The sequence below is a fragment of the Athene noctua genome, chromosome 8 (genome assembly GCF_965140245.1).
Source record: "Athene noctua chromosome 8, bAthNoc1.hap1.1, whole genome shotgun sequence".
Taxonomy (NCBI): Eukaryota; Metazoa; Chordata; class Aves; order Strigiformes; family Strigidae; genus Athene; species Athene noctua.
The window spans coordinates 15,111,437-15,183,525 of NC_134044.1; the positions used below are offsets into that span (position 1 = coordinate 15,111,437).

A 72,089-nucleotide genomic window follows, 5' to 3' on the forward strand; every position below is an offset into this window, starting at 1 on the left:
ATCTAAAGTCATTAACAGAATACAGACTTTACACTAAGCCATGAAAAATAAGCTTTAACTAACATTTCAGTAGTATTTCTCTATTAACATTTAGTAGTGCTGAGAAAAGAACATAATTTCTCTATTAGCCACATGAAGTCTCCAAGGGTTCATTGTCTTTCAGATGGCTGACTCTTGTCTAGCACTGCTAACAGGTTGGAATGTTTAGATAGAAACCTTCAAATTTTACCTTAGAATACATGAAAATAAATTGTACTTTACATCTTTTCATGGGTACAAATAAGAGTGTAACAAAAGAAATCAATTGCCTCATTTCAAGTCAAACTACTCTTTAAGTAGAATCAACACTGCCTACTCCAGGAAGCATCAGTGGGGTGAGGTGCTTAAGCAGAACATTAGTTATTCTACTACATAGCTCCTAACCCCCAAAGTATACAAAAGAAACAAACATTTTCAAAAAGCCAGAAGACTTACCCAAATCTGATATCAAAGTTAGAAACAAAGACCCTCCCTTTAAACTCTTACTTAGTTTCTGTAGCTTTTCCTCCTCAGAGACTTTTAATAATAGCCTGAACTTTTACATATCATTCATTTTACATGGATTTAGAATTTTGCTGGTCTAGGTAAAGGAAACTAGTGTTTTCTAATAACATTGCACCTTCTAAGAAAGCTTAGAAAGGAAATGAAAAGTACAATAAATAAAAAGAAGGGTAAAATATCTGTGATCCCATATACTTACTCGGCTGTCTAGATCTTATTCAGTTGAAGTTTCACGGTGTATAAAGGTGTAAGAGAAAGTATGTATTCTGAGAAAAAGAGAACCTAAATTCTCTAGCTACTCTCACACAAAGACTAATTAAGGATGGCATCTCATCTTCACAGGTGAGCCAAATTATCAAAAATAAAAATCACAGTGCCTCTTTCCTCACTAATAGAAAAGCCTACAAACAATACACTGTTCCCTGGTAGAAACGGCCATTAAGAAATATATGTATGTGCCCACCATCATCTCCTTCAGACTCATATTTATAAATGACTACATTATCTTTCATCTTATTTCTGCCTCTCTTGTTTTCCCGTTCTCCCTGTCAGTGTTAGACAATGTTTTTTCTCTTACTTACCAGCCCTGAGCTAAGTGTGAGCTCCCTAAGGCAAGGCTAATCCCAGCGGACCACTGCCTTACCCAGGAAGGGCCCTTCCCTGCGGTTTTAAAGGTCTTGAGACAACAGGCAGCCATTGAGAGATTTCTGGCTGAGGGCAAGAACAACTGTAAAGCAGATTTAAAAACAAATACATAGCAGTTAATCAAGACCGACATATCTGCCAGCTGCTTTAATTTCAGTGTTCTCAGCACATCACCAGGTACTCCGTGAGCTATCTCCTTCAGCAACATCCAGCTCCACCAGTTTGCAAGATGCTCAACATTGGAACTGTAACCAGTCACTTTTATAACCTCCCAGTTTACCAGTGAGCCAAAAGACACTAAAATCAAACAAATTACCACACCGGAAAAAGAAACCTACCTAACTAGGTTGTACCACCTCTTCTGACTTAAGCCTCCACTTCCAGTGTCAGGCATTTTTCACCAGTGGGGCAGGCAGAAGCTAACAGCCCTTACAGCACCTCATTAACCCCGGGTGGGCTGTCATTATTTCAGAGCTGTTTCCAATCTTCAAGTATTTTTAATCATCTGCCATACCCATCAATCACAATCACTGTGAGTGCCTTGAAGCCCTTTTCAAATTGATAATGCTTTTCCAAGATCAACTCCAAAAACCTGTTACATCAATTGTGCAAAAGTTAGCCAAACCTAACACACTAACTCTCATTTGGGGAAGGAAGATAGTTATACAGTTGAAAATACAAACATCTACTATCCAATTTTATGCAAAAATAAATCCAGTTCTATATTCCTGTATCCTTTAGGGAACTCTTACATTTCTTTTTAACAGGGAGCATCCATATTAACCTTGAATATCACTGTATGATCTGATCTCTCAAAGGCAGACAGGGCTTCTAAAGATAGGAAAAGACTGATTAGAATAACAAAATATATTTAAGCATCAGTTTGCACCCTTGTGGGCTCTACAATAAGACAATTGGCAGAAGCAAGTTACACATCTTAAGCTGCAGGCATCAAAATTAATTATTTTACACCAAAGCATACCTCAGAAGGGACCCTTGTAATTAGGATAATAAGCATTAGCACACATTGTGAATTTTATGTGATTTTTTTTAAAGTTTATAAATCCCTTCTGTACATAATTGTTTTGTTATTGTTCTTTGAAATAGAAACACAAGCCAGAAATTAAAAATCTTATTAAAATATACACAGTTAAACACGGACTAAAGTGTATATAATCCTCCTACAATTTCAGACTTTATGGACAATATCTAGCATTTGAAGTCTTTAAGTATATTAATTGCATGGATTTTAAGTACCATTAACATTCATTCAATATTGTTATTCCAGAAAGCTTCCAGCTAGGATTAGGACCTTTTGGAAACAAAATTTAATTTTCAAGGAAGATAATCATAACATTTGAATCTGTCTCACTGTATTAAAAATGAAAGGAAAAAAAATGAGCAAATACTGGTTTTAAACACTGGAGATCTGGCCCACAATATACAGAAATTAAAACCAGTCCCTCCATTGATGGCAGACTGTAGACCAGGCTATAAATGAACAGGGGCGCCAGGTGGGGAAGTTCACTATGTACTTACTACACATTTACTATCACACGGGAGGTGTGAGCTAATGCACCTTTTCATACTGTCACCACCTTATCTGAGGCCCCTAAGAGAGCGAACAGATGCTGAGGTGGAAGCAGACAGCGCAATGATTGCTTCTTTTAGGATTAGCATTAAAGTGTGTAATGTATAACATTTAACCCCCACCCTCAGAGAACACCCTCTGCTCCTGCACATTTTGGTCAGCACTAGCACACTGCACAATGATGGAAAATAAGGATTTTGCCTTAAGCCAACAGAACATTTGTGATCATTTGACTTTGTAGGAACAGTATAGATTAATTTTGCTCCCGGTTTTGAATGTGGTAGTTGTTTGCTTTTGAAAGTGCTACAAGGCAACATTAGGTTGCTGGTGCCAGATACTATATTTATAATTACATCTCAGAGTCAATTTATAAAACAATTTGTTAACATATAAAAGTTGTTGCTGGAAGATGAAAATTTTTGAAGGGCAGTTCTGCACATGGTCACTATGAAACTCATTGTACTTTCTCTGAAATTTAGGTTTGTTAACCCCAAGCAATTTTTTTCAATCAATTACTGCTTTCTTCCATAATTTTCTCCAAAATTTTGGTTGCCACAATAGGTGCAATTTCCTCCCTCAGATTATTTCACAGCATCACAATTAGTTTTAAAACAGCTATCATTTTCCACTTAGAACTTGCTATGTTTTAGAAGTAAACAGAACAATTTTTTCCTGCTGTCAGATCTGTTGTAGAGCCTAATTAACATCTTTAAAGTACTCCAATATCTTAGATACAGACAAAGTAAGAGGAGGAACAGAGTTATTACTGCTCTGAATTTCTTCAGGAAGAAGGTGAAGGGGAGAGGGGGGAGTCGTCTACCAATTTCTTTCCCCTATTACCTTTTAATAGAAACTTTATATGGCATAAAATTTGACAAAAAGAATCACGGTTTTGTTGCTAAGATCTGTAACGTATTCACTGAAAATTCCCTTTAGCAAGGGGATGAGCATGCTGCAAGCACTGCTTGAAAGAAGGAAAATTCCACCGAGAATTTAACCTGCTACTTTCCATTGCTGAAATAATGCCTGATAACACAGATCATCGCACTGACTAATCACACTGTTAACATCTCTTTCCACATTAGTTTACACGATTTCTATCTGTGAGCCATTGCTGTATCCATCTTAGTTGTTTATGTTACAGGTATGTCTTTCAGGACACAAAGATTTATGTGATCCAAAGCTAAAGGAAACCTTTCGGTTAAGGTCAGCAGACTGGGTAAAACCTCCGAGCCCCAGACAGTGACAAAATATTCACCTTGGCTGTCTTGAGCCTGCAGCTACCAAGTCATCATCTCCAAAATTAAAAAGGGAAACCTCACAAAGGTAAGGTTTCAGGAATAGTATCATAATCATCTAATCTAGGGATGCAAAACCAGCATTTTCAAGTTTGTGTACAGCAGAACTGCAGCATTTTAATTCATTAACAGAAGTTTTAGACTTTTTGTAAAGTAAAAAAGACAACAGGCTGTTCATTCCATGTGTACGTGAGGAGAAACAGGGAGAGGAAGAAAGCAAAGCACTGGTGAATATATGACACTTATCAGTGTGAGAATACAAGGAAGATAAACTTGACTGTGTAAATTTTAGTCAGCAAAACAAGCATGTTTAGATTTGGCCAAAAACGAAAGGAGGGCACTGACTGCAGTGTCTGGCTTATGGCAAGCCTCAAAATGTGAATCTTTTGGATTCTGCTGACCAAACCCTGACTTGTCCAGGACTTTCCAGTGACCATTTTAGAGAAGACTTGCTAGAAACAAACGGGTTCACTTTGTTCTACTTTAGAATCTGTTTGTAGCCTGTGTAAGGGATCCAGACATACAGAAGACTACCTGAATACTGCAGTCCATGCTCTCATGCCTATGTGAACGTGGATGATCACCATTACCACTAAGAGAAAAACAAGCTCTAAAACAGGTGAGAGGCTTACAAACAAGAGGAGGCAAGTCCTGAACCTTTCAAAATTGCTGATAAATTTTAGGAAGCAGAATAGAACAGCAGCTGAAGGAATAGTGACACTACTATTAGCGACAATGCTTATATTTCATTCTGAACATTCTCCCTGTCACCCAAATTTTACAGCTGTAGCTCCTCATCATCCAGCTGGAGTTCAAGTCCATTCAAGCCCCTCATGAGTTGGAGAATTTAACCCTGAAGAGGTCCTTCCATTTCTCTGCAGCTGACTACAGTTACTCTCTTTAATGAATTCTAGTTATGACTAATTTCTACTTCCTCTTATTTTCACTATCAGAATAGGCCCTCACCAAGCTCCTCTCTTGTTTTCTTTTCCATCTATTTTCTCCTAAAGCAATGCACGTGAATGTACCGCGATGAGCTTATTGCAGCATAGCCCCCTCTCCCATCTTTTCACAGCTACATCAGCTACTTCCTTCAGGTCCTACCATTTCCATTCCTTCTTCCACAAAATAACATGAACGCATTTGCTCTGCTACATTTTAAGCATTCAGAACACACTGTTTTATCTCTTTCGCAACAAAGCCGTTACATCCAGCCATTCCACCAGCTGGACTCTTCCTATGCTGTGACAGGGCTCACCATATCTCATGCATGCTCCAGTCCCTGCTAACTGATGACAGAATTCAAGCATTCATCTCTCCCAGATGACAGTTTCAGCAGTCAGATTCAAACATAGGAGAAGTCCTATGCATGACTCTTAGAAACTGCTAGCTTTTCTTTTTCTGCTTACACAGTCATGGGCTTGGAAGAGTGATCCTGTCCTCTCCAGGTGCATGATGTCGACTCCCTCTAGCTATTACCTTCCAAACCCTTCCTGTAACTTTTTATGCATTTCAAATATTTTTGTACTCTGGTTGCCATCTCTCTGTCCTTTCATTGCATTTGAGCAAACTGGTTTATTCCTCTGGATTTGTAAGCAATTTTTCAGCTTCTGAAAAGCTTCACACAAAAGTTGTCATGTGAATTGCTTTTTGTATGTGATAATTGAGGTATCTCAGTTCCTTGTTCACACTTACCCCACTGAGTTAACATGTAGCTCTAGCATGCTTATCTCTAATCCAAATAGTTGCCAGAAAACTGGTAAACCGAGGCACATTTACAAAAAAATACTACAGGAACCTCCCACATTCTCCATAAAGCAGCATGCAAACAAAAAAATTGGTAACCTCCAGTCAGTAACTAGTCATCCCAGAGATAACAGAGAACAGCGACGAAATACATCAGGTAGTGGATCCCACCTTGCTTCTGTAGAGTCATGCCATAAGAAAAAGGGACATAGATATTCATGTTCCTATAACCTTTGCATATAAAGACCCGAGAATTACACATTGATAGAATTTGAGTGCTGAGCAAGCAGATATTCTTTCTAGAAATGTTTTGGTTTTCTGATGAGTTTTTTTCCATTTATATTTTATTCTTGACCAATTTCACCACTTTTTAAATAAAATAACATTTTAAGTAAAATCCTGTTGTTATTTGTTTCTGCCAATTGTGTTCTACTAAATTCAGTTTTGCCTGCAGCAGCATTTCAATTCTGACTTATGATTTTCATAGTAAGGCAAATTAAATCTCACAATATCACTTTGACTTAACCCAAACAGAATTAAGAGCTTCCCTCAAAGCAGTTTGGTTTCTTCTAAGTCATATTTTAGGTGATACAGGAATGTAAAGCAAAACCCCACCAAAAAAAAACCCAAAACCAACAAAACCCAACAAAATCAAACAAACCAAACAAAACCAAACAAAAACCAAATTACAGATCAGAAAATATTCGTTGTTCAAATGCATTTGCAAGCACTGGCTATTTTAACAAAAGTCTCCCAAGAAAGGCTCAAGATAAATTTTTGAGATAGTGGGGATAGACTATTTTAAGCACTAGTTTTTCAAGCAAGGTAGAAAAATGGCCAGAGAGGAAAAAAGCAGTAATAATTTTTGATTTGCAGAGCCTCCTAATAAGGACTGTCTGTTCTATCTCCATGAGTAAAAAGGTGTCCTAAACTCTTATTATAATGAGTTCCTATTACCAACATCCTACTGCACTTAGCTGAACTCTTGTTTTTACTATGAGTTTCTCCACTACCAACAAGCTCTAGACACATATCACTTAAAACAGGAAATGATGAGTATTTCAAGAACTTGTGTTAGTCATGGACCTTAATGCTTCTTTAAGATACTTAGGTACCATAAAAATAAAATAAAACCATGAGGTTTTTTAATTGAGAATGCATAGAAGCAGGTAAAATATCTGCTTGTGAATTGATGTTCTTCCTTCTCTTTCATTTCCTGATTATTGCAGGCTTTTCTACAATGCTAATGTTCTTTTGAATTAGCTTTTAAAAACAAACAAACCCTATGCTTTTACTTTCTTCAGAGCACACAAGCAGGAGAGATACCAAAACAATGTGCAGAGGCAGACAAATCCTCTAAGACCTCCCTCAGTGAAGAAATGGTCAGAGGTGCTAAGGCAGCAAAATTCATGAGGAAGAAAAAGCACACAAACACAGTTAACAGAAGAGGAAAGGAAAATGCAACAAAGGGGGTGGGATGTGATCACTGCTAAAAGGTGGAATATCCTTTACAAAAGACAAAGTGATAAGCTGGTTGCAGAAGGCCTCCTATCAAGATGCCTATGGATGAAAGTTTGAGGAAGAAGAATCTGCCACAACTAGATCCTGCTTTGCCTCGGAGCAGCCTGCCCAAGAGCAACGTCGTCCTAATGTCCAGAGGCTGACCTCTATGAGACTCCAGCTTCTGAGGCATCCTACAACCAGCACTGACCGTTCCTGTTTCATCTGTGCTTCAGACACAGCATGAAGAACGCAGCGTGAAGAACACAGGAGCAGTGCGGCAAGTTTCTTTTCCCAGCTATGAAAATCTCTCTTTGGGTGCTATTGGTAGTCTGGTATAGAGAAGCAGACTCACGGCCTAAATTGCAACACAGCTGACACAGTCTGGCCCAATATTTTCATAGTTTGAAACCCATTGTACACATACGGTTTGGTGAGGCAACAAATATTCCTCCTCTCATCTCTGTGACTTTCTTAGATTCTGGATTCTTCTGTCAAAACTGGCAGTGAAAGTGATACCTGTCAGGTGTGTCAGATCGCTCTTGTTCTGCCAGCTTCTCCACATGCATTTCTGGAGAGTATGTACAACGGTAACTTCTAGGTAAGTAAAGGCCTATCTTCCTAGTATGAGGTTCCTCCACTTCACTCCAAATTACAGCTAGCTTTTTGCTTGAACAGGCCAATAGACATAAATAGGAAGACTAGAAAACAAAATACAGTTCTGTGAGAGAAAGAATGGCACGTTTTGGCTCTAGAAAAAAACAGAACAAAGTATACTGTGCCGAATTCATGTTGCTCAGATACAAGGCAAATTACCAACAATATTGCTGATTCTGTGAGTTGATAAAGAGTTATTATATCACATAGCTACACCTTCCTATATGGATTCTCTTTATTTATTTTTTTTCTTAATGTGATTAAACCAGAACAGACATTGTTTCCAGTCAACGTGCCCAAATGTTGAAATAAATCTCTTGTGCTTATAACCCTGTGCTCAAAGCTAAAAACCCAAATTCTGTGAAAGAAATAATAGTTCTCGAAAAACATGCAGAATATTGATGCCTCTAAATAGTTTATTGAAATATGGACAAAGAGATGTACCTGGCACTTCCAAACAGAGGTTTATAGGGTAGTATCAATTCATAACGGTTTGTATGTGCATGTGTTTTAGTTACGTGCCATAACAGGGAGGTAGTAAGCATGTTTTACATCAACTGTTCAAAGCACAATACATGCCTTCAGTGGTACAACACTGTTCCAGCTGGACTGTGTCAGCTCTTCCTTCAGAAAACAGGTACCCAAATCCTTGTAAATTGGTCAGGGCAACATGCTCCGGGCTGAATATAAACTGGAAATGGCAGAAACACATTCTATTTCCCAGACTCTTTCAAAAATTGACCTTACTGATTAAATGTGTTCATAAATACAGCCTCAGTCCCTGATTACCCGTAAGAAGCACATATATTTCATCCAGTACATTTCTAAAAGGATTTATATGTCTTTGTGTTAGTATTTTGATTTTAGCAACATTTCAACATCTTGACATCACCCATTATATGATTTCAACATCTGATTGCTCACTGCATAACATGGAGAGATCCTGACCCTTTACGTATGTTTTAGAGGAGAAAATGAAGAACATCGGTCATTATGACCAGAACTGTCCTCCTAACCCTGGGAGTCCAAGCACCTGCTATAAAGGGTAATCACATCAAAAACATAGGTCTGTACTTTGGAGAAAAAAATTTTGAATGACAATTATAACACATGGCATGCTTTTTTACATATGCTTATGTAAGTGTACGAGAATATAGGTAGTTATATATAGATATGTTCACATGTCTTTACATTTTTATGTTTCTTTGTAGGTACACTAAGAGAGGCTTCAGAAACTGACATTCACCAGTAATTCATACTTTCTAAAGATCAAAACGTTCTAAATGTTGCTAATCCTTGGTGTTAAAAATTTAACAATATAAACCTATTTAATAAAAACACTTTAAAGAAAAAAAGTCTGATAACCATGCTGTGATCCTCTGGTGGTTTGTTGTTCTCATCCTCCCTCCTGTTTACATAGTTCACTGTTAATAAGCTAAGCCAGCCCATTGCAATACACTAAACATCACAGTAAACAAGCTAAAGTCATCTAAATGATGAACAAATGAATGTGTTCTTACCATTAATTAAGGTTGCCTAGCAACTAGTTTTACTTTTTGGAAAAACAGTCGATGTCTGGATAAACAACCCAACCCCCAAAAAGTGCAGTGAAAAGAGATAACATGGAAAGCTATGAAATGGGAGTGGCAAAGACACACCCGGGCCTGGCCAGGCTCTCTGAGAGCGCTGAGATAATGGCTTACAAATAAGGACGGCAGTGTTCTTGGCCAAGATTGAAATAAAGAATGAAGCCAAATTAGACTTTTAAATCATATGTAATCGCACAGAGATAAGTCCCGATTCTTTGGATCATTGACAATCAAAATTGGCACAAATAACTAGGTCTTCTTGACATTTATTAACCATGAAAGAAAATTACTCCAAGGGGGTAGTTAGCCCCACTAATTAGCCTCACCCCCCCTTCTCTATGCCACACCAGTGCTCCCCCATGATTTTTAGCCGTGCCACAATATTTCTCTAGGCCCTCCATCCTCTGCGACATGTAGTGGAGGGGCACAGAGAAAAAGTACAGCAGAAGCATCTTTTCACTAGTCACAGCCCTGCAACACAGAGCCCTTGTGGATAAGACAGTGGAGCTCCTGCCACAGCCTGTTCAACCAGGTACTCTTCAAACTGCACAATAGAGGGACTTCAAAATGCGTGCTGAGTGTGCCAATCTGTGACTCTCCGGTGGATTTTATGCTTTGGAAATTTGGAAAACAAAAGTTCTAGCTCCAATGAAAACACTGCAAACTGGTGGAGTGTTTGAAAAATGCAAGCTGATCTAGATTCACAGGTTTTGGAAAAATAGATTTGTAAACACCAATAAAACATACTGAGAAGTTGGCTTTTGTATTGCAAAAGGTGATACAGCAAGGATACTTCTTAAGCTAGTCACAGGAGGCAGGAAAGTATAAAGGACCTTCAAAACAGATGCTATTGATCTAAGGTGATTATTCAAAGTTCCTATCTTTATGCTACAGTCACATGCTATTTAAACAAATCAAATATTTCACATGTACTGAAACAAGATAAATTCTCTTTGGTGATCTTTATACAACGATAAAATCATTCTGATCAGGTAAGTGCCTTCAATAAAGCAATGATGTGTTTTAAAGGTAAAAATATTCCTTCTTTTTCCTAGTGTCCTAAATAACATAGCATACTATTGTGTATTACATTTACAGCAACATGTATAGGATTTTATACTATTACCTGTTGAATCAATCTAATCATTCTAGGCCAGTCTTTTCCAAACTTTTCCCTTCACAAGAGAGGCCAACCATTTGTTCTAGTTCAGGACAAACACATATTTTGAAATGTAGAGAATTCCTGCAAAATGGTATCTCCCCTTTTCTAGCCATTTACACATGTTCGCACTGGGTATTAATTGCCTCCATTTTTACTCTGCCAGGACATTATACTTAGTCCATAGATAGGTCTAAGTAGTGACATAAGACAGTGAAGAGTCAAGCTGTTTGGTTCTGCGGCTCATACACACCTTTTCAGTACCATACTGGGTACCTTGATTGGATTTTGATTGAAGTGACATACTTGAGAGGAAGGGTTAACTTCTACAGTAGATCAGGCATCACTCCATACTTGGAAACTTGCACCTATTTTTAACATTATTAAGCTGTTGAGTATTGGAATTTAGCTGGTTTTTATCTTACTTTATGAAATGTTTGCTCTTATTTATAATAAGTTGATTAGAAAGTGATGATTCTCGGACCATAGTGGTTTGCAGACAGCACTGCTCTGGGGTTGAGACAGTAGGGGGTCATTCACTCTGTCCTAAGCGTCTTGAGGATCTCCAGCAAGTTACTGAGTGATTAAGTGGCTTAATTCCCCTGTGAAATGATGATAATAGTGTTTCTGCTCTGTCCATTTTTGTCCCACAGGAATTGAGCAGGGTTAGGTTGATGACCAATATGTGCCTGGAAAAACTGGGTGTTCAGCCACAACTACAATAATTATTATCCTCACTCTTAACTGCTCTGATGAGGAAGGAAAAAATGATGGGTTTGTGTAGAAAAGCAAATGCAGCTGCTTAATACCTCTGTGTTAAAAATGCCATCTTTTACTCTCCTATTGGTTACATCTCTTTTTCAGAGACAGCAAAACGCCCTTCTAACTAGAAAATAGTGTTTTCTCCAAACCACCTGCACAGAGAGAAAAATCCATCTTTTCGTGCTTATGTTTAGCTTGAAGAACATGATAAATAATGTTAAGTGTCTCATAGCTGTAATCCTTGGTAAATTTACAGAACTTCAGAAGTACAAACCTGTGGAATGGCTGGGAAACAACGGACATGTTATGAGCGATCCAGACTGAGAGGCACCGCTGTAATCAGGCTGTAGCTGTTGTGAAGAACACCTGCCAGGCCAAGGGGCTGAGAAACTGCGTGGGTTGCAAAATGATAAGAAAGCTGGAATGTGAAAAATAAGATGTTTGCCTAACAGAAGAACTGCACATGGACACCACAACAGGACCAATCATAGAGGGCATAAGGGCGCGTGGACAAGTAGTTTTAGCCTATTAGCAATCAAGTAGCTGCGTGTGTGCTTTATGATAGTCTATAAATTGCTGTGTATCCTTTCATAAAGTGGCATTAACTTGATCACATTGATCGTATGTGTCTGGAACTTCTGCGCCAGCACAAACCAACTTCTAAGTCTTTCCACAGTTAGGCTGGAGAAGAGAGATTTTTCACATAGTAATTATCACTGGCAACACTGCACATTCTCCATTAAATTTTAATCACAATGATTAGGTTCAACAAGAAGCAGAGGCCAGCTCAAACACCAATTTTTGTTTCTCCTCTTGTTCCAAAGTATAAATGTGTTTTTATGAATACATACTGTATTTAAGTTTACCACAATGGGAAGTCTTGTTTGTTGTTTTGAAAAAAGACATTTTAAAAATTACTAATTACACATTAATCCAAACCCATTTTTCGGAGATGATTAAGAAATGCAAACAACATCTTGCTTTACCATAACCACAGCCTTTTCCCGAAACTGATAATTTTATGATCAGTTAGAAATTAAATGGGATAGTTCCTCTGACCAACAAGAGCCTTAAATCATGAACATGTCAACAGAAGGTGCACCAACTGTCTCGTTCTACTGCACAATAAAAGAACCATGTATACAGTAGTCACAAATTTTACAATTTAGGTTTCTCTGTTTCAGTATTTAATATGCTCCTTTTAAATTTTAACTCAGTTCTACCCTGAATGTAATTTTTGCATAAAGTTAGCTTCAGATGAGATGAATTTACTCAAAGGAAGCATAAATGAAGGGCTACAATGTGTTCCCCCAGTAATAGACCTAAATTCAGTTCACATGTAGCATCACATATTGAGAATAAATCACGCAGCCTCTCCAAATATACTTCACCACCATCATCACCACTTCCAGCTCTAAGGAATTGAAACATAATTCCTTTTACAGGAATATTTTCTTGGCTCAAATTCTGCCTCTGTATCACCTGAAACATAAATGATGCCACTAGTATGGCACTGTGTGGAGATCAGAGCTGAATCTCAAACAGATACAACAGTCAGTGACAGAAATGGGAGACAAGCTTCAGACTTTCGGATCACAATCACGTTCAGTGTTCAGTGTCGTGCTGAATTTTGTAGAAATATTATTTTGAATGGCATGTTTATGTAATATTTTATTTAATGGCAGGTATCACTTTAGAAAACACATTTAAAATATAACATTTTGCTGCCAGTTCCCAGAAAGAATACGGCCACAATCATGCAGAATGAGTGAACATCCCCAGGCCAGATTTAAATGGCAAAACCAAACTAAATTATATGTGGCTGTGATGAAACACTATTAAAAAGTAAAGCCTATAACTCTGAGGGGAAAAAGGCTGATTTCCAAAAGCATAGCAATGCATTTGATGAAAAAAGGACCCCAAATACCTGCCTCCTCACAAATGGCATACTTTTATGCCAGCCTGACATTTCTTAGAGGCACTCAAAAGATGGCTTCTTCTTGGCTCTCCCTGCCCCAGACAAGTGAAAGATAGCATGAGCAGAATAACAGGTTCCTTACCCAGACTGCTCTTCATTCATTTAAACACACACCGTATTTTTGACATGAACAAGAAAGACAAATGAGGGAGATAAAGAAAAGAAAGGATATTCAGGAAGGAAACACATCATGCAGTTAAAAACCTCCTCATTCCTCTCTGCTTTAATATTAAACTAAACAATATGTCCAGCAAACCAGGGTCTAGTTTACATCCAATCTGGACACAGATATTTTGCCCACGTGGGAAGACAGATTTCTGGTTTTTGGAACTGCCAGTCCCGCAGCAGCTCCTGTGAGTATGCACACAGAGTAGCCCATAAGCAGCAAATCCTGCCTCCCTGCATTTTCTCTCCACATCCCACACACCTGGCCTGTGCCCACACCTGAAGGTGAGAGTGCACTCTACCCGCTGCAGCTCCACCAGCTGAGGGCAGCCATGGAAATGAGGTAAGAGCGTAGTAAGTGCTCACTGAGTAATACCATACTTCAACATTGCTGTCTAGGATTTTTCAAGCAATGAACTTAATGTCATGAACCCTTAAGAAAGTCTTCAAAAGAAGATGAAATATCTCCCAAATTACTCTTCTTTCTAGTTATTGGAAGCTGGCTATGGTTCCCCAACCCTGTGTACTGGAGAGCAGCAGGAGCACGGTTCAGGGAGCCCACCCCAGACCCTGGTCACTGCCTTGTCAATGCCTGGGCTCGTCTGGCTCGGGTCTGGCTTCCCAGCAGCACAGCACACAGTACTTGCTGCTGCTGGAGAGATTCCTGCCTCTCTCTGTCATCCACTTCCCGGGACAATGAGAAAATGGCATGGCTCTGTCATTCTCCTGGGAGCCCCAATAAAGTCTGTGGGGGGACACAAAGTTTGCACCAGAGCATTCAGTCTCCCTCTGTCACAAAAATAGCTCTGGGAGAAGGGTCAGGGTTCTGCATTAATCTGGTGACCTGACAGTTTCATCAAGCATGGATTTACTCTAGGAATAAAGAAGATTCTAGGTCTCCATCCCTCCTCTGCCCACAGAACCATCTAATCCTACCTCCCCGTTAGTGAAGGCAGCTGCCCATGCAGGGCTGGGTGCACTGCACTCACCGAATACCCACAGGTCCGTACAGTCTCGCTGTACCCAGACCCAGAAGGCAGCCAGCCTGCTCTTGCTGGCCGCCTGCGCAGCAACGCCTGCACTCCAAGCCCATTACACATATCTGCACCAAATTCAACAGTCCAAACCCCCAAAGTAGTTGCTGTTGTAGTTAAATTAATGATATAGCAAAACCCAATCTAGATATAAAAATAAGTACATATTGCCCTATTTTATAAACTTTAGAAAATGAGGATGTCACACACACCTCATTTGGTTCAGCTTCCAAAATTAACAGTAGAAGCCAAACAAAATATCTACTACTTATCTATCAAAATAAAACCAGTTAAACTTTAAAGTGTTGAGAAAATGATGAGATTTGAAACACTGGCTTCCTTAGAGTCTTCATCTTTTCCAGCCTCCCCTTTTTCTGTATGCTATAATGATTACAAAGGATACAATTAAAGCATACAAGCTGAGGAAGACTAGAAGTTAAAGCATATAGTTTCCTGGGAAGAGATTAAGTATCTTAATTATTCAAGGACCTCATCAGAAAAAAATAATAATGTAAATTTCCATAGCTCTGGAGAGGCAGACCTTGTGGATATTAGCACCACTGCTGCTCAAAAGTCTGCAAATGACCTCCCTTGCTTGTCCTAAAAGACATTTCTCCCTCTCCTGCTCTCTCCTTCTCTCACATACACAAATACATATTACTCTTAGTAGAGCCTTCTAGCCTTAGCAAAACCTTACGGTCTCCAATGGTCTAACATAGAGAGTGGATGACAACAGTAACATACATTCCTATTCCTACAAGACAAGCTACTAACATTATTCCTATAGCTGAACAAGTTTGGGATCAAGAGGAGAACAGTAAGAATTACAATATTTACCTTTTTTTTTTCAAAATTTTATTTCCTTAACATTTTTCAGTAGTAGACATGAAGGAAGGGAACACACTCTGAAAACAGTTCATTGACAAAAAATCACAAAAAATTCTAAATAGATGCATTGACTTGGGATCGATTCTTGGTCCCTTTTCTCAGAAGAGGTTTAGATATATAAACGGGATATGACTGAAATACTCATGTGGCAGAAGGAGTCTTCTGACAAGAAGTATTCCTAAAAAAACATTTGTAAGTTTTCTTATCTTTAGGCAAATCATCAGCATACTCAACTCCGCTTGCTACCAAGACATGTACAGGTTTCCAGTACAGGCAAAGACCTATCTCTGAATTGTTCATTTTCTTCTAAGCAAATGCACAGCTATATTCTATGTGCAAAAGTCCAATCTATTTCCTCAAGGAAGCAACAGTGGGAAAATGCATCAGAAATACATAGAAAAGAATACAATGAACAGAAGCAGCATGCCACAAATCTCGCAACCTGTGGTGCTTTTCTCAAACCTGGCTCTTGACACCCAGAAGCACAGGGATCTATGTATGGAACATCAGCTTTCAACAAAGAAAATAATCTTCTACTTCTCATTCCTGCAGAACAAAATCTTGAAAATGTGAAAAAACCCACAACCAAATGGTTGAGATGTGAATCATTCCAAATGTATTACTTACTAAAAATCAGAGGGTTTTAAAGGCAATATGATTTTGAGGTCCCAGTGAAGACTTGTTTTAAACAATTTATTCTCAATATAGTACTAAGGATTTTAATAACCATTGCTATTAGAAGAGCTATCTATTTGATTTGATAACAATCAAATTGCCCAGTCCAGTCACCTTCTTTAATGACAGCTGTTTGCTCTAACACAAGCAGTAAAATGAAACCTGCTCTCTGAAGCACTTTCTGCATTATAGACACCTCAATCAATTCTGGTGGGAAGAAGCCTCTTTATTTACAACAGTTCAATGAAAACAGAATTCTAGTCATCAAGTCTATTATTCACTGGATGTTCCTGTAAATCACATTTCTATATTGAGTGCATGTTTCAGAGCTTATCATGTTACAATTCAGTTACTGCGATTCCAGACACAAAACTGCTTGTAATGAGGACGTTTTCCCAAAATTACATGAAATTACATCTTCTCTCTTGTGCACATCCACCAGAGATGGACTGAACTCAACAGAGAGATGCAGACCCAAATTCAATTTTATATGCATCTTTAAAAAAATAATCCAATTAAAAAAGTTTATTTTTTCATTTTATTCTGGTTTAAAACACAGTTATCATCTACTTTCTCCATCCATTTCCTGAAGAGAAGGGACGATGGAAGGTAATAAAGGGAACCACTGACCCCAAGCAGTGATTTCACACATCCAGAGGCATTTTGTGACTCTAAGTAGCTGGTGTTTGATGCTGGCATTGGGATTTAGCTTCAGTTCCTTCAGCTCAGCTCTAGGAGAACTGAAAGACCACTAGAGTACAAATCCCTGCAAGCATCACCTTATGGAGGTCTCCTCCCCATCCACTCCATCCAGCAGGTTTTACCATAGAATAGACTGAGGCAGAATTGTGCAATAACTGCCAAATACATTGATACTCAGTAGAGTTTTGAAATCAGTCACACACGTACAAATAATTGTTTGGACAGAGTAAATGTGTCCCATATGTCAAGAGCCCATGTAATACAACCAACAATATATATGGGAATAAAAGAGCACACTGCTGTATCTGGCTTGAGAGACTGTGGAGGCCTGAATAGTACTTAGTGGCAAGTAGCTTCCAAGTCCCTGTCATGGTAAATCTGTGAACATGCACACAGTTCATCATTAGAAGATACCTCAGCATGATCTCTTCAGGGAAGTAGCCAATTGCAAACCTCCCAAGTGGCAGGAGGGTAGCGTGCTGCCAACAGAGACTGCTTCAATCCTGACTGCTGTTCTGGTGAAAATGCAGATGATTTTTCTTAACACTACATAGATAAGATCAGAGCAAAAGATTATGTCACAGGTGAATTAATGCCTCCATGTAACGCACTCATGGCCCATCAGGACACAGCCTGGAACAATTAAGTTCATGTAATGTGCCTCAGTTCTGCATTTCCATCTGAACCTCTGATTTAGCTAACAGACTTTCAAAAACAAATTATAGCCAGACAAGACTTTACTGATTATACATGTGCAGATGTTGAAAAGCTATTATTATTCCAGCTAAAGTTGTTATTACTGCATAATCCAAATGGTTCCTCTTGCTTTGCCTTCTCCTATCACTAAGTAGATCCTAGTTACTCTGGGCCACAATAAAGTTACACTGCCAACCCCTGAAAGATATTACCATCCTAGGTCACAGGCCTTCTGTCACGGATGAAAGTATTGACAATAAAGATTTAGTAAAAACAATCTAGATTTATTAATAACTAACAACAATTTGTCAATACAAAATAACACAGAAAGAAAAGCAACTTATTCAGATTCTAAAATTACAAGATTCACTCTAACTTATTCTACGGTACCTTAATTTATACATATATATACATGTGCATACACAAAACAGACATATACATACAGAAACAAAGGTATTTGGATTTGGTAAAATGAACACAAAAGGGACAAACACACAGGAACAAGGGCAAACGTATGTACCCGCCCCCATTAAACAGGGAGAGAATGCGCGAAATAGAAGCTAGCTCAAAGGAAATTCCCCTCTCGAGTTTAGAGCTAATACTCACAATGCCTTGGCATTCCTCAGCGGGCGATAATTGAGACTCGAGCGGGGGGACTTGGCCCTGGCCTTCCGTCTGGAGCAGACAACACCTTAAGGGTTTTGGTACCTGCAAGGCCTCCCAGCTCAGGGGAGATGCTGGTCACAGCCCGCTGCGATCCAGGAGAGCTCAAAGGGTCTCTCTGGTGGTCGCAGCTTATAGGGTCTAAGATAACTGACTTTTGTCAAATACTATCCAGTGCCTTCCGGCAGCTGCACAAGAATTTGATGAACATGCAACTCTGTTATTTTTCCATCTGATCACATCCCAGGCACAGGTGTGCCAGGCCACCGGGAGATGATGGGCCATCATAACCTTTTCCGAGCAATCAGAGCGGGGCAGGAGCCAGGCTCCTCAAGGTTATCAGTCCTTATCTCCACGGATTGGTGTATGGATGGCTCGGGGGGATGTGGATGGAATCACACCTAGCACCAAGCAGCCCAACAAGGAGAGCAGGGAGGGATAAGAATTGCACCACCACACCTTCCTTAAGAGGGCCTTCAGAAACACACTAGGTGTATGAAAAGTTTAGAAAGCAATCTGCAGTTGTTCAGTTCCCATTGGAGGCATTAGCTCTGTCCCTAACTATTGTCAGATGACCCTAAAATAAAACAGAACTTCTGAAATCCAGTTCTTGATGAGCACGACAATCTCAGAAATCCTGCCTGAAATCTCGCTCCCTGTCCTGTTTACCACAACGAGAGAAGCAAACAAACAAACAAAATCCCTCATACACAAAGTCTTCTTCTTAACGTCAGCCAGGAGTGACAGAGAGCGTACCTGCTAGGACATGTATTCCAAAGGGGTTTAACATACCTGTTCCCTTCTCCTCTCTAATCCCAGAGAATAAAGTTTGACAGATTTATTATGGTAATTTTACATATATTGCAATTTCACTAGTGGTGATCTGAACATTGCAGGTGTGCTCACGGGCGGCCCGGGGGATTCCTAGAGAGGCTGAAAATGTTTGTACGCCGCTTGCAGCCCCTGCTTCAGAAAGCTGGAGGCAAAAGGACAGAGCGGGCGCCCCGTGCCCACCCCCCGCACTGCCCGCGCCGCGCTGGCAGCCGCCTTCCCCCGAAGTAACTGCAAGTCCCTGGGCGCTGGCTCTGCGCGGGATGCCCAGCGCCGGGGACACCCGTCCCGCCCGACACCGCAGCCCGGGGACACCCGTCCCGCCCGGCACCCCCCCCGGGGACACCCGTCCCTCCCGACACCCGCCCCCGGGGACACCCGTCCCGCCCGACACCGCAGCCCGGGGACACCCGTCCCGCCCGACACCGCAGCCCGGGGCTCCCGCTCGCAGCCGGCGGAGCGGTGCGGACCGGCCGCTTCCGCACCCGCCGCGGGCGGGGGGGCTCCGGCTCCGGCCGTGGCAGCGGAGGGGGGGTGTAGGAAAGCGGGGGGAAGTGGGCGGGAGACGGGTCAGAGGGGTCTGTCCCGGGAGATGGGTGGGGAGAGACAGCGGGCGAGCTGGGCTGGGCTGCAACGCCCCTCGCTATAAACCGAGGGGCCGCGCAGCGGATCGGGAGGAGCAGCGCGGCCGGGAAGGGAGAGCGCGTAAAGCCCAGCCCAGCCCGGCCCGGCCCGAGCCACCCGCCCCAGCCGGGCTGAGGCCGCTCCTCGCCCGAGGCCGGCCAGCCCTCCGCGGAGCCAGGTAAGGCGCGTCCCCGGCTTCCGCGGGCGCGGGGCGGTGCCGCCGGAGCCCGGTCGGCGGCTTCCCGCCGCTTCTTGCCTGCACCTCGCCGGCAGCACGCTGCCTGCCCTCCCCCGGGGGAAGGAGAGCGGTTGTGGTTTCCGACGCAGCCTCCTGCTGAATGTAGGCGTCGTTCGGTGGGCAGAGGAAGTCTCGGTCCGGACAAAATGCAGGTACTGAAGCCCTGTGCCCCCCGCTTAAGCTTCGAGCCCCCTCTTAGCGAGGCCCCCCTTGCCAAGCCCCCGCCGCATGGTTGTTTCGGAGACAGCTGGATGTCCCGCAGACTCAGAGCCGTGCCGTGTGTGTGAGCTCTCGAGGCTTGTCAGCAGGTTGAAGATGAAGCAAAGGCACCCCTTGACAGAAGGCACAGCACTCGGAGCACCAACACCTTCTCACCATCACGGCCCTTCCCAGCAGCCTACAAGAGTCACCCTCTTACCTCTGGCCTGGATCAGATGCGCACTTGAAATTTTTATTACTGTGCTAAGCTCATGATATAAGTTAAGCAAAAATCCCTAAAGGCAGTGCTGATGATTTTTGCAAACGTTTCTGTTTTTCAGTCTAACAGGCAGTACAACTTCTGCCAGTTAGCAAGTAGTATTGGTTTCATCAAAATTGTGTAGCATATACTCTCCATAACCAGACATCCCTTTTCTACAGGGGGGAAAAAGAAAAAAAAAAAATAAAAAAAATCCTCAACTAGAGATTAAATTTGAGCTAGTAAAAGTTAAAATACACCCCCCCACCCCACCCACCCTTTCTTCCAACATCAGCCAGCTTCTAAACTTAGCGTGGGCTCTTAAAAATTAAACTGCACCGGAGTTCTTCCACATGTTCGGATGAAATCCTGTAACATAGTTCCTGTTGTGCTACTCTCCATACATTAAAACAAAATGTTACCAGTCATTTACAGGCACACAAGCCCTATATTCTTCTGAGCAAGTCAACTGGCATATCGGTCACTAAGTCAGTTGGATCACAGTGTGTGCGAACAGTAATTTTGCAGGATTCAGTTACGCCCGTTTCTATATTTCTGCAAACCGACTAGAATTAAGAGATGTATGGCAATAAGAGACAGCAGGATTCTGTGCAGAGTGTGCTACAGTTCACTGTAAATTTCTATTGCTTCCATAAGTAGCAGAACTTGTTTTGATTGTGTTGTGTTGCATAGCATGGGACAGGCTAGTAAATGGGCTCAGTAAAATCACAAGCCCCCACAACGGATGAGGGTAAAGAGGGATTTTCATTTAGGGGGCCTGTCTTCTCTTTTCACTTGCATGAACATACACTGCTAACATGATTAGATTTTTGCCTGAACTGGAGGATTGAGTGTGGCCTGAAGCAGGTAATTACCATGGTGATGCAGGAAGACTCTTTTAGCTCTGTTTTAGTGTCAGACAAATGTTTCACACTCCTGACTATGGCAGTCCATTTTGTTTGTTGCCACCATAAGCTTTTAAATTACAGCATCTTTCAAAAATATGATGGAATGCCTATAAATTAAGCTTTCACTCACATACTAAGAATTTTTTAACTATATGCCTTTCCAGCATTGCATATTTCCAGGTATTTCTGTACACTTTTCCTGTCTACAGCTTGAACTACACAGCAGAGAAAAATCAGTTACAACTAGTTGATGTTGCTAAACTGAGAAAGCAAAGTGGTCCTGTACGATTAAGAGAAGACACATTTATCATTAAATTTGAATATAGTTAGTTTAATTCTCCCGTTACTTTTGTCAAGGTAGTAGATGGAAACAGAGGTAATTCTCACACTGGAGGAAAGCAGAAGTGCGTGCATTTCCAGTGGTGTGAGGCATCCTGTTTGGAAACAGGACCTTGCTTGAGTTGGACAGCATGTGCAAATTGCAACTAGAAGTTACTGTTTTAAAAGGCAGTAAATACCAGCCTGAAATGCCAGCATCCACAGCACTGCAGAAATTAGGAGAATGCTTTCAGTTTTAAAATGTCAAAATTCCATCTCCACAGCCTGCTTTTTATGGTCCATTTAGAACAAGATGTGTGATTTGTCTTTGTTACCTGCTGAATGAATAATATTATCTTTAATTCTGCTAAATATATGAAAATGTATCTTATTTCTTTTTACTGTTTGTAGTATTATAAAAACAGAGGCAGATGCAGAACGTAAGCATGGTGATTTATTTACATTTCCTAGAATAATAATTCCATTGAAATCTATGGACTGTGTTTGCAGATATGGAGATATGTGTCAGGGTTAATTCCTGTTAAAAATTTTATTTCAGATAAGAGGCACTTGCTGCATATTCCTACTTTGTCTGCACCATAGTAATTTTATCCTCTGTGTTTGTTAAAGGAATACATTTAGGTAGTCCTTTTCTCTGGCACTGCCTATAGTGCCTTACTGCACTAATTAATATGGTAACTTAAAATTTTGTAAACTACAAACTCTCATTACACTGTTAAACTCTTGTTTATGCAGAAGCATAATATTAGTTGAAATGTTTTAAGGGGTAACAAATTACTCTCATTTGCTTGCTACCTGTCCTGTTTCTCTGGACGTTCTTGATGTCCAGAAGCTATTAGTGTCACGAAGAGTATTCGTAATTTCTCCTGTGGCTATTACTACCCAAATTTTAGGGCGTCTAATCACACTGTGAGAAGCATTCAATTGTTTCTGAGTCTCCTCTTCTGCCTTGGTGAGTTCATAAAAGGTCATGTTCTGTCTTGACTTGGATAGAGAGCATGTATATTTATGCGTTATTCTAATCAAATGCAACATCTGACTCACATTACATCACTAATCTTTTGCTTTTTTAACCTGAATTTAATAGTTATCTTCCAGGAGACACCTCAATAAGAGGTGAAATAGACTAAAATTTTATTTGGATATATTACATCTGAAGCTGAGTTGGGGAAATTAATTACCCAGATTCATCAGCGTATGAGTAGATCTGCTTGGGCAGTACGTTAGATGCCAAAGAAAGTGGCCAAATGGCTAAGTCAGGGAACAGGGGTGGACGGCCAAGCAAAATAAACCCCTCTTCTATTTCTGACAGTAATGCTGGAAACAGCAACTGTCATCTCTCTCCAGAAAGAGGAGTATAGTCTCAGAATCATTTCAGAGTTGTAAACATGGTAAGATTTACAGCTTATACCTGTGAGGACTGGGTCAAGCTGTAGCCTGGCCACTGCAGACCCATAGCGCTCTACTTGTATTGTAGGCTCTATTGTATGTTTTGCTAAATCTCTAGTCTCTGGATAATCTTGTTTCAGTTTTCAAGCCTTATCTAGTTTACTGCTGCTGTTTGTGCTTCATGCTCTCAGTTGTTCAACAATTCCATCAGAAGTGCAGTGACACAGATGTTGCGTTCTATCATGTGTTACTCTCAGATATTAATTAACAATTCTGCAGTATTCTTGCATAGCAGTTCTGATTTTTGGACAGTTCATCCTAAGCAAGACTATGGTATGCTTAAGAAGTCAGCGTCTGCATCGTTAGGATCAGATTTGAGAACCTCGGTAAGATAAAATTGCAGGGCACCACAAAGAGAAATTTTTAGAAATTTCATGGAATTCTGAAAACGAAATCAAAAATGTGGATCACTTATGAAGAGAGGGAAAAGTGGAGAGAAGACTTCTTTTGTTCTTTTCACTACTGTAGGATTAGTTTCCACCATGCTTACAAAAACTGTTGCTGCTGCTGAGAATCGAACCTCTGCTACTTATCTGGAATTAAAATTTTATACAAAGTTAGAATTTCGGCATGTATATGCAAGGTGAGCTCAAATACACTGGAGAGTTTAAGTAGATGGCAAGATAATTTATTTTAGAGTTTAAAGGTCTGTAGACCTCATGCATGAGGCCCAAAAGTTGCACAGCCTGAAAATTAGAAAGGCTCCAGTGGAGCTGTTTTCTTATATACAGCTGCTATTGCACAGAAGTTACTAATCACAGTATAATTTTCTGTCTTCTCTTCTGGTCCTAAAAACCCTGCAGTGAAAAGCAAGCCGGTAAGCTTTTGCTTTTGCTAACCACAATATTTCTTTTAGTTCCCTTTACACCAACAAATTTGTCTCTTAAGATCACTTTCACCAACAGACAGCCATTGTACTCAGAGCACTCATACCATGTTCTGTGCCATCTTCTAAAACTTATGCTTTGGAGAAAAAAAAAAAAAAAAAAAAAAAATCGACAGATGTACCCTAGAAGAATCTGTGTAATTTTTGAACGTTTTACAGAATTTAACAAATCTGACAAACAAGGGGAGTTGTGATACTTCTACTTGACTTTTTTTTACCTCAGCTGTAATGAACTAGAGAAAAGAGGTTATTTTGACTGTAAATCTTAAGAGCTGGGATTGTTTGAGACAAAGCACATATGAAATAGAATGGCTGGTCTAATGATTTGTGGCCTTATCTTCAGATAAATGATGGATTATACTAAAATTGCTTTGAGCTTTCAAGTGAATTGCAACTAAGGGTAGGAAAATATCATGCTCCAAATGGCATGCTGTTAGTGTTCTCCGCTGCACCGCCATCTGAAAGAACTACAGATTTTGGGCTGTCAGGTGTATTTTACAATTTTCATTCCATTTGGTTTTTGTTTGATAGCAAAACTGTCCAGGTATCTGCTATATAACAACGCTAGCTAGAATGCTTGGTTACTATTTGTGGTGTTTATCTCCTTTTATTGTAGCTGAGTAGCATTTCTCTTACAGGCACAGAAAATGGGTAATAACTGAAGACGACCTCACAGCAGGGAAGTGAGATCAGATTGGCAATGCATCAGTGAGTGGCATGATTGAAGACAAGACAAAAAGCAGGCTACAGCACAAGGTAACTGGCAATATCTAAAGAAACTGGTACTGAATTAGGGCAAGGTCAAGATTTAGATTGTATTTCACTGTTTGAGGCAAAAGCTATAATTAGAGTTATGGCCAGAACAAAGAATGATTTAACCAAATGCCTAATTTAAGCTAATTCACCTATTCTTTTCTTTACTTCTAGGTCATACAAGTTTGTCAGTTACTGATAGATTGTTGGCTAGTGGAATCTAATAATCGGTAGATGGAGTATAGAAACAGAAATAGAAAATAAAAAGTCATTCCTGAGTCCCCTCAGTTTTCTGAAAATTGAGAGGGTTACACTGAATGAGAGTACTGTGCCTCAGCATTTCTAGCTCAGAGGGACCCATGCAAATAGTAAAACATTCCAGAAAACCACTGAACAGCTGTACTTTTACGTTGGGGGGCTTACGCAAGGGAGAAAAATGCACTAGTTGACTTCCCTAAAAAATGTTCTGTTGGCAGTTATCCTCCATCTACCCCTGCTTTAGCATCAGCACATTTGCTTGAAGCAGGCAGCACACAATGTACAAAGATGCAGCCTGAACTTGTTTATTGAGGAACCATGCATGCCCCTCCCAATCTAAGTTTATAGGACTTGCGTCACCTTTTCATCTTTTTCTTTATAAATTCCTATTGTTTTTCAGCTTTTCTCCTTTCTCCCCTCATTCGTGTTACCCAAGCCTAAAAGTTTATACAGTTTTCCTTTTTCTTCCCTCTATGAGGTACATTTTGCCCAAGAGTTAGGCTGCTACCACTCAAGTTGCTCAGGTTTTCCTCTCTCCTCACATTCTTTACTTAATGTACAACAGTCAGAAATGGAAAGCATGGGGCAGGGATCAATATATGTTTTCAAACTGGGACTCTAGCTCCGCTGTTAGATGTTCATTTTTATTGTCTTCCTCTTGGCTTTGTTAGATTAGCAGCTTACCATGAGATAATTAGTTTTTCTTTTTCTCAAATAACGCTTTATTTCAGGTAAAAGATATTTCTTTACTCATGGGCTTCCTGAAAAGCACTTCAAAGGAAGAGGGTTCAAAAGTATCTTGCCTTCAAATACATTTTATGATGCTGTTCCATGTTCTTAAACATACCAGCAAAAAAAACCCAAGTCAGTACAGGACAGCCACACATCCAAGTATTTGCTCAGCTCAGTTGGTCATTTTCCTAGCACTAAAGTAAAGCTCATGTGGCACCTTTTGGAGGGCACAGTGCTACCCTTTCCAGGCATCTGTGCAGTTATGTTTTCTTGAGAACCAAGACAGCACGTCGTTGAGGATGCACTAATTCACAGCATCATAGCTTAGCTTGCACTGTGGCTGTAAAACAGCCGTCTTTGTTTTGCTACCTCTGTTGCTGTTCCTCAGTGCCCACAAGTAATGTCTCAGGGCCAGGACAGTAAAGAGTTCACTAATGAATTTTATTTTCAAAATAGAGCAATAAATTTTACTTTGAAAAAAACAGGAAACAAGCTGTACAAATTTGGCAGAACTTCTATTTTGGTATCATTCTATTAAGTGTGCTGCCTTCCAGACAAAGTGCTAAGGACCACAGTATCTTGTTTTTTCCATGGGTGATAATAACTTTCACACTGACATAGATTAAGGTATCTGACCTTTCATTCTCTTTGACTGATCCCTTAGCACCTCACTTGTCCAGTTGACTTGTACAAAAATGACAAATACATTGCTTGTCTTTATAGCTGGCTACTCAGGTCCTCTTCTAGTCCTCATAATGATCTGCCCATAATAGGAGTTTTGTGCAAGTGAAAGCACAATCGGGCCTCTATGTTTTCCGTGTTATACTTACTAACAGTTACAATGATACTAACTTCTCTTGGGCTTAGCTGCATTACCATTTTAATAGATTTTTTTGGTCTGAATAAACTCTTGTACTTTACCAGTTACTCATACTGTTTTCTTCTCTTTCTGCCTTTGGTTCCCTTTTTCTGACCCTAATGAGGTATTCATTAAGAAGCCTCCATGCTGATCCTTTGCTTTTAATCTTTTAACTTTTCCCTCCAGGCTGTTCCTAACATTCTCATTTAAGGAAGAAAAGTATTTTCTGAGGCGTATTGCCATTGTGTTATATTTTCCCACCGTAAGGATATCTAAATTAATTATATAAAAGAAAAGTAATCAAGTGTCTCAGTCAGACACGGTGAACCAAATCCTATTACGTATTCCTGCATTATCACACGTGGAAGACAAAGCTTGCTCTGAATGAAGGTGTTGAAATCTAACATCCATTTCCTTGCACAGAAATCCACATACATTTGCTTTTCCTTCTCCAGTAAGACAAACCCTAATTTTCAGCTTGAAGTCAAAAGAAAAAAAAGTGTTCAATGTGAGGTTTGCTTTCCCCAGGGCCATAACACTTTAACTAGTGGGAAGTTATGTAGAAATCACTAGCCATGGTATTGGAAATGTAGCAATAAAACTGCCACATTAGTTGGTCTGGTTAACATGACAGACACTTTAGTAATACTGACATGTCTGTGTCCACATAGACATGCAGCATCTGCAAGTGTGCTTGTTTTTCAGTTAATGTTTTCATTACTCAAAGCAAAAGCTTCTGTCAGTCACTTTAACCACACTGGTGATAGGTAAGAAACAGGGATGTGATTTGTTAGAGTTTTTAGAGAGGGGAGGTCTTTTTAGGTAACAATGTTCAACATGACCTACTCTCAGCCAACACTCTAATCTAATGGAAGCTAGATGACTGGAACACCTCTGTTTGACATCGGTCTCTCCATTTCTGGAGTAGAAGCAAAGAATTTTAAAGTGTTTATTTTCCCTCCCACTTTCTGACAAATTAGACGTTGTGGCAGATGAAGATAACTGTATTGCTCTGCAGAACGCCTTTCTAAAGCTTGTGTTATTAATTTACACTTGCCTTCTATTTTGCCGGGTGGGGAGGGAGTGAGTAAAAATAAAAAGCACATCCTGCAGATGGGACTGTGTATTAACCCTGTAGAACCCCCAAGTGCATCATGGCTCCACCCTGGTGATTTAGCTTAATGGCAGGAAAATGTCCTTTTGAGGATTAATTTATATGTAAGGCCTCACACAGGTCAGAATTTTTCCATACATGGCAAAATGTTACTGATTTGCTGCACAGCTTGGAGCAAATCTATGTACATACGCCCTCTTGTAGCACCTTTCTTACTGCTTTACAAGAAAGTACAGAAAAGCAGTTCCTTGAACCAGAAAAGTAGAAGTAATGTTATCTTGCAGAGTTCATTGCTCATCATGTTATTATCTCACTTTTAGCTATAGGAAGTTGCTCAGAACCTTAAGCTGCATACATAATGTTAATTTTTGCTTCTGAATCTTCTAGCTTAGTAGAAGAGTAACGTGACTGTGGGAGAGTAGACAAACGACACCATGGTCTCTGAATAAACTAAACTACCAGGACAAAGCAAGGAAATCTCTGTTTGGTCTAACTTGAGACTTCTTTGTGGAATGTCATCTCTGTCTACAAAGTTATTAGCAATGTCCCGTATCCTTCTTCCTACAAACATCTTTACCTAGAGGAAGCAACAGAAACCTGATTAAAACATCACTTTCAGTAGTTTTGTACTAGTAATGCCACTGATTGTGTCTTTCACAGTAAAGCTGTAAACAGAAAAAGGCCAAAGAAATTGCACCTAGATTCAGAAAAACCCTTTTCTCCCAAAAGTAGGCAATTTGGTTCATGAGAAAACAATTGCAGTGGCCTTTCCATTCCATTTTCTGTTGTGATCTCTGCCAGTGACAGATTCTGACAGGGATTGCATATTGCTGTGGGCATGTCACTCATGCATTAACCATTTTAGAATATTATAATTTCTAATTTAGATGCATGAAATCCCATTTTCTGCTAAATTATAATACAGCCAAGAGTTTAGACTTCTGTAAATTTTACCTGTTTATACCCAGATGCTGGTAAGCGTATACTTACTGACTTCACTCAGTATCTGGACTTTCCCAGAGTAGACTGTAATACCCTTCTTATAGCCAGTCCTTATCTGGCTATACTGCTTTTTAAATTCCCCTATTATTATACTTATTTCTATCCTTTAATGCAACATGTCATTTTGTTATTTTAACACTCTTAACAGAATTTGAGAGGTGTTTTATCCTTTACCACATTTTTTTCTCCCTCGACCAGAAAGCAGAAGAGGCCCAGGTTTCACAACAGAATGTTTCATTTTACACACATTATGTTGCAGTACAGCCCATTTACCTTTGTTGTTGGTTCATCTCAATTAATAAAAGCTGAGAGTGTGGAGGGTCTTCATCATGGGAGGCAGGGCACTCCAGAGGAGAAGTGAACTGTGTGCCTGTTGCTTGTCACAGCTGCCAGTAGGAGTAGCACCATCTCCCTGGAGGAGAGAAGTCCATGTTGCAGAAATTGCTCTGGCCAACAGCCCTGTTAAGTGATGCACATTTCTAATATTTTAGGCTTCAAACTAAAATATAACAATGTGTTAGAGTTTTATATGCTGCAGAAACTGTGAGGAAGAGTCAGTACATACACATATCCTCTCATGTCCAGGAGTCAGTAACAGAATAACAGTTTGTGAGCAAGGAATCCGCATGAGACACAAGGATTTTGGGGCTCAGTTCTACAAGCCATAGTCTATGTGAGTAGCTGTTACTGTCAAGGTCCTAAAACATTACTTACACCGTAACTGTGATCATCAAATGTTAAATCCCAGAATGCAAATAACCTCTAAAGAGGCAAAGATGTCATTCAGCTCCCAAAAGAAAGATTTATATAACATTCCTGAGATTACCAACCTCTCACTCCTTTCTGCTGTATAATTTCCATATACTGTGAATTTTCATTGTATGTTTTAACAAAAGAGGGGCTAACTCTTCCTTTCCTGCCAACACTGGTGCATCAGATTCATTAAAACCTTTGTGTTTAGACTCCTTAGCAAAGCCCAGCCTTCTTTCCTTTACCCATCCAAAATGCTTCTGCCTGCATCTTACATATTGCTCATGCCCTTACTATAATCCTTCTTTGAAAAGTCACTATTCACACAACACCAAAAGAGCAACAGTCTACATGAGAGACTTCCAGTATTTGCCTGACCTTGTCTGTAGTGACCACAGCAGGAGTTGCATCATCCCCTCCAGTGGGGGTCGGTCTCCCAAAGTTTGGCTGAGTTTCAGGAGCTTTGTAAAATCTACATGGTAAAAGCATATGGTAACTACTTACTTTTCTAAGCAAAAGTAACTTCCTTCATAAAAAGGCTATGCCTTTCACAGCAGCACTCCAAACATCATCCTTTCAGGTATTTTAGATAACAGAAATGCATCATCTCTGCTACAGTATCTTTGATATTTGTAGACTCCACACTTCTCTGTTTTCAAGAAGTTGTAACGATAAAAAGCTCACAGTGGGAACAAAAGACTAGCCCCAGCATTGCTACAGGGCAAGTTTCTTGATGCCTCAGTGAAACCAGAGAAAGAGCAAGTGGCTGAAGTACAGGCAAGTCAGCTGGTTGAATCACAGAATGAGATCATGCCGGTGAGAAGAGAAACCCAGAAAATTGGCCTTTTCTTGAGCACTGGACATGATCTCAGTTTGATAGTCATATTGACACCTTTTCAATAGTTTTGAATTTCAAAATGGGCATAAAAACCCAAAAATTTTCAGTTCTATAAAGGATCTTTAAGTCCAGAAACTGTTTGTTCCTGTCAGAGCCAGTTCTGGCCTCAGCAATTCTTGTCACAATTGGGACCTTCAAGTTGCATCTGGAGCTGAAACTATTGTCTTTATAAATTCAGATATTGTTAAAAACCAGCAAGGCAATAAACTGATTTGCTGGATGTGTCTCTGTGCTGCTCAGAACATTGTCTGTTCCTTGGAACAGCAGTAGAAGAAAAAGGCTCTGTCTTGCATTCATAGCATTTTGTGGAAGTAACCTTCATTCCCTCCAAAAGGCCATTCTCGAGGTGATAGCTACCTTCTACTGGTGAAACCATTTACTAATACTGAGAAGACCTGGATAGTGAAACTAAGAACTCTTTCAGTGTTGGATGTACAAAGACATTCACTCCAGCAAGGAATAAGGATGACCAGAGACCAATGATAGTCACAACAGCATGGAAAATGTCCTGTAACCCCTCATTAGTCTCTGTGTGCTTGAAATCACAGTAATATAACACAGTATTTCTCCTACAAGCTGGGAAGGAAGAACAGTTGTTGTTATTGCTATTTTCTATACTTAATGGATGCACCCACAAGCTTTAGTGAAGACTGCATAACCTTGAAGACAGATGCATAGGTATATGAAATATCCAGTAAGTCAAATTGTGATTTTATATACAATCTGAAAGGAGGTAAGATACCTCACACGTTGTATCTGGTCTCTGTTCTGTTAGAAATGGCTTTCAGCACCGCTTTTGATTTCAGTAAGGGTTTTTTCTCTCTTGCCTCTTCACAGCCTTTTTAATATAAAGCGGATAGGCAGATCTGGATCGAGCCCAGAATTAACGTAAATTCCCTTATTCCTCAGGCTGGAGGAGTTCACAGTAAGAGCTTATGGTTCATTCCATATGGAAATAATGCTGCCAACAGAAATTTTAGGCATGTGGTTAGGTATCCAGAAGCTACATTTGTGTAGGATGTATGTTGCTTTGCAATTAAAAAAAAAAAAAACAACCAAACTTTAAAACTTATTATTCCATGGAACTAAGCTATAAGAATAAAAACTTAAAATTCATCAAATGATTTCACTCACACTTAACAAACCTGAATTTGATTTCTGTCTTTTATTAAAAATGATCACATGGGGCACACTATATTTTATATAGGCAATTCCAGCTACAATGAAGGAAATGTGTTAATTCATTCCTTTACTATCATTCAGAGAAAGTAACTGTGTCACATGTAACCTTTCACAGCTCAAACTAATCTCACTTTTATTCGTTCTGGGACTCGATGGCTTAATTTTTGTTAACTATTGACTCTTCCGGGTACTTCCAAATACCCTGAAGATACTAAATAACCAGGCATCAAATCTGAAGTTATGAATATGCAGAAAGCTGTATATTCATAATAAAATAGTACCTTACATTGTGTTAACCTTCAAAAATCTTTTTGTGTCAGTGCTGAAACCCCTAGAAATTATAGTCTTACCTTGATCAGAAATAGATTTTTTTTTCTTTCTTGGCATCTAATGTGCAGTAAATGGCATTGTTAGCAATATGAGGAGATGACATGTCTTTGTTAAGCAGACTTCATGTTAGCCTTATGATTATTGATCATTTTTATCTCCTAGGAGGGTGCCAGCCTTCCTTTTTGGTAAAGCTAATGGCTAGAACAGAGGTGCAAAAATCCATGCTGGATTGATGATAGTTAATGCCCTCATTTCAAAGTCTTAATATGTCTAAGTGTGTTCAGCCTCTTTTAGAAAAAGCAGCAATTCTTTACCCTGTGGTATAAATGAGAAAAGCAACTGCCTCCTGCTATAACAATTAATTTTTCATATTTAAAAACTAATTCATCTATAGGTTTAATAACCTAGCTAAGGGAAAGATGATCTTCATTCCTGCCAAGACAGAGCAACTGAGGTGACTGAGGCAAGGGGATAACACATGGAGATTCACCTTTCAGATATCATCTTTTCTGAGGCTTAGCATTTTGGTACTTAGTTTCAGAAGTACTGAACTAGAAGTATTAAGCTAGAAATATATTTTACTTTATTTATCTTTTCAGTTTTAAGTTACTGCTGTGCGGATAATTTTATATGTACATCTCTTAAAGGATATCTAATACCTAAGACACATTAAACACCAGAGAGTTTGTAACACATTCCTGCAGCCTTGGGCAAAGAAAGAAAAGAGATTGCTCTGATGGACAAGCATGAAAGAAAGAGACCAGAAAATTATGTGGAAAAATCTAAGATATCTGGAATATTTGGTACACTGTCAAGCCACAACCAGTGATCTCTAAAACCACCACCTCATTGATCTTCCCTCAGAGATTAAATGCACTCCATGTTGAGAATGGTTAATCCTTTGGTGTTTTGGAGTCCAGTTTTACATTTATTGAAAGAAAAAACAAGAATGTTTTTCCTCCCCTTAACAGCAGAAAAAAAAAAAATTATGTATGTATAGAGGAAAAGCTCCGAGAAAACAACATGTACTTTCAAACCTAAACCTCCAGGATCTAAATAATGAAACCTATAAACTAAAAAAAAACCAGAACACTCTCAGCTGACAGATTTTGGCTAACTATAATGAGTGCTCTGTGGATCAATCAGTCAACAAATTTTTGTACAAAAACACCCTTAAACACTGCTATGCTAGCATTCACTAAACCACTAAGCTCTAGTGCCACCGAGAAACTAGTGCAGTTGAGCAATCATTCCTTGGCACTAACATCTGCAAGTAAAATTTTATAGAAATGTGTACACCAGGATTTCCCAACTTCTGGGAAAAAAAAAAAATATATATGAGGGGGAGGGAAGTGGTAGAGTTAGCTTTGGCCCAGAAGAAATATTTCCAATGTTTCTGGACTCTGTAAATATTATGAGAGTATATGCAAAAATAGTCCAAACTTTCACTGCTGCTGCAACTGCTAGAATTATAATTATGACATTTTTTACACTTGTAGGCTGTTAAAAAGAGCATGCAGAATTTTTTTCATATATTACATTGTAGTATTATTAAGCATTTAATGTCCAAGAAAAGTACTTGGAAGATTTTATTCATCACTTCACTGCGCCATAAATTAGCATTGTAGAGGTAGCCTTTCACTTATGCCAATTTTTGCCATATCCATTTCTAACACAAAGTCCTTGAGTGTGCAAATCAAAGATTAGTTTTTTTATTCTGTGTTTTCAATCTAGCCAACTGCTTGCTAGTTTTCTATCTCTAGATATGACTTCTATTCTCTCTAAATGCTTCTATTTTTAGCAGCTTCAAGATAGAAACATCATATGCTTGTACCCAAACATCCCTTAAGTGCATAGAGATACACTGATACTGTGTAATCTATTTGACATAAATATAGGACAAGACACTGATTACTTATCTGGCACAAGCCAATATAGTTAATACCAATTTTTTGGTTCTACTTTGCTCATCTACTAGTTTCAATAAAACAAATGTCACCATCACACTTAACAACCTTTCTTCTCTATCTGAATTGAAAGCTGTTTGCCCTTACTAGCATTAGAGTAAATCATTTGAAACAAGAGTGACATCGTCATGCACTGACACTGTCAGAAGGGATAATGACAAACACAGGTGTATTAGTAAAAGAGGTGGGGGAGAGGGGCTAAAAAGTGTTAGAGATGCTTACATTTTCAAATTTTGAATTTGTTTACAATTCATGAACTATATACAGCACTTGAGGGCTAAAATTTTTTTGGATAACAAAAACTCTGTAGGGTCATGTTGCCTTTCAATTTCCAAAAATCCTTTAAATCACTTTTAAAGAAAAAGGATTAAAAATTTTGAAGTGGCATTTTCAACAATGAAAATATCTTCTTCCAAAAAGGAAAATACACATTTGTGTTAAGTTAACCTAGAATTACTTTCAAGAATGCTCCTTAGCTGATATTTGGAAAAAAAGTTGTATGATTAATAACATGTCTAATTAATTTTAAAATAATCTTTTAGTCTAGTGAGTAGGTGTCACTATTTTTCTATATGCATTTTTAAAATAAACTATACTTTTATTCTCCCTTTAAAAATAATAATCTTAATTTGTTCAGAAACTTTAGAGAGTTTAAAATGCATATGTCTTTGAAAAAATAAAATACCAGGGGTTTGTTCCATTACTTACTAGGGCAACAATTGGGCTGAAGGTTAGCAAAACCAGGTATGTACAAGAATAAATGAAATTAGATATCAATTAGTAAATAGTAAAATAAATAAAATAGTTCACTCTGGTACATTATACTTTACATAAATGCAGAAGTCCAGTGATAGGTATTTTGCCTTCTGTTTGCATCTTAAATAATCTTGAAGGAAGGGGATATTTTAAAAAGTGATGGCACTTGAATGTAAAATAAAGCCATTCTTTTATTTTAAAATAGGAAATACAGACCTCTAGTGGTCTCAACGCAGTTTAAATGTCATTATGCTTAACTGTGTTACTTTCCTCTTCCTTTACATTTTCCTCTCCCCCAGTCATTCAAAATCACACAGACCCCCAGTTCCACTGTTCAGTCATTCCACAAGCATTGATTTTTCTCAGAGAAAAAAGTCCTTTCATCTGTCCTTTTCTCACATAAATTTTATGACTGAAACTGAACACAGTTGAAAGATACTTGTGAGGAGAAGGGAAAATTAATGAGAGTATGTGAAAACAAACAGAAGAGAGATGTTCGTTCTTTTCAGAATAAACTATGAAGCTATCGTACGGAAGGACATACTCCTTTTGAAGTGTGCTGGAGGAAATAAATACAGAGAAGTTCTGACAGAGAAGGTCAGAATACATAAACAGTTTGCATTTACAAGGTAGCAATAACTGTTCCTCTGCTAGCACAAAATAAGTAATAAGCAATTTAGAGGTTTGATGTTATAGAAAAAACAGATCCTAGAAAGATCACAGTCAGTTTATTTTCCAGCTATATAGAGCTAGCACAAATGAAGCAGACCAGCTTCAGCTCTTGCAAGGGGAAGGCAAAAATGATCCATGTATAGGCTAGAGAATTTAAAAGATAAATATTTTAAAATAGAAAAAAAGCAAACAGCACAAAATTATCAGCAATTTCAACAGACTGGCAGTTGCTTCATGAAAGGCTGACCAGGAGGACAGCTATTCAGGGAAAATACACAGGCCAGTACAAGGTCCTGCAAATTCTGTTTGTTCTCACGTCAGACCACCTCCTGATCCAAAATTGCAAAAGCAACAGCCAGCTTGACAGTTACCAATACAGATCTTCTGAAGCCTGATTTCTGGTGCACATGAACTGATGTACAGTGTTCTAGTCCAGTACTGCCTATTGCAGTTCCGTTTCAGTAATATTTTGATTGATTGTCATTTACGATGAAGTCAGAGACTGACCTCTGTGGAAGATAGTGGCAGTGATGACAGGAGACCTATGCACACCTCGAGGCCACAGAATTGCATGCCTTTATTTGTCCCAAGTGTTGGCATTTCTCTCACCCTCCACAATTCACAGATCAACTCTGGACTAAAAATACTTATGAAATCCCTGATTGGGGAATACAGACAGTTAGAAGGAGCAGCAGAAGTAAGAGCTAGGAGCAAGGTAAATTTATAGTTTCACAGTGGCTTCACAGCTCAGGAACTCCAGAAAAGTAGAGAAGATGCTGAAGTAGAAGAAGTTATATTCATTAAGGCAATGAAGATAAAGAGGGTTGTTCTGCTGGATCAGGAAAAGAAACCCTGTGAAATAAAGCATGTGGAAAGTGTCATTAGTTTCTCAGCAATTAAAAAGATAGAATAAATTAGGAAAGGGGGGGAACTAAACTCTCAAGATAAAGGAAGAAAGCTTATGCCACCAGAAAGAAATAAACATAGCTAATATATCGAATACAGTTCCATACATTTTTAAGCCTCTGCCCTCCCTGTGCAATAATTTTATATAAAAATAAAATGCATCATCCTCTTAAACATGGAAATATCTTCTCATTAGTAAGAAAAGCAAATAATCCACCTACCATCAGAAGAAAAAAAACCCGTCACATTACCTAATGGTGAGGTAGCTAAACTGTGGCAGGGTTGGTAAGCCTGAGTTCATTTAGTCTTTGTCAAAGCAAATATCAAACCCACATTTTTGTCTAAAGTCTGACTTGTGACACCTGCTTACCTATTTATAGCTGATGAAGTTCTCACAGAAAGCCACAGTCAGTGCTGTCTTATCTTTCAGTAGGCAAAGTGCTGTTTACCTTGCATGGGCTCAGCATTCCTTGTTGTTTCCACAGGCAGTTTAATTAGGATTCATGTTCAGCCAACAGAAGCAATGAATGGAGTGGTAAATAATAGTTGATGGAGCAGTCTCAAGCATTTCATTATCTATGACTTATTATAATCATTGTAATTAAAAAAGATAAAAGGTCAAACAGGACGGTAACATACAACAGGGGTTTGCTGCTCATCAGATAATTTGCTTTGAGATTGATGTTGCCGCACCGTTCACAGGCACATCAATTCAATCCTCTTAGAAAAAGCTCCTTGTGTATCAGCCTTAAAATGATCCAATTATCATTATGTTAACACAGGTCATTTGAGATGCTTTAAATGAAATTATTGATACGCACAATTTCAATACCTGCATTTAACTGGCCTGTAGTTTAACCTGCTCTGGTGAATTCTGGCAGCTTAAAAGCTGTACCAGCCACCTATTTCTGTAATGTTTTTAAACAATCTGAAGTACTTCCCATGTAGAAGTATCGCTTTGCATAACATATATATAACCATGATCCTGCAACAAGCAGGTGAACTGTGGCAAGTGAGAATAACAGCAAAAATGACAGTGGTACAGCAAAGAAATCACTGCCTGTAAGGAGAGCACACCGCCATGGCTGCCCTGTCTTACCACGGCTGTGGGCCCATGTCTTCCAAAATAAATTACCTTCTTCTCCTATGTTGAAGTTTTTCCTAATGCTCTATAGTGACAGATGTCATCAAGGCAGCAGATCTACCCGAGGCTAGCTCTGTAACTTGAAAATTTCCAGGAAATTTAAAAATTCTGTTTGGAATTAGCAGTGCCTTCCTCACTGTGCTTCAGCTGTAAGGCTGTTACAAGGTTCACTCTCACAGCAACACTCAAACTGTTTTCAGTTGTAGATATGGCAATCCACATCTATTTACCCAAATGCAACCACATTATGTATTTCTGCTCCCTTTTCATTTACTGAAATAGATTATTTATTGATATCCTTAGTATAATGTAAAACTGATAACATACTAAACACATCCTTTGCACAATTCCACCGACTTCACTGTTACACCAAAACCTTTAACTCCAGAATGGTTACAGTCTTACACAGATAAATTGAAATATCATACTATTTCTTGACCAAATTCCTAATTCTTCATGGGAGTTGTTCTGCATTTTTTATTTCCCAAGCACTCCAAAATAAGTTCAGGGAATTCAATATCTTAGAGCACCAGACACAAGTTTCCCAACTCAATTATTTTTTATTTTAACACATTTCTGAAAATGTAATATAATCATTATTACATTTTCTTGAAAGTACATATGCTATTAATTACATCAAGTAAAGCTGCTACTGGCATGAAAAGGTAGTGGCCACCACGTGAGTAGAAAAGGGAAATTGGAAGGTGAATGTTGAAGCACACTACTACACTGAAGGGGTAGATGAAGTGGCTGTGAGAAAGGTGCCTTGGCATCTACCACTGCACAGAAACAATCCCATTGGAGGGGGAGTATTCGCCATCAGCTACATTTCTCTTAGTCACTGAATGTGCTAGGTTGTACACACAAAGCAGGATGCATTTGCCAAATGGTACCAGTGATTGCTTAAGGTAGTCATGGAGAAAGGTCTTTCTCAGCCTTAACTGGGCCCTGATCTTCTTTACTGCAAGTCTGACTTGCAGCATTGATTTTTTTTTTAGTAGCAACTTCCCTACAGTTATTTACTGCTAAATTTGGGGCTAATCTCAGTGGGTGTGTAAGTGAGCAAAGGCTATGACAATGAATAGCCCATACAGCACCAGCATGTAGCTGGGACAGGGCAAATACTGCCAGACCTTGATATTGCAGAACCTATCAGTAATTGTCAAATCTCCTTGGGCACTTTCACAACCAAGGGATGAGATAAGAGGATTTATCTTGAAGTCTTTTTATTGTGGTTTTCCCTGTCCTATGGATAATATGACCTTCTACAGAGCCTAACACCATGTATTCTAGATTTGGCACCGTTAGAAAGCCAGGGAGTTTTGCTCAGGATGTATTACAGTGCCATGTGATCGGGGTGGTGTACATTTCTTTGTGTCAGCTGTATTTGCTTGACTTTCTAACTTCTTAAACATGGCAAAAAATATCTGATATCATTTTGAGGCATCTGTACCAACTGAGGCAACAAGATCAATTCACAGAATGAATTGGAGAAACTGAGAAGTGTTGCATTGTACATCTTGACAAAGGGTTTATTAGTTGCATTTAACTAGCTATTCCAAACTTGATAGAATTATCCAGAACCTAAATCTTGAAATTACCCTGCTAGCTTTATGGAAATTAATGATCTCATTAATGCAAACATAGAACATGAGCTAAGATAGAGAAATATCAAGTCTTTTAAAATCTAATAAATAGAGAGCTGAAGGGTGCCCTTGCTTATAAGATGCTGCCTGCAACCCATATTCTGGATTCAGTTCCTGACCCCACTTCAGACTTCCTGTGTGGGCTTTGCCAAGAGATATTGATGCCTCACTTCCCTATTAAAAAGACGATCCATTTGGAATAAGGTTTGTCTCCCAACAAGAGCATGTCAAACACTTAGCAGAGTAGCGTTCTGCACTTAACAGGAACGTCAGTGCTGAACAACACAAATAATGAGCAACCACCTCCATAGCAACATAGCCTGTATTTCTATAATGACAGGCATCTTTTCTTTCTGAATGCGTCTGTACTGCTCAGGGTCTTAGGGTGCGCATATTTAACTGTATAAAAGTGACTTACATTTATAAGGGTTTTGTTTGTTGGGTTGTTTGGTTTGGGTTTTTTTTTTTTAAAGCAAATATATTTCACTTCGTGTCTGAGGCAGCACAAGTTGGGTTTGGCTGACAGCTGTCAGGATCCTGCAGACAGCAATAAACACTACTCTGCAGTATTGATTTTTTTATTTTATTTTTTTTAAATATCCATTGTTTTTGAGGGAAGACTGTCTGTTTGCAAACTCTGGAAAAGATTAATATCAGAGTAATTTATAGCATATTACCTGCTTCGTAAAGTCGTAAGTCATTAATAAGGAAATCCTTCTTGCAGAGCCCACAAGCCCTGGCAAACCAAACAGGTGCCCTGTACAGGAGATTTCATACCATTGCCATACACTTAATACAGTCCAGAAATATTTTTCATCTACTAAAACTACAACTCTTGGATACATAAATTTTGTCAGTAACTGAAAAAGTAATATGAATTGTCATTTCCCCTTTCATCTTTCTTAAACTCTTTCTAGAGTTATTAATGTGCAACAGATCAGCACGTGTCCAGCTTTTCACAGATTTATTTTTTCCTCATTAGTTGTTAAATACCATATTTCCAAGCCAGATGGGGAGCTAGGCAATTTCTTAATATTTAAGGTATTTATGGTACAACAGAACACTAGATTGTGTGAGTGTCTTCATCTTTCTCTGTGAAAGAATTAAGCTTTATAGAAGAACAATTCTAGTGATTCACATCAGAGATCAAAATGAGTACCTAATCTGTGAATTTATAGAATGAACTAGTCTTCAGAGTGCATAAGTGTATTTTCTGAGATACCTGAATAATTTTGCTCGTTAGATGTATCACCTATTTATAAAAAGAAAATAGCCTAAAGACTCTTCTGAATTTGTAGTTATCTGCTATTTTGAGTCTCTATTACTCTTTTTATGACATGTTCACTAGACAGTCTTATTTTAATTTGGAACCTTGTTAATTGGAAAGACATTTGTTAGATTTCATTTATGTTAAAAAAGAATCTAACAATGTTCAGCCAACTCCTAACATTCTTACCTCTGTTTTATTCTGCAAACAAAGTCTATATTACAGTATCAGTTGGATGAGAAAACACTTGAAAATGGCTTATTTTTAAATTCAAAGACATTGACACGTTGTGTTAGACACAAAAACTTGGTATTTAAACTTTTTAAAAATTAAATCCCTGTCTTGAATAACATTTTCTTCCTCTTTTCTCCTCCTAGGTGTGAATTTCATCTTTTCTCCTGAAACTAGGTTACAGCTGAAGAGATCAAGATGATTCCAAATTACTCTACTGAAGAAACAGTTAAAAGAATCCATGTCGACTGTCCCGTTTCAGGACGGCACAGTTACATCTACATTATGGTTCCAACTGTTTACAGCATCATCTTTATCATAGGCATTTTTGGGAACAGCCTGGTCGTTATTGTCATTTACTGCTACATGAAATTAAAAACAGTAGCCAGCATCTTTCTTCTAAACCTGGCACTGGCTGATTTGTGTTTTTTAATAACTCTGCCTCTCTGGGCAGCCTACACGGCCATGGAGTACCAGTGGCCTTTTGGCAACTGTCTATGTAAGTTAGCATCAGCCGGGATAAGTTTCAACCTGTACGCCAGCGTGTTCCTCCTCACATGCCTCAGCATTGACCGGTACCTGGCCATAGTACATCCGGTGAAGTCCCGAATTCGACGTACCATGTTTGTTGCCAGGATAACTTGCATTGTCATCTGGCTTCTTGCTGGTGTGGCCAGTTTGCCCGTTATCATTCACCGTAATATATTCTTTGCTGAGAACTTGAACATGACAGTGTGCGGCTTTCGGTATGACAACAACAACACAACACTCCGGGTCGGGTTAGGTTTATCCAAAAATCTGCTGGGCTTTTTAATTCCTTTTCTGATTATATTAACAAGCTACACCTTAATTTGGAAGACCCTGAAGAAGGCATATCAAATTCAAAAAAATAAGACTAGAAATGATGATATTTTTAAGATGATTGTGGCAATAGTCTTTTTCTTCTTCTTTTCCTGGATTCCTCATCAAGTGTTCACTTTTCTGGATGTATTAATTCAATTACATGTAATAACAGACTGCAAAATCACTGATATTGTGGATACGGCTATGCCCTTCACCATTTGCATCGCTTACTTTAACAACTGTTTGAATCCCTTTTTTTATGTTTTTTTTGGAAAAAACTTTAAAAAATACTTTCTTCAGCTAATAAAATACATTCCACCAAATGTCAGTGCACATCCAAGCCTAACAACAAAAATGAGCTCCCTCTCATATCGGCCATCAGAAAATATACGCTTGCACACTAAAAAGACTGCTGGGTCTTTCGACGCTGAATGATGCGTTTTGCAGTATACTTTTTTTGAACATCCTTGTGAACGCAGCAGCAAGAATGACAAAATTCATCTGCAGTCCTGAACATCACAGCTTACTGCTCATTACAGAAACATTAGATCACCTCAGAGAAATCATACTGTAAAGATTTAGCTGTGGCCTTTTATTTTGCATTGTCAAGAGGACTGCTTGGTTTTCATTTTGTTTTTCTTTACTGAAAGCAACATAAATGATGGACAGGCATGTCAGAGTTTCTGTCAGCATCCTGCCATTTACTCAGAACTACAAAGGAAGGGTAGAGAAAACTCCTAAGTTCAGAGGTCTTTTTAAAGGAAAAGCTTGTATAAATTACATGAATTATGAAGGACTTGTTTTGCACATACATGAGCTATTCCAAATTTTGTTCAAGGAGCTGGTAGAACTACACTGCTTGTTTTGTTGGGGTTTTTTTAATGACATAAATGTCATATCACCATAATTATAATATATTTTCAAATATATGCTATATGTAGAAGCCCATTTTTAAACTCAAATGGAAATTTAAGGTCCTTTAAATTGGTCACATTCTGATTTATGCTACTATTTTTCTTTTTTTAAATGGCAATTTTTTCATAATAATATATGCAATAAAATGCAGATTTATTTATTAAATATAGAATAAATATATTTTTAGATGTATATTCCTACTCATAATTTTCAAACGTTGCTTCATAGATGTACATTTATATCCCAGTGGGTATTTTTATAATAGTTTTAAAAAAATAACTATACATATACAGACACAAAAACGGGGTTCACTCAACCTTTCCTCATGATAGCCACACTGACTTGGAAGAACATTACTTTTTGAGGGGGTTGACTCCATACTCTGTGAGACTAAAAGTAAAATTCTGTTTGAAAATTTGATGAGTCCTTGGACAGAGATGATCAGAATGCTTCAAGCTATTTTTGTATAATAACCTCTCAATGAGAGAATATATCAACTGATCAAATCTACTCAATTTTTCAAATTCTTGGACATTTAATAAATTCACATTCTGATAAGCAAAAATGTGACAATGCTTATATTGCAGTTTAACTAATAATACTTTCAGTCACATCACAGAACATCCAAGACCAAAATTTTTATGAAATTTCCATTTATACAAAACTAAGCCTAGAGTATTTGCTCCCTGTAGAACCATTTTATGTGTATGGAACAAATTCAATTTTATACTAGCATAAATCAGAACAAATGTCTGGCTCAAACTCTCCATACAAATTGAGGGGGAAAAGGCAATAAGCACTGTAGGAAGTTTCCACTAATGATATCCTCAGATGTCCTTTTTACCTGAAATAATGAACTCCAGAAAATATGTATTCTTGATTCACACTCATTTACTATCTTCAAAGATAAGTGGGTTCATAAATACTTTTCATCACAACAAAACAAGAAAATTCCAAACCTGTACATGTATCATGTAGACAATTACAATGACCCTTGAGAATCTGCAATATTTATAATCTTCAAAATTATACATCTAATGCAGCTTTGTCTCAGGTAGAAAGTGGTTGAATTATCCATATTTTCCAGTTATCAGTCCCTTGCATATACACAAATAGTTTAAACTATCTTTTTACTTTAGGAAATTACTTCAAATCACAACAAAAAAGTTATTTCTGTAGTTTAATACCTTTTAAGAAAAAATGGGACTACAACTAGGTCTGGGAGTCATGTGCCTCTTCCTGCTCTTTTATTTACTTATTTTAAGGCAAGTTTCTTCAGTTTTGCCCTTGTTCTTGCAGCTGCAAAATGGGAACAATCTCTACTTATATATGTCACAAGGCACTGTGAGGAGTCACTAAAACTTCTGAAATTGTATGTTAAAAAAGATGCTCCTTCATTTAAGTTCATTTAATTGCAAGCTAGTATCTCAAAATGTGAAACTTTTAAAGACACAGTTAAATTATTATATAGAATGCTTTATATTTAGCTTATATCTATCCTTATATGCAAGACAGCCATTCATTAAAAATGAATATGGCAATAATCCCACGCATTAAATGGCATCCAGAACAGTTGCACTGCCTCAGCACTCCGTAAATTGATGAATGACTGACAGAGCCCGCCATTTAGCTGTATGATACTTCGTTCATGTACACATGTGCACATGCTGAGCAGCATCGGGAGCTTCCCCTGGCAGAAGCAGCTCTGTCTCAGGCATAATTCAGTGTGCTGTGCTTGCCACCTGCTGGATGCAGCCACAAATTTGTTTTTCATTTCAAAAGTTGTTCTAGGAAGAGACAGAAGTATTTCCCTTCCTCCTGATGGATCTGGAGATCCTTACCTGTGGCAAAACTTCCGTAGAGATTAAATGCAAACTTGTCTATCTGGGAGGCAGTTAACTTCCTTGACAGGGGCTAAGCAAGCAATTCCTCATCACCGGCTGATCCCATTGGTCACTGAAATCCAGTGTCCCCAACAACCACAATAGGTATCTCATTTGCAAAATATTGATTGCATTACTACAAGAGCTATCCCAAAGAAGAAATATATATACGTATAAAAATAAAAATCAAGGCATATTTGCACAATTGATAACTATTTAGCTGAAAAGACTTATTTATCACCAAGAAGAAAAAGAAGCAGAATTAGTAGTGACTTTGAACAATTAAAATTACTGTATTACACCAGAAAACAGAAGAGAAGCCATTGGTTAGTGATTTTGATCATTTCATGCCTGTTTAAGAGACTGTGTATTCTAGGCTGCTGCTGCCACCTGTGCCTACCTGCGTCATGGGAAAAAGTACGAGCATGCACATTCGGCTGGGTTGCTGCAGGAAAGGTAGGAAGGGATTGCAGCTGGTGTGCTTTGAAGGCAAGACTGACCTTGAATTGACAGGCAAAGAAAGTGGAGGGCAAAGCTGCTGTTAAATAATGCTGGGAAATTTTTGTTCTGCTAAGGGGTAGATGAATGGTGATCAGCTTCCAAATATAGTGGAGCCTAGTTCAGTGTTTCCAGCAACAAAAAAGGGGCAAATCAAGATACTGAAAAGTATCAGGGATAAAACTCTCCAGCACCTCTAACTGGGCAGCAGCAGAGTGCTTTCAGAGCAGAGTTACTGTGTAGAGCCACATCCTGCAGTTCCAGGCATCCCCAAAGCCCCAGGCTGACAGCTAACCAGAGTCCCCGTTTCCCTCGGCACACCCTCACCACTTCCACCATGCATCCAGCTGCAACCGATGCGGGTGCTGTGAAGCATGTTGCTAAGCCTTATGGTTCCCTGCCCACCAATTTGTTAAAAATGCTGTGCTGGGAGAGCGGTGGGACATGCAGAGCAGCAGTGTGGCAGCACAGGGTCTGGCCTTTGTTGTGGACCCCCAGCTGTATGGTCCCTACTGAGGGGCAGGGAGGAGATAGCCAGGCTGTCCTTTGGTGCAAGAACCTACTCCTTGCCAACAGAAGAGGAGGGAGTAAGATTTGACTCTGTATGACTTTGTCATCTTTGGGGAACTTTGGGTTGAGCCCTCCTAATTTAATATCAAAATAAGAACTAGCTATATATGTTTAAGAACAAACTTCCACTATTTTAAAGAACATGAAGTTAATTAAGATGCAACGGTACGCTGTTGTTTTCAGAAGGAGTATCCAGAGTGCTTGTTATTTTTAGAAGGAGTATCCAAAGTGCTTTTCATTCTCAGGATGACTGAAGTAAAATACTTGACAAACTGCCCCTGTGCTCTGCTGGTGTGAGGGGGGACAGCAGATAGCCCTAAATACAGACAACACCTCTTCTGTCACAATTATATTCTGTTGACTTGTTTGAATGAATAGTTTCTTTCTGCTGGCAGAATAATTACTAAATCACATTATGTTTGACATATGCATAATATTTATTTCTATTTATTGTGCGATAGTACTTTATGACTCATGTTCTACTCGCTTGCCTATTATATGCCTATCCTAAATTACAGTATATAATCTGCACTGGTTAGCCCAAATTCAAACAAAACCTTCATAGATACAGCAAGGATTGATTTAGCTTCTCAGTTTAACAATTTCCTCATGTTTACATTGTTAATCAAGAGGCTGCAGAGTAAATATGAGGCAGAAGTCCTTTACAAGAATTACTGTTTAGGTGATGGTTTTCATCATCTACTGCAAACTGACAGCAGCAGAGGATGTAGTGCAATTCCTGGGTTTGGTTGAGTTTTGCTTGCATAGCTTCAGCAATGATTTATCTTATTGACCTCCTTTTTAAGTATACTAAAGTGCAGCTATTCCCAGGGAGAAGTTTGCCATGGAAAGGAGAAACAAATACTTGGGAGGGGGCAAGCAGAAGAAAGCCTAAAACAGGGACTTGCTAGTTTTGGAAATATTTAGTGTTAAATGTAAATACTAACTTTATTTTTGCAACAGATGAAAAAAGTTGAGAACCTAAGAATAAATCTTTTAGCAAAGTAGTAGAATCTTCCAGAAAGTTTTGAGAGGCATTAAGTTTATTAATAATGTCCTGCTCAGTTTGGAACATATCAAACCATTCTTACCCCGCTCACAAGGTCAGCATCTCCAGCTCTACTCTTCTACATCACGTTACAGGCTTGGCCAGACCATCATCCTACCAGCTTGTGCGCAAAGTGATGAGGCTGTTCTATCAATCATCAAGTCCATCTCAACGGCGACCTCACTACCAAGGCTGAACTAACAAATCCTCAGTGTCAATGGCAGAGCTGTCAAGCTCATTGTCACTGGTGAGTTCAGCAGATGTGGCTAGACACGCAAGAAATAGGTACAGATCACACTGGAGAACAGCATTGTGCAATCTTCTTGGTGGGCTAGTGCCAAGACATGCAGCTTTAAAAGTATTTGGTATATTCAGTAACATGAACTAGATACTTTGTTTTAAATATTTTTGTGCAGTCATAATTTGTGAACTGGTGAATGTTAATGTTTTCTATTTCAATAGAGATAGTTTTATACTGTAGAAGTTAACTATTATATAAGAACTTTTATTGTCTGGAGTATTACTAAAAACATACATGTTGTCAATAGATGTTTTTGTGAAAGCCGCCTCCATTGCTGTATTAATCCACCTAAAGCAAATAGATATGTTTCTGTAGTATTGTAAGTATGACACTATTGTCAATATAGCTACAGCTTTGTATCTTAGGCAGTATCATCCTTACCAAAATACTTCTAGTTAATGCTGTCATATTTTATACCATCACTCCCCATTCCTTTTAATCCAAAATCTAATCCAGATACCCCTAAACTCTTGAGATGAACAGGCTGTGTCTGCAATTCATAGTGCATACCCGGGTAGCCCCAAAATCACACATAGAGCAGCTGTTCAGTAATTCACTTATGTTTCGCAGAACCAGCTAAGCTAATAAAATTTCTTTGGAGTGAATACTTAAATTGCTAATTTTCCTATATACAGGTTAGATTTCAAAGCAGAATTTAGGCTTAACATTTTAGAAGCTAAATTAAATTACAGGGACAGATTTACCCAGAGTATTGTGTCAAATACAGGATCACACTGCATTATGAATAATGGCCCTGAAAAGCCAGACCCAGGCTGTCTGTAGCTGAGTATTCAGTGTAAATATATCCACTTATTTAGAATAAGCTTTAGTGTTTCTAAACAGTGCCACATTGTAAGGTGGCTTCAGTGGAAACAGGATCAGATTCCAACATAAGAGGGATTGCTGCGTTCTTTTTCTCCAAAGACCAGAAGAAGGTATCATACATTTTCTTTTTGAACTTGTATCAAAATAAAATTGAATTTAATCTTGAATATCCCTAGTAAACCCCATTTCATACTCTGTTTTATAGTGTCACACTGGAAAAAAATGAAAAACATTTAAAGGTTGGGCCTATGAAATTCTTATAGCTTATCTCCAGGTGCAGGGGGAGGAATACATGCACAGAGACATATACAATCCCTTGGAGCTTTACAGCCTAATCAGAGAGTGAAATGTTGTTTAAATAGGGTGGGAAGCAAAGACTGTTGCTGAACAAATACAAAACTCTGAAGAAATTTCACCCTGCTGTTAAAAAAAAAAATCTGATTTTTTTTTTAAACCAAAAGGAAGCCAAAAAGCTTCTCTCTCATTGAAAATAAGCAAAAAAAGAGTAGAAAATACTGAAAGGTTTTGTGAGTGAGGAACAACCCTACACGTACTCACACACACAAAGATTTTCAAGCATCTCCAACTAATATTTTCAACTGAATGTAAACTCAGTCATTTTTATGAAATTGAATGAATAACCAAAAATATTTTAGTCAATAGATATGTATAAAATATTAGCAGCTGATTTGCCACTATTGTATTTTCTTTCAGAAAAAAAAAAAAAAGTTAAATTATGCATTAGAAACCCATCAGATAATTATATGCACAGGAAGGGAAGAGAGGTACTGCATATAGACATACACGAGCTTTGCCTACCCAGCCTGAACTCCTCCTCATGCTTTGTTTATTACACAGTATACAAATATACTCAAGAAAACCTAAGCCAGAAACCAAACCAAAATAAAAGTTTCACAAAAATATATATTATAGTAGTGCTGCATATATTCATTGTCCTGAACAGCCATGAAAGAGTAAAAGATCTAAAATAAGTTTGGTTTCACAAGTTTCTATTAATTTAAGTAGCATTTTTAAGCTTTTATAAGGATTCGGTTTTGCATGGTAAAAAATCCTCCAAGTGATAAAATTCTCCAGACCCAAAGCCCTCTTTCTGTGGGGCACCTGTAAAGTAAGGGAATGTGTATGATTTGCAGGATACTTTTCAAAGACAGGTCATAAATAAATGTACATGAGATGCAATTTCACCTACTAGAGAATTGTTAACGTTGAACCTGGATTTTGTGATATGATTAGCTAGATTTGTAAAGAAACATAAAGGCATACTTCACATTATATACTAGACTGTACTATACAGGGCAGTGTATACATGTTAAATCCAGCAAAATTACATTTCTGTTATTCTTTAATTTCTCTGTTATCTATGATAGCTATATACCATCATCTAGGGAACAGACAGTAGATATGCACTGCTCTTCCAGAAAAACATCACATTTTAGACAGGTTTCCATCTAACATAACTGGGCAAAAACTTAAGCGTTTTTCACAGAAACATCTATATCAGACTGATTATATTTTGAAATACTGAAAAACAATCCAAAATAAATTTAAGTGTTGGTTTAACTTAATCTTCACACCATATGGTTAGATTGTTTCTTCCAAATTTTGTTTCTCAACAAATGTACAAGTAACTGTTCTTAGCTTTAACTCCCAACACAGGTAGCAGAACAAAATAGTCTGATGAGAACACTGGATTCTAAATTAAAATGTACATTATCTGTACAACTCATATCCCAGAAATTCTGAAGTTGCACGTAATTTTGTTTTGATCAACAAGCTTTGTGATTCAATATCCTGTTAATTAAAGAAAACTTCAGATGTTTATTGGAAAAATACATTGTACTTACTGCTCAAGTCTAGAAAATATTCTACCAAAGGATATGCTCCTACAATTCTTTTCCCTATGATCTCTTTAAGCATCTAACTTCAGTTTTATTGTGAGACTTGCTGCTAATGTGCATATCAAATATGTTTCAAGAGCTTGACAGATCAGTGCCAAAATATTAACAGTCATTACAGTGACCCACAAACTGAATCACAATACTGGCAAGATACTATAAATGTATACAGTGCATTTAAAAAAAAAAAAAAAAAACAAAAAAAAAAAACAAACTAAAAGCATATTCCAATTTTGACCTCTTGCCTCCAGCCCAAAAGACAACTGCAAAATTTATACACAAGATAAAATTTTCCTTACACTTCAGTGCTTATCTTGGAGCTGTTTAAAGGCTAAATTTCCTGCCAAGTTAATTCAAATATTTTGACAAGGTTATTCCGTGACAGAACATGCATTTATCTCTCCTGCGATATCATTTGATTGATGATCTGCCTATGTCACAGAAGCAGCTGATTGACACTGCAAAGCTCCGTAACTTCCAGCTACAGGCAGATCATCGCCTCCAACATTCAAATTTGCACAGACTATTAGTGTGCTCAGCAAACATTAACAGAATCCAGTTTTACTTACTGCAAATAAAGTTTACTCCTCTGGCCTAATACAGCCATGGAGGCAATGACACCCTGAAAAAAATACTGTAGATAGGGACATTCCTAAATTTCACCTACAATGAAATACCTGCAATGCCTACAATATTGCATTTACTGATAATGTATAATACTGATTGCCATCCAGCACATATTATATATATATGTGCCACTGCTGCACTCCAGCGTGCTACAAATACGCACTAAAATACATTATGGCTTGGTTTTACTTGTCAAAGCCTTGTATTTAATTAACCATGTCTACATTTAACTTTTATCTACTATATGTTCTTCTCCTAACCCACAGAGAGTATTTCATGCATAGCTGTTAAGTTCACTGTAACAGTGGACAAAAACACATGGGCAGTACCAAGGATGTGCTCTGTAACTGTGTTTTTAAATGTGTGTTTTCATAGAAAACAAAAGGAATCCAAGAATTTCTCTGTATGCTTTAAATTTGGGAATTGCACTGTGCTTTTAGGAAATCAAACAATTCCCTCAGGAGGTCTCTAAGAAATTTGAAAACAAACAGTCATTCTTATGCACAAGTTTTGAACCATAATTTAAACATTATTTTTAAATTTAAACTAGATTTCTGGTCTACTACTCATTCTGCTGACTGTGCATTTCACAGGATTTTGCTGGCAGTCATTTCAGTATTTCTTTCTCCTTCAGAGGGCTTCTGAGTAACAGGAGATATATTATTTTTTTAAAAAAACAAGGAAAAAATTTAAAAATACATAGAACAAGAAGTGTTTGGAGACAGGTCAATGCAGATGTGGTTCCTCAAGCTGTGTTAGACACTATCGCTTTCATTACATTGAAAATTGGTATATTTCAAACTAAGAGACTATCTAAAAGGCAGAAGTTGACTGGAGGCTAAATATTACTTCTGGCTGTTTGAAAGGTATAAATCTTCAGGCACTACAGGAATCAAAGTTGCAAACATGCATTTAAGTATAACTTAGGCCCTTTGATATTCTACATTTCGACTTTCAAATTCCACCTCGTAATAGCAAGCTTTGCTACTGATTAGAAAAGTAAAGCCAAAGCAGTTCTGCAAACATTGGCCATAAATCTGTCACAGTTGTTCCTGTGAGCGAACTGCAGTCTAAGATCCTAAGATTTCTAGTGCGGCACTGAAATTTGTTTTATTTCCATATATTGCTGTATGGGCAAGATTATAATTGCTAGCCTGTTAAATGAGACTTTGAATTTTTAAGATTATGGAAAAAAAGAGAAAAATATGCAGTCACCTGCAGCGCACAGTATTGAAGAGCTTTAAGCATATGGGGAGTGATACGGTGGCATGCAAAAGAACAGTCAAGCACAAACACTGGTTGAATCTCGTTCACACTGATGTCAGCTGGATTTTACTATTGGCTTGAATGAAAAGACTTCACCCAGTTCTGAAAAGTCTCACATGCTACCATTAATTTTAGAAATGGAGCAAAAATAGCATCTGAACAATCATTTTATCGCCTCTTGTATAGAGATGAAAATATAGCATGCAACCATAAGAAAACTACTTGCATCATCATGGCACATACACTGTGCAATCAGCTGGGCGGCTCAACACGGAGGAGATCAAGTCAAAATGACAGAACAAAGCATTCGATCCATCTGCTTGGAAAGGTTGTTTTAGATACAGACAAGATAATCTAGAAAATAAAAAAAAACACCCCAACTTTATTTCTTTATGCTATGAGGCACCTTCCTAGCCATCTTCTTTGGTTTCTGTAGTGCACAGCACTTCTTTGTAGTATATATTAATCAGGAAATTAACCTGATGTTATTCTGCCTCACTATCACAGAGTTTGAAGCCATTTGCATTAAAACCATGTACAGTGTTGCTTAGTAACAGAGACAGTGGAATAAAGCCATAAATTGGGAGGAGGAAGATGAGGCAGGAGGAAATCATAGCAGCATAAAAACTTTTATAGGCACTTAAACGTATTTTTCCCTGATTGAAGCAGAATTCATGAAACAATTACAACCCCATGACAAAGGCTGGTAATGATTAGTCCTGAAGAACTACTGTTATTTTCTGACAGTTCAGTAGCTGGTTTAGTTTATTTCAGGAAAGGAAACATCAAATCTTCCTTGGACTATCCAAAACTGAACACACAGATTAGTGCCAGCTAATTATCCAATACCAGCATTTCACTGAAGCTCCCACTGTGGAATAGGAGACTTATGTAATAATTTATAATTGTAATTAATTCTTTAAGTTTTTAGAGTTATAATATGCATGTCAGTACCTAGTATTTACATTATACTGCACAACAATGGAAAATATACAGTTCAATTTTAGTGAAGGAATTATTGGAGAAAAAGATAATTGTGAAACAATTTTAATAAATTCACTCCAATATTGACAGAAAAATGTTATAAGAAGAAAAATCTGTATTGTCATGAAGTTGAGTCTACAGAAAGCCTCTCAGGCGTATCAGCAACATTTGTACCATTATATAAACAAAGATACACCTTTCTCATAGTAGCTAAAAAGTAATTCTACTCAGTCATGGAATGTAAAAAGTTTTTTTCATTGTAAAGGTTGTACAACAAGGCTTGCATAGCACAGAGAACTTTCACAATTCTTCATAGCAGGGACCATGCTTCGGACCCATCATCACAAGGATCACATCCTTTTCCAGTCACCAACCTATTCAAAAATCAGAAAATATCCCTGCAGCAACTAGATTGCAATACTGCTTTAACTGCTTAATGCAGAAAAGCAATACTGAGAAATCATCAGTGAAATGCAGCGGGGAGGAAATCTGTTGGGGTTTGTTTGGGGTTTTTTAGGGGGGGGGGGGTAGAGAGGGGGTATATATTCCAATTGTTTTTAGAACAAGAACAGATCTCATGGTCTGTTTTTGTTCTTGACCACATACCTCTTCCAATTTATCTACTCTTCTCCTTATTTAGGTATAACCCTTTTTTGTTCTTTGCTAAACAAGGCCCTCTGTCATGTTATTCTCTGATGTTATTAGAATCGCATTATTTCAGTAAACTTTGAAAGGTCCAATCCTAACGCTATGATTTCAGAAAATTGCTCAAAACTTTAGACAGCTTACTTCAAACACCCCTCCAGAGCCCACCATCAGCATGTAAACATAAAGCAGGGTAAAAAACGCAGCAGTCCCCATCCCAACCAACCAAGCAGATACATCTGTCAAACACATACATACTGCAGGCCACTTTCTCTGTCCAGAAGAAGAGGTGGTCACCTTCCTGTGCTTATGCCACCAGTTTCTAGAAGAGGCAGGGTTTTCCTGGTTTGCTCTTCCAAGTGAGAGCAGGATTGTATGGAGTTTGTAGGGAGAGAGCTGCACCAGAGCAGAGCTCTGCAGTTGCTCTGTCCTCTTCCAATTCACATGTGTGCCCTGTTCGCCCTTTGTTGTTGACCTCCTTGTTATGTCTAATCTTAAAATGAAATATTACACAGACAAGGAAGACAAGCACATCCATTCACTCTGTAAATTCATTTGTATATTCATGATGCTGGACAGACAACAATACAGTAAGCTGACATTACTTAAACTCAGAAACAAGACAGCATGTATTTGAGCCATTAGAAAACTATATATATATATAAAAGATAATTTCTTATTACAGAAGTATCTGAGCTTGCTTCAGGATGTACAGTCATCACTTTGAAGTCATAACTTGAACCTTTGAAGATTTCTCTTTACACAGACCACACCACAGTTTAAATATTCCTTTTGATAGATAATAATTTTTAACCTTTTCTGTCACTTCAAGAATAGGAAAGACAGAAGGGCTAAAACTACTTCTCTAAAAGAATTGTCATCTATCACATGAAATAGGCATTTAGAAGCAAGGACAGAAAGTACTACAGAAATACAAAGTATTTGAGAAGTGCTAAGACTACGCTCAGGCTAACCTTGCTTCTGTTTATACATGTAGTTTGCCATTTACTAGAATACTTTTCCTCTCAGGCAGCTGTTTTAAGACTGGAAAAACATAGTCTTTTGACCATAGCCCTTTAAAATAGATGCTTAGTTTACTACATCACACCCATCAAACCAAGTATCAAGTACATCCACAAAGTCACAATAAATTTTTTAAAGTTTCGTTGACAAATTGTTAAATACTCCCCAGTTCGCTGAATTTTCCAAGAAATACAAATCTCTGTAAAAAAAAATGCTGCTGTGAAAGACAATTTTGTGCAAAGTTAGATACACAAATAAAAATAAATCAAGCTAAGACATTAGCCCATGTGATTTCCTGAGGGAGAATACCCCACAGGATTTCCTGAGCTGGGAACAAAATAATAAGAGACAATCTGTGAATTAATGCTCAAATCCAAACATAAGGAATTTATACACCAGAAGAATCGCTTTTATCCCCTAAAACTTTTTAAAAATGTAAGCACTGTTATTTATCAGCTCCCTAGTGAAAAATATTTGTGGTTTTCTTTTAAAAAATGATGAAGCAAAACAGATGCTGCAGTGCAGAGAGCACAGCAAAACAAGGAACAGTTGTTTGCTCGCTCTCCAGTGTGCCATCCACAGTATTTGCAATCATGCAAAATCTCATTAGGCCATGTGCTGAGCCAGGATGCAGCCCTACTGCCTTGGGAGCTGCACACGTGCAACTGAGATCAGGATTTGGCCACGTACTTTCTTTCTTGACCCAACAAGCATAATCCTCGCCACATAAATTCTTACAGATGCACGCATGAACCCGACCACGGTGTAACTTGACTGCTGGCAGAGCTCATGTTCCCTGCATTGGACACAGATAGCACGTTTGCCTTTTATCAGTACACTGACCAATAAAACATGAAACAAGACTGTCTGTTCACTTCATTTATCAGCTAGCACAAAAGGCAAGGAACTCTTTGTAATTCTGTCATGTCAATGCCTACCAAGCCATCAGCTTACCCCAAAAAGCAGCGCTCCCTCTCACTGTTAGGCAGAGCGAATGGCGAGGCCGTGGCATTAGCCCTGCAGCCTGGCACAAGCCGCCAGCTGAAGGGGAAGACAACTATAAAAGTCTCTTGCTCTCCCCAGCACAAAGAGTTTGTTTTCCATCCAGCACAGGGCTCACAGAGACCCCAGCCCAATCAGGGGTGCCCCACCACAAAGGAGCGCGGCAGCCTGGGCACTTCACCCTCCCACGGCTCCCAACAGGGCCCTGGCTCAGGACTCACCCCAGGCTGCAGCCTGGCTCTCAGGAGAGCAACCTCAGGGCCCCAAGGCCACTTAAAGGCCTTAAGGACCCTGACGAGCACCACCTGAGACCTCTCCACCCTATCTGTGGCCCAGGATGCCATTTTAGCCCGGCCTGGGGCTGTCTCTCCCAGCCCCAGTGACACTGAAGGACACTGATCTTCAGTCCTGCCCCAGCCTAGCCTGTCCTTGCTTTGTTCCCCGCTCGGCTGTGTCTGACCCTGGTGCCCCTCACCAGGCCCAGTTCTGAAAGAAAAAAGCTGAGGGGTTTGAAATTAATCTGGTAGTGGTCTCTGGGGCTGAGAGCTGGCTGTAGCAGAGACCAGGATATAAAAGTTTTCCACACAAGCTTACCTAAAACTAGTGTTGCATCCTACATAAACCACACTTTCAGTATTCATAACGAGGGAGTGCCTCAGTTGGGATTGCCAAAATAACTTCGGTCATGTTTTAGTGTCTAGCTGCTTTTTAAGACCTAGTCTCACCTGGCAACAAGTCTGAATTTAGTCAGAGATTTAAGGTGATTTAAGATAAACCAAAGGTTTCTCCCAAACCTAGACAGTCTACCTGACAAGTATTAAAAAAACAGGCAGGGAAGAAATGACAGCACAGTGTGGTTTGGGCTAGTGACAAAACACCTTAGCAGACAGGTCAGATGGGGTATTTACAGCCCCGAACTTGTGGCTATACTCCTTTACCCTTTTCTTCTTGGCTTGTTAGACTAGAGACCAGACTTGGTTTCCATGTTTCAAAGTGCAGCCAATTTTATCTATTCATAAACAACTTTTTTCAAAATGTTATCATTTCTTTTGGCAACACCTATGAGGGGAAATTTGGGCATCTGTAGCACTGGAAAATTTAAGAACAGGTAGTTTGGACAGCTATCAGGAATGACACAGGTTATCCAGCTTTGGGTCAAAGCGATGGACTAGCCAACTTGTGGGAAACTTTCTATTGATTTAGGGGCTACGTCTGAGGCAGAGGGCAAACTGATGGAATAATTAACTTATTAGACATGAGATTCAAATTTCTCAATTCTTGCTGCAGTTCATAACAGCAGGTAAACTCACTGCTGTTCATTAGAAATATTGTTGGCCTTGTGCTAAGGTCACAGTTCATGATACTGACATCATTAATTTATAGCAGACAAATACAGCCTGTGATAAGCTTGGAACAATTTGAAAATGCCTTGGCAGAGCTTCAGCACAATTTGAGATGTTTTTTGGCTTCTTGTCCCTCGGGATGGTATTTCTCTAATAGGTGGTGTTTCACAGGAAATCATTAAGATCAATAAACTTGAACTACCTTTGACTCTTTCAGAACTTGCAGTCTCTCCCACCAAACAGCTTACATGACAGCAGGATATACAGCTCAAAGATGGCAAGAGAGACTCCACTTTATGCTTTTACCTGTACATTCTGAAAGAGGCATGAGTCACTGTGACTTACATTCATGAGGAACCATTTGTATTGTGAACACACATACTTTACAAGGTTCATCATTTTCCCTGCAGAGCTTGTGAAACCTTGGAAACACTGATGCTGGAGACCTGCAAAAAGTATAAAATTCTTCAAACCTTGCAGATTTGCAATTATGAATGTTCTTAGATTACAAAATCTATGAGTTATTCGACCCTACATGTAAAATACAACTCCCCTTCTCTCCTCCAGCCTTAAAAACTTTGTCTAGCTGGCAAACAAATCTGAAATTACTCTTTTTAGGATCCATACAAGAGTTAAAAACAAAAAAACAACAATCTGAAAGAATTTAGTTCTGAATTATATTGAAACAAAACTTCAGAAGACCTGAGACAAAAAAAGTAAATAAAAGGTTTCACTTCTGTTATTTAGAGAACTTCAATTTTTCTTTTTAAACAAATAGATTTTTCTTTTTTCTCAGCACTGGACCACTTCATAACAACATTATTACATTTTTCCTAAAAGTACATAAACCTTAAACAGCTATTGTATTAATGTGCAATTTGGGACAAATGGAAACAAACGCAAATAAATACCTGAAATAGGTAACAATAATTTAAAAAAATTAAATTAAAAAAAACTTGTAACATTTTATAGCCCCCTGTAATGATCTGCAAAGACCTCTGTACAGTCGCATCCTTGTGACTGCATGGGATTGTGGCCTAAGTCAGCACTTCTCAAAATGTAGTCCCTAGGAAGCAGACTCTTTCCTCCGAGTTTCCAGATGCTAGACTGCATTAAAAGAAATATAACATACATTAAACCTTTCTTCCATGTTAGTAATTGCTGCTGTAATGCTAGAAAATTATGAAAGGACTGAAGGTCAGCAGAATTTCTGAATGGGCAGAAAAGACTACGCAAGGCAATCATTCTCTAACCATGTAGCCTCACCCAAGTTTAAGAACTCCTGATGCAAGTCTATTTGAAATGCAGATTTTTATTTATTATTATAATGCTTTGTACTTGTCAGGTTGCTTATATAGGGTTCCATAGTTTGTCTGCATTCCTCCAGTCTCCTAGTCTTCTGCCTGACTGCAGTTCCTCAGGGTAGAGTGAATTATAAAAGTAAAATTGTATAAATCAAAAATCCTTGTGGATTACACTGTGGGGGAAAAAATTATAAAGAAACATAATGCTCTCACCGTCTAACTCTCAATTATAGAAAAATATAGCATCAGTGAAAAAATTACTAGTTTTATAATTACTACTCTCAATAGCTGTTTTTTAAAATCCCATGAAAATCTCTCAGAGCGCATTTTAAACTTTGAAGCAGTGAAGTAGATCGAAGTACGTGTATGTTTATTCTCTTATTAAGGCAGCTGTATGGTATTTGCCAGCTACAGGCAATGTGAATTGTGTGAAGCTTGTAGGATCATAACAGCAATAAACTTAAAACAGTATGTGTCTTGATAGATTTTAATACAAAATAAGAATGTAATGTTGCCAGTCAGATGAATTGTGGTGTTTTTCTCTCCTTCTTAGACCAAACATGCCGTGTGTTAGACAAGAAACAAAAAAGTTTCCCCACAGTTAGAAAGGAAAATGGTATTTCTTTTAGTCATGAATAATGTTGTTTTCTCATGTTTTAACCAAACTGTATTTGGGGGAAAAAATCAATTTTAAAACAAAGTCTCAATTGAAGAGATAGGAGGTAGGACATGGTTAAATGGATTAAGTCACCTCTAAAACACAGAATTTCATCAGGAGAATGTGTTTTGCTACATACACCACCAAATTTTCAATACAGAAATCCTTCTATGGATAGGAATAAATACGAGCCAGGGTTAACAGACGGCAGTATTTTCATTAATAGAGAGAGCAATTGCAGAGAGATTAAGAACACCTTTTCTCTTTCATTCAGTGCCTTGAACAATGAGTCCATCAGTATATCTGTTTCTTATAAGGCATGGCTAAGTTTGCTAGAGCTATATCTGGAAAGAATGCGACCTCTTACTGTCACTGGCCCAGCCTTTGCAATGAAAAACTCATAGAGAAGCAAAATATCAAGGAAGACGTTTTGCCTGAAAGCACAAGTTCATCCTCCAAAGCAACATCTACCCTTTGCTTTGTCAACTTTCCAACAACAGCTGCTAGTTATCTGTCATATTAATATGCTTTCAATAGACTGTGCTTGAAGCAGCTGGACCAACTTGGAAAACATGTTTATAGAGAAAGGCAAAGGAAATGACCTGTAACATTGTAGACACAGTATGTTCCACATGAGAGCTCCATCAGTTGAGTTTTTACCAACGCAGTTGTTTTATTGTCATTCAAGGACTCCAGTTCTCATTGTGCTGCTGTCAGTAGGTCTGGGATGCCTCTGACTTCCAATCTGTCTTGCCAGTATTTTCTGTGGTTCTTTGGTCCCAGAGAAGAAGCACCAGTAAATCAGCCATTTAAGTGAACAGCTCCACCACACATTCCTGTGCATCTGCAGCGGAGTGCAATGACTAAACAAGGATAGGCTTACCCAGTAGGTGTGTGAGAAGAATGAGCAAGCAGATATTTCCCTTCTTTAGCAGCTCTGAAGGGACAAGAATGACCTTCAAATAATAAGTGCTAGAAATGGTTCAAAAGAAACGGGTTTTCTTCCAAGCAACATCCTCTAAAATGTGACAAATCTTCCTCGTAGGAAAGTGATCCATTTCCCACCCACCCATCACTAATGCCATCAGAAATCAGTGAAATACGACAATTGAAAGGTCACAGTTTTAATTATTTCGGATCACATCTTAGAATGTAATGAAGGAGAAAGTTGATGAAAAGAGCATTCTCTCATCTTTTGTTCTGCATAAAACTCTTAACTTGATCCTGAATTATTTCCAGTAAGCCAAACTAGTCACTTTTGTTTCATGAACTTTGAGGCTGAGAATGTAAATCTGAAAAAAAAAACCCACCACCAAACCCACAAACAAACAAGCCCACAAACAAACTCACAAGTACTATATATTTTTGACATTCATAAATAATTACATACATACCTGTAAATAGGTATTTGATAAAGGAAGTACTGCAGGCCCACTGCTCTCACTTGGTACCAATAATTTTGAATGTTTTGATGGTTTTGCATTTAAATTCTCAAGCCTAAACCCAACACCTACAGGAAATTTCCTTTGTGTGGCCATGTGATTTTAAAATTGAAGTTATAAAGTGATCAGCGGCATTTTGAAGTAATGAGTTATGCAAAGTGTCAGTCAACTAGAGAAAAGATTAAAGTACAAGTTTGACTAAAACACTCAGCCCTGCATGTTCTCTATCAGTTGATCAAGATGCTATTGCTCTGTAGGTACGTACTTGTTTCAGTTGTGGTCAAAACCAAGCTGATCATAAGCTTCTGATGCAATGCCATCATGGGAAAGCCATTGCAATGCTACAGTGTGTGACATGAAGTGCTGTCAGAAGTTAGGAAAGCACTGATAGTATTAAGCAAACTACCTAGTGGTTCCTGCTTTGAAATGCTAGTTTGGTTAGCCAAAGTTAGAAGAAAAGTTGAGACTGAAACACAGAGCAAGACAGTGAGGCATGGAGAGCATGCCTCTCTTCCAAAACCAATTTGTTTAATCCAGCAAATGCTTTGGTTTGTTTAGTCTAGCAAAATAAAATCTGAGATGAGATAGGACTATGCCTCATAAATACATCACAGAAAGGAAAATGAAGCTCTTCTAAAGCTAAAGGATACTGCTGGTACATGAATAATTGAGTATCAGCATATCCCGAACAAATTAAAGTTATAAATTAAAAGGCAGTTTCCAACCATCAGAAGAGTGATGATTAGAAACAGTTTTTCAACAGGAGTAGTGGGAGCACCAGGCTAAACAGACCTAAGGTGGCACTTTATACGTTTGTCAACAGGATAACGCAGTGTGATGCTTGAGAAAGCAAGAAGCAAACCTGGTTTTGAAGCACAAAGATCCTGTTCCCCTGGCAAACTGCATTACACAACTGCTGGATTCGATGTATTCATTAATCTGCAATATCAAGTGAAATAGATATAAGACCAAATTTTTCTGTACATTGAACATCCTGGAGGTCTGTAAATTACATTTTTTTCCCTGCTTTTACTCTATTCTGGGAGCTTAAAGGAGTATTTATTTAAATAACACTTAGTCATACAGTAAGTGAACGTGAGCACACACACCTTGCAGGGTATCTGAGCATGCAAATATAAAACCTTTACTAATGACAACTGCATTTCTTTAGACAGAACTGCATCCACTAATGAATTGAAAGTCAGCTGATTGTGCAATAGAGACAGGATGAGACTTCTAATCCAGTCTATCACCTCTTATTCTCAACCTGGCTTCCCACTTCTTATGCCTTCAAAATTTCTTATCTGTTTTAAATCCAGTCAGTCAGGGGATAAAGAAAATCCAGGTGGAACTCAGCAGCTCCAGTTTTTAGAGACTGTTTCTAACTTTTCTGTTCAGCATGTTGGCTGAACTGCTTTGCCACCCAATTTGAACCATTGCTTTTCATGAACCTGCTGATACCTTGATGCCAAATCTTACATTAAATGTTGGGTTTCACAAACTGCATTTTTTTCAGCTCAGATATCCTCATTTTACTGATAGGAAAGCTCTAAATCAGAGTAATTGTCTCACTTCTGCCAGACCATACAATGGAAATGCAGAGCTTATTACAGCAACCTTTAATATATGTTTCAGCAGGCATGTTAACAGTTACCCTGAATCTGCAGAAAAACCTGCAGCAAGCTTGCATTAGGACTTCAGCTAGCAAATCTGCATTGCTTTGCCTGTGCCACATGGCCTCGAGAGCTCAGGAGCCTGAAATACTAGGCAACACTGCTCCATGCTCCATTTATTAGTGCAGAGGATTTATATGGTTTTGGAAATGTCACCATCCCATCAAACCCCTGTAAACACTACCAGGATAAAAGTATGAACAGCAACTCACCTTGAAGACATCTAAGGCTTTCCACTTGTAAAAAGTCATAGAAAGTCCATAAATCCACTCCTCTACAAAATATCATGGAGTTCAGCACTACAGGACCAATGAATCCTTATCAGATTTTTCATTCAGAATGGAAATCAAAGAATAGCAGTACGATAAGGAGAAGCAGATTTTTTTCCGTTGGGCCTAGGTATTCTTTCAGCAGTGCTGTTAGTCAAACCCCTCGCCTACAAATTACACTGCCATTGAGTATATAACAGCCCTTGCCTATATATCACGGGAACTGTAAATGTTAAGCATAAGTAAATAAAATAACTTTTAAAATTAAAATACAGATATTATATGTTCCATTAATAAATCATTTTCATGTGTTACTTACTAAAAGTATGATGAATCTCTCTAATAAATTCAACTCAGCACTTTCAAGTTTAAATCAAATGTTAACTACCATTAAAGCAAGTAATAAAAAAAATTACCTCCCCTTTATTCTTAAATACCTCTACATTTAGCATCATTTGGAAAATTTATTCTAGGATTGCATAAACCTTTCAAGGATACTTTTCATACTTACTAAATGTAAGAGTAGTCTGCCTCTCGTATAATGTACACCCCATTGCCTTGCTCCACATGGATCACTCCTGAAGAACAGGGATTTCCATTAGCACATGCTGAAGCATCAATCTAAAAACCTTAAAATGGCCACAGAGAAAGAGGAAAGTTTCTGCATCTCAGGAGTATTGGGATTACTTACTGGATTTAATTTGTTATTTAGCCCTGACAAAACCTCGCAGTTCAAGCTCCAGAAGTTTGTTATTCAGTGAGAGGGAGGTATTGAAAATCAGGAGCTGTTCTTACTTTCCTGGAGTGAAGAAAAATTACCAGTTTCTTCAAATATGTGAGAAGTTCCAGCAATTTACCTAATTAAGAAAATAGACTGGGACAAAGGCAGCATAAAAATTATCAGTCTGAATCAGAAACAAGCAAAATCCTGAACTTCATATAGTCTGTTGGAAGTCTTCTACTGAGAAAGCAAAGTCAAATGTGAGCAATATAATGAACAAACCAAGAGGCAGCTTTGCTTAGGTAGGAAAACCTTAGACACCAAAAGAAGAGGAAAAAATCCCCAACCCTTCTACAAGCACTCTGCCGCCTAGTAGTAAAAACCAACTAACCACAGCAGGGAAGGACCCTCACCTTTCACTGTGAAACATCTCAAAGTGGAGTATTATGGGGTTTTACAGGAAAAAAAAAAAGTATTTATATATGTAAAATAGATTTTATATTCAGTATTTTAATATATTTTAATTTTGTTTCTATCTTCTGATGACGTTTGCACCAAACCACAAGCTGAGCTGCTGCACTGCATGGCTGGAGTCCTAAGTGACAGAACATCACAGGCGTGACATACTGGCTGCAGAATACAACACAGGGCCTTGGGTTACCTTTTCTACCATTTCCATGACGCACTACGGAAACATTTCCACATCAAAATATATCTTTTTTTGAGAAAATGTTTTAAATAATTCACAGAAAATGTAAGGACTTCAGGTAGCTGTGATGTTTCAGGAGGCAGTGGATCAAAGCATGGTTTCTCTCTCTCTACTCCTCTTTCGCCCCTTCCCAGCAGAACTGATTTCAGGATTGGAAGCTGGGAAGTGCAGAGAATGTAAGAAGCAGAGATAAATTAGCAGCCAAAAGCCTCTGTCTAAAACTGGACCTCTGTGGTCCCAGTGTTTGAAATATCTGTACTACAAACTAGTTTTGCAATCAAGTTGGTAAAAATAGTATTGTTTTGATCATGCTCTAACAAGCAAAAAAGCAAAATGGTTGAATTTAAAGATCCAGACTTGCATGGGTGTAATACAGCAGAATTTGGACACTGAATTTAAAGCAGCTATCTTATCTCTAATACCTAAACATTTCCATGTTTCCAGAAGAAAATAGTTCCCAAGAATGGTGGCATTTTAAGTTCTACAGCTTGCTTCTTTTTTGTGTCAATGTTCTTTTCATACAAGTTTAACAGAGATGCATCCAACTGAATTAATTTCCAGATAAATTCATTAAAGGGAGATTAGACTGTGGCTACATGAGGAAATTGTTTGCACTCTCTATGGTTTAATTTGTTCCATGAAGCCTACTGCTTACCGAAAAATAGCAAATTATTAATTTCTTGAGGAGTCCAGTTTTCTCTTTAGTCGTTGACTAAAAGGAAATTTTCACCTAGGCAAAAATCCATACCTCAGTCAGACCTGGTTTTACACACCTCATGAATTGGATTTCTTGTTATTTTTGACCTGTGGTGCCTCACTAATTAGCTAATACACGCGCTTAAATCAGACAGATTCTCCACTCAGTTTGAACTTTGTTTACTTACATGTTCACAGAGGAACAAAGAGTGCCAAGATTAATTCATTCAGTTTAATTTGCTACCCCATACTCCTATAATGGGTGAGCTCTCACTATGGTGTTTGCAATTAGCGTGTTTTAATAATGCTGTCCAAGTACAGATTATTAGTCCAATTAATAGTTTCAGGAAGAGTTTTAGGAATACTTCTGATCAGCTAAGAACCATGAGTCTTTTGAAAAGGAACATATTGTTTATGAATGAACTGATGTGCAGAATACCCATTAATCTATTTGGACTTCTTGGTTTGTTGGTTTTTACACCTTTTTTGCTGTTTTTTACTTTTTACTTTTTTTCTGTTTTTCCTTTATGAAATCTAACTTAAAATTTTGATAGAAAGTAGAAGGTAAATAATTTTAATGATGTTTTGATATATTTGTTTTGTTGGGGAGGAAGCCAGAGAATTACCTGAAGTTCTACTTGATCATATTGGAGTTCTACTTCCTTCTGCAGCTTGTGAATTTGGATTACTTCAATAAATGTGAACTGAGAAAGTTTATTCATTTCTAAACGGACTTGTTTTTCTGAAATTGTAGAAATCCCTGACCTTTGCCCAGGTATAACAGCAGTTGATACAACCTGCCTCTGAGCAAAGGGCACCAGCTTTCAAAATCATTCAGAGTTGAAGGTAACTATCCAAGCACTAAGCTTCAAACTTGATCAAGTCTACAGATGAAAAACAAGCTATACAGGAGAAGAATGTTCATGATTTACATCATCCATGAAGGCCAACACATACAAAAAGCAAAACAGAACAGTAAATTACCCAGCAATCTGTAAAAAGACATTTCAGATAGCATTTCATTTAGGCCTAAGTGTGGAATCAAGCTGCTTACTCCACTTTCTTCCTTGAACCTTACTTGCCTTTTTTTTTTTTTTTTTTTTTAATGCATCCTGGACTCTTCTGTTATCTATCATCTGTCTTTACTCCCACTCATGGTGATCCTTCTGTGCTGTGTTAACTCCAGTATAGCATCACTACCTGGATCATATTTAGCTGGATGAAATGAAAATTCCTGTCTGTCTAAATCCTTCTGTTAAAACTGGAGGTGGGTGATTGCACACTGACAGCCCAGTTTACCTTCAGCCCCTGCAGATCCCAGAATGGGAACTAGGGGAATACTAAGAAAGACAATGTGCTAACAACTCCTATTATATATCCTGGAGGGGCCTCAACAGTGGCCAGATACTCCTGTATCTTGTTCCAGAATAATTCTAGCATCGCCTCAGCAGCATCTGGTTCTGGCATTGCTGGAGACATATAGGTGTAAATGCTGTGCTGATTTACACCATAAGAGAAACTTCTACACCCATTAGATACTGCACGATGAGCTGAAAGTTTCAACTGGCTTCTATTAAGCACTGAGTATCTAGTTACTGCTCTACTTTTTTAGATAATGAACTTTTCACTGTAGGTGTGATGTCTCACTACATACCACATGCTGATCTCAGTGCCTTAAAAACTGTACAGGGAAGGAACTTAGGCTTTTTTGTATATTTGAGCTGTTGCTGAGTCCTGCCATGACTCTGCTAGCCTTACAGATGCCAGGGTATAGGCCTGAGTATGAGAACCCGCCACACTCTTGTACATGACAGAAAGCCCATCCCAAGGACAAACAAATCAAGAAGAAGATGTCTGTAACAGGTGTGAGGTCAGTCCTTCTCATTGCTTCCTATCTTTTTTCTGTTTCACACTAAACAGATTCTCAGTGCTTGGTTTGTGGGAATTCTGGCACTGCCAATACCTTTATTGACTGCTTCTATTTTAGTATATTTCACACTTTTTTTCCAGCAAATAAGAATCTGAATTTATATGGTATATACAACAACTTCTACTTAGGGATATAAAATACTTTCTAAATACTAACCAATCTGTGCATTGATCATATACATTTAGTCTTAATACCAACTACTAGAGGTAAATGGTAAAAATATGATCTCACAGGAGATACCTTGGCAAGAATCCACCAACCCTACAAAAGAACAGTTACAGGTTTTGCTGTTTCACAGAATCACAGAATGTTTTGGGTTGGAAGGGACCTTAAAGATCATCTAGTTCCAACACCCTGCCATGGGCAGGGACACCTTCCACTAGCCCAGGTTGCTCACAGCCCCGTCCAACCTGGCCTTGAACTCTGCCAGGGAGGGGGCAGCCACAGCCTCTCTGGGCAGCCTGTGCCAGGGCCTCACCACCCTCACAGGGAAGAATTCCTTCCTTACATCTAATCTAAATCCACCCTTTTGCAGTTTAAAACCATTACCCCTTGCCCTATCACTATACTCCCTATCAAGAGTCCCTCCCCAGCTTTCTTGTTTTCCCTTTAAGTACTGGGAGGCCGCTATAAGGTCTCCCCACAGCATTCTCTTCTTCAGGCTGAACACCCCCAACTCTCTCAGCCTGTCCTCATAAGGGAGCTGCTCCAGACCCTGATCATCTTTGTGGCCTCCTCTGGACCCGCTCAAGCAGGACCATGTCCTTCTGATGTTGGGGGTCCCAGAGCTGGACACAGCCCTGCAGGGGGGGGTCTCATGAGAGTGGAGTAGAGGGGGAGAATCCCCTCCCTCAACCTCCTGGCCACACTGCTCTTGATGCAGCCCAGGACACGGCTGGCTTTCTGGGCTGCAAGCACACATTGCTGACTCAGAGTCAGATTTCCACCCACCAACACCCCAAGTCCTTCTCCGCAGGGCTGCTCTCAATCCAGTCTCTACCAAGCCTGTATTTGTGCTTGGGATTGCCCCGACCCATGTGCAGGACCTTGCACTTGGCCTTGTGGAACTTCATGAGCTTTGCACAGGCCCACCTCTCCAGCCCATCCAGGTGCCTCTGGACGGCTCATCCCTTCCCTCCAGCGTGCTGACCGCACCACACAGCTTGGTGTCATTGTCAAACTTGCTGAGGGTGCACTCAATCCCACTGTCCATGTTCCCAAAGATGTGAAACAGCACCAATCCCAGCAACAACCCCTGAGGAATGCCACTCGCACTGCTCTCCACTTGGATATCAAGCCAGTGACCGCAACTCTTTGAGTGTGACTGTCCAGCCAATTCCTTATCCACCTAGTGGTTCACCCATCAAATCCACGTCTCTCCAATTTAGGGACAAGGATGTCGTGTGGGACAGTGTCAGATGCTTTGCACAAGTCCAGGTAGATGACATCAGTTGCTCTTCTCTTACCTACCAACGCAGTAACTCCATTGTAGAAGGCCATCAGACTTGTCAGTCACAATATGCCCTCAGTGAAGCCATGTTGGCTGTCACCAGTCACCTCCCTATTTTCCATGTGTCCTTACATAGTTTCCAGGAGGATCCGCTCCATGATCTTGTCAGGCACAGAGGTAAGAGTTACTGGCCTGTACTTCCTTGGGTCTTCTTTTTTCCCTTTTTAAAAATGTGGGCTATATTTCCCCTTTTCTAGTCAGCAGTAACTTCACCAGGCTGCCACGACTTCTCAAATATGATGGATAGTGGCTTAGCCACTTCATTGCCAGTTCCCTCAGGACCTGTGGATGCATCTCATCAGGTCACATGGACTTATTTCTCACCTGAAGAGTCAATAGCAGAAGTAGGAACACATCCCAAAGTCATGAGAACTACTTTTTTTTGATCCATACACTAAATACCATCATTCCCATTCTTTTCTCTCCTTATCCAGTTCCTGGTAATATGTTAAGTAGCGTCTGTAAATGTGAGGAAAAAAAAAAAAAGAAGATACCTACACATAGCTACCAAAACAGTAGGATATGACCATGTCCCAGAGCACTAAGGTTGAAAAAACCTTTGATGAATTAAAAGTTGCAATATTATTAATATATAAATACAGAGAAAGTACCAAGAAAGCTTGGAGCACACGCTGGATAGACGATTCTGCTGATCCTGAGCTCTTCAAAGTACTCTCAAAGGTCTTCAGAATATATTCAACAGTATTACTCTTCAAAACTAAGGTTAGCACATATTACCTTAAAAAATAAATGGTGATAAGGGGGTCCTCATAATTCAAACACATGTGGCTGGTCTGGGGTACACGTTAGGATTTTGCTAAGCAGCGTTAAGATTTGAGCATTGAGGAGTTTTTCACTGATCTTTTGGAACATAATAAATATCAAACAATATCAAAAAGATAAATTTGTCAATCAAAGATTATAAGAACTGACAATATTTTGTAATTTAAAAATAGTAGACTTTTAAAAATATAGCTCAACAAACTATCTGATTCAGAAAATCTGTATCTACTGAAACTCCTAAAGAAAGAGACATTATTTGTCCTCAGACTTTTGGACTTGGTTTGATAGCAAATGGGATGAAAGGCTCCATAGGATAAAGGATGCTTCTGAAATGCTAAAACTGGTGTGTATTTTTTCCTTTTATCAGTCTGCAGTTAGCTTTCATAAGCTTTTCAAAGTGGAGTACCAGAGCATTTCTATTCCTAAAACTGGAATAAGAAATTACTACAGAAATGAATTTCAGCTGAGATATAGCCAGTTATTGGCATCAAAACTTCTTACAGCTCATGTCACTAAACAGAGAGAGAATACTATTTGTGAGTGACACCATCACAGAGGGCTTTATTTTTATCCATCAAAAAAGCAAACAACTGCAACGTAATCGCAATAGCTACACTTTTTTTCAGCTGATCTTAAGACAAAATACATGTCCTGAAGGTAATTACTACACACGCTCCTTTGGGGATTCAGCTGGCTTTGTTACCTTCTACATTAAAAAAATTAAATCTTCCTTCTGAATATTTCCAAAGATATAGGTAATACTAGCCTCTGCACTCAGTGTTAAGTAGAAAAGGCCAAGGTTTACTCAGCCATAGCCAACTGATGTGCTGTTGGCTTGTAATCAGATGCTAAAAAGAACAGATGGCTTAACCAAATTTAATTTGCTATTTTATTTATCCTTATGCTGCCCCTTTATCGTACCAATATTAAACATTTATATTATACAGTTAGAAAAACAAGGCAATGTTTTAGAGCTATGTTGTGAACTAAGCTGACAAACAGACATCAATTCTGAGATGCAAAATAAATCACTTAAGTAAGATTCCAGGTCATTTGTTTTTTTCTGACCTAGTCTGGGATGGAAACAACAAAGACAGCCATTAGAAATTATAGTATTTAGTAATAACTTGCCAGCTCAGTAGTTGATGGCAGTAATGCTGCATCAGTTATTGTTTGGAGAAAAAAAAAAAAAAATCATGCTACAAAAAAACTCCCATCATCTCCAACTGCATGAAAAAGTAAATAATTTCTTAGAAGTAAACTCAGGCATTGAAATCTGTCAGTCTTCTATTTCCAAGATGCTTCTCAGTGCTCAACAGAGAATGATGACATCTGCAATTTGTTTGATTACTTCTTGTGCTCATTTATTCGTTGCAAGATCTGGGCTTGATCATCCTCATATTATTGTCTTAGCGATGTTCATGGGATCAGACCATTTTATCTGATACCATGGATCTCATCATTGTATAATTAAAACTTTTGAAGCCTTTGCAGTATTGTTTTGGCAGTCAGTCAGAATAACTCCTGCTGTCATCCTTCTTAGAAGACTTGACTCTAAAGTAAGATTATTGCTGGGCAAGAGCCCGCAGTGCTACAAGTTAGGGCATTAATTGTAAAGAGAGTTCAAACCCTATAAATTGGCAAAGACAGTTTTGGATGAATAGGCTCAGTGCAGGTTTGGAGTCTACTTTTAGGAACAGATTCATCATGGGTAATATTGTCAAGCATAAACTGCTGCATCTTTGGTACACTGATTTTTAAAATACATTTCTAGGTATTCTGTATATAAAGCTGTTGTAGCTTTACTGAGTTGACTCCAGAAAACCTCATAAAAAATGAGATGAAGAGTCTGATGCCACATTCATTCTTAAAATGGTCATTTCTGCACTTTGAAACTGTAACTATGTCTTTTAGTCTGAGATTAATATATGTTAATTTTCTAATAAATTTTCACATATTATATGACACACATATATGTAGATATCTACAAAATACCAGACATGGAGTCAAATATCTTCAAGATTATCTGTGTCTGAACTCCTTTAATTTGTCTGGTCATTTAGGCATAACAGAAGACAGAACTGAGCTCATAAATTCTCTTCTTTATATATTTATACACTGATTCATTTAGAGGCTCTCTATCAAAAACAGCGGTCACCTCAGGACAGAGCATCAACAGACAATTAACGTTACATTGAATGCCAAGTACTCGTTAATGAAAACTAAACAGATGCAAGTGCAGTGATGCAAATACACTATTTTTGATTCTCAGATAGTTTAGGCACATCATGAAAGGTAAAACTAAAAATGCTTTTGTATGACTACATTTCATTTGATCTTCTTAGCCTACATGTAATGCCCACAGTAGTGCTTAACTCTGATGCTTATATGATTAAATTATGCAAGAATCACTGAATGGATCATGTGGAGTATATGTAAAACTCTATTGTGACTAGAAATTTCTACACTCTCAGTTCTGCAGACACTGATTTACTCACAAGTTTCAGGGAAATGACTGAGCAAAGAACAAGTTCAGTATTTTTCTTCTCTGTTGGGAAAAAAAAAAAAAAAAAAAAAGATAATTGGTACATCCTAACATTTTCCTCTTCCTTTGTCAGAGCCAGCCCCATATTCTTCAGGAAGAGGGACAATGCGGTATCATTAAGACCAGTCACACTACAACAACATCCAATAGACATCTACCATTACATAAAGTAACAGTAAAGTATTATAAAGTTTGTAATCCAGCAACCAAATGATTGAAAAAAAAAAAAATTAATCGAAATTCACATATAACAGAAAAGAACATAAATTAAATTCTATTTTTCATATCAAGAGTTTATCCAGCTCAAGTAGCAAGATTCCTTAAGCAGCCCCCCTTGAGACTTTCAGCTGTTTTCACAGGTGTGGAGTAGAACACACATTATAAATAGTATGCAAATAAAACAAGGCCAAGGGAATAATCTATCAGTTGATCAGTGGGTTGTTCTGGTGTATAATTAATTGATAAAAAGCAGGACAAAACAGGTTATAAAAGCAGCACAGAACCGAAGACCTGTTTTCTTTAAAAACATGTGGGCACTCTTGGTTCTCATAGGTGCTGCAGCTGTTTCTGCTCACCTGCAGGATCATGCCTTTGATGGGTAAGAACCAACACCAAGATTTATATTTGCACAATTTCTTCTGCATGAGCAAAAGCCTTTCAATTGACTTACCTGTTTCAAATCCAATCCTTTTCTCCCCTTTCAGGCAGAAGGTGTTTCGTGTGATTCCACAGAATGACGAGCAGGTGGAAATCATCAGCTCCCTTGCCAGCAACATGGAGGTAAAGAAGGGGAAGGGGCTTGGGGAAGGGGCTATATTTGCATTTGAAAGGAACATTTCTCCTTTAAAAAAAAAAATCATGCTACTGAATTAAAGACCTAATCTTAATTCCATTCAAGTCAGCTGGAGTGTTTCTTCAGAAGGAACAGGACAAGGTGATGAAGCTAGAGCTCTACAAATACATTCCAATACCTTCCTAGAAAGTCTGGTAAACCCGGGCTGAATATCATAGTGCCCATCAGAATTTATTAATAGAAGAAGTTAATCTGAAATGCTGTATTCAGTGTTGGGTGCTTTCAAGGATGTATTAGATAAAACATGGAAATTCCAACTACCATAACTTTTACCATCATAAGCAAAACATTTTGCTCATGTAAATAATCTAAAAATCCATACTCCCAACAAATTGAACTTTTCTTTGGCCTCTAGTCTCTCATGTCATCTTTTCTTCTCTGACTTTCTTTTAAAGCTTCCTTTCCAACCAAGCTGCATATTTCTTACTGACCTTGATGTAGATATATGATGACACAATGACATGAGGAGAAACAATAAAGACAGCAAATGTGTTTTCAATATTTCCCTTCAGCTTTGATGTTATAAAATAGCTGTTTGTGAAAAAGACACCATTATCTGTGGGATGAAAGGATGGTATTTTTAACAAAGTACAGATGTGGAGAACTATCATCAATAGGCTAGTACAGCATGCTGGAACAGTATTCTGTAGAAGAATATACTATTGGAATGGTGCTGCCAATATTAAGAAAATTAATATACCATGTTTGCTTTTAAGTGTGTAGTATAAAGGGATTGTTTGCTTTTTTTTCTTTTCAGAAAAAAAAAAAAAAGATCCCTGACTTACCAATGTTATACAAAGCAATCAGTCAGGACTGATGA

General features: G+C 38.5%; 2 protein-coding genes across 2 annotated transcripts in view; both read left to right on the forward strand.

Annotated features, from left to right (window-relative positions):
* The first annotated feature begins 19,728 nt into the window (after positions 1–19,728).
* AGTR1 (angiotensin II receptor type 1) lies at positions 19,729–41,765 on the forward strand. The gene is made up of 3 exons (XM_074912367.1): positions 19,729–19,921; positions 24,659–24,776; positions 40,634–41,765. Exon 3 carries the CDS (start codon positions 40,686–40,688, stop codon positions 41,763–41,765), a length of 1,080 nt encoding a protein of 359 aa, XP_074768468.1. The 5' UTR covers positions 19,729–19,921; positions 24,659–24,776; positions 40,634–40,685.
* A 29,178-nt stretch (positions 41,766–70,943) lies between these two features.
* Positions 70,944–72,089, forward strand: part of CPB1 (carboxypeptidase B1) — a 20,687-nt gene continuing 19,541 nt past the window's right edge. Inside the window, exons 1-2 of the mRNA XM_074911674.1 lie at positions 70,944–71,014; positions 71,121–71,196. Of these exons, the coding sequence (XP_074767775.1) occupies positions 70,944–71,014; positions 71,121–71,196 (147 nt within the window). The remainder of the gene's footprint in view (positions 71,015–71,120; positions 71,197–72,089) is intronic.

Excerpts from the sequence above, each read along its gene's own strand:
- AGTR1 (XM_074912367.1), top strand. The coding sequence starts at position 40,686 with ATGATTCCAAATTACTCTACTGAAGAAACAGTTAAAAGAATCCATGTC.